The following is a 72,089-nucleotide window of genomic DNA, read 5'->3' as shown; positions in this document are numbered from 1 at the left end:
TGGAAGAATCAAGAACCGGCTTCAATATAGCCACATGCCAAGTCCCTGCTAACAGCTCTTTGGTCTAAGCAAGTCATAGGGTCAAAGAGAATGTGGGGAGGGAGTTACACACAATCTTGTGTAGACGTTAACTGTGAAATCACAGGACAAAGGGCATGGATACAGAGAAGAGTGAAGATTGAGATCAATAACTTAATCCTTTACAGTCTTCTATGTTGGAACTTTCAGATGAGATAGATAGGTGGTATATACCAAAATCCACAGTAGCTTGTGCCAAGTTCCAGTAAAAACTGTGGTGTGGGCTCTTTCAGTTTTGTTTCTTCAAAATAAATTGAAGAACTATGTGTAACAGGGTCACAGATTTTGCTCACACTGTCCTCAGATGTCAGAGCAAAGGTTTCTTCATTTTCTCCTTTAGCTATCCTCTGCTTCTTCCCAAACGTCGCTCAAGGAGAAGTGGGGAAAGTATTGTCTTAGCTAGGAAATGTAAGCAGTTTCTTCAGTATGTGAGTCTTTTACAAGGGTTAGTTTCTCTTGCATTTATTCCATTCTCTCTCACCCGCCTGAGATGGTTTCTGCATGCACGGGGTGTGGGGTGACTTACAGAACCTTGTTGGACCTGGTTTCTCTGGTAGTTCTGGTTGCCACATGTGGACCTCTAATCTTGGTGGTTAATAATCTGTGTTCTGTTCTTGGGCACCTGGGTGGCACTGTGGGGTAAGCATCTGACTCTCGGTTTCTGCTCAGGTCATGATCTCAGGGTCCTGAGATCAAGCCCTGTGTTGGGCTTCGAGCTGAGTCTGCTTAAGATTCTCTCTCTCTGTCTGCACCACACCCCCTGTCCCTGGGCTCATGTGTGTTTCCTCTCTCTTTCTCTTTCAAAAAAAAAGTCTGAGTTCCAAGGCCTGAGAACCAGGGGAGCCAATGGTGTAAATTCAGGTCCAAGGGCAGAAGATGACAAGATGAGATGTCCCAACCCAAGCAATAAGTCAGAGAAGAAAAGGGGGACGTACAAATTCCTATTTCCTCCAACTTTTGTTGCATTTGGGCTCTCCATGGATCGGATGATGCCCACCTACATTGGGGAGGGCAATTTACTTTACTGAGTCCACCAGTTCAAATGGTTACCTCCTCTGGAAACACAGACACATCAGCAATAACGCTTAATCTGGGTGCCCTGTGGTGCAATCAAGTTGACATAAATTAACCATCACAACCATGTTGTGCTTTCGGATTTACTTTGATGTGTTCACATCCCAGGCTAACGCAGGGCAACCTGTAGGGGTGGCCTCTATCTAGGGTTTAAAATGAGGAAAAGGGACAACCCTCCCAGTTTCTGTCCTGAGGGAGTCCTCAGGCCACCAGCACACCTTGGTGAGTGGTGCCCTGGTTTTGGGGGGAACCCCATTCTCCCTATACTTTGGAGGGAAGTGCATCACAGCCCTGGCCATCAATTCTAGGCAAAGAGACCTGGAAGTTCCACTTAGGCCTCAGTTATGCATGTCTTCTGGTCCAGTTTTCCCCAGAGAGCCTTGTTTTGGGGGTATTGTTAGACATTTTTACAAACCATTCGTAAAGTGGATGCTTTAATTATTGGGCCTATGACCTAGGTTGAATTACATGAATGTCAACCCTGGACCATTTTTTAACTTAAGAACAACAGCACTCTCATATAGTTCAATTCATATGTCAGCTGGTGGAACCCTGGGAGGGCAGGGTGGGTAAGTCGAAGACTCCCCTGTCATACTTGACATTTAGAAGGTCTGGGAAACTGCTAGCAAAGAATGTTCTGCACAGACCTGGAGGAAAATGGGCCCAGCCAGGGGCCGTCAGAATTGCTAATACACACTGGGCGGTAGCTGTAGAGTTTTTGTACTGACTAGGGTGTCCATGAACTGCATGGCCTCCCCCTCCCCGGGGCCCCCTGCGTCTGTGAGTCTATGCTCCCCAGCCTGTGGGCATTCAGGTGGGAAAGAGGAGCTGTTGCTCCAACGTCATCCTGGAAGTCTGGCTTTCCATGTTCGGAGGTCATCGCAGACTGCGCTGTGAAATGTGGCCCGGGGCGTGTGTGTGTGTGTGTGTGTGTGTGTGTGTGTGTGCACCCTTGGGGTAGAGAGTGGTGGTAGGCAAGCCTGAAAATCAAAAACCACACACCTCGGTCCTCAGCGCCTGGTGGTTCGCTCCAGGCTTTTGAGGACACGCGGGCCCCAGTGCAGACCCAGTTTCAAAGATAGCTCAGGGAGGTCAGGGAGGGAAGGTAGGTCAGGGCACATCTGTACTCACAAAAGGAGCTGAAATAGTTCTTGTCCCTGCAAAGGGATGACGCAGAGAGAGAGCGGAGCAGACATCATAGCCCCCCCTCCCCCCAGTTTTTTTAAAGTATTTTCTCAAGTTGTTTTCAGGTTTGGGAATTACGGTTTCTAAAAGCAACAGTGCAGTGGCTCGTTGCCATCGGATAGAGCGACGAGCTGTTTTGATTCGGTCATACCATGTGTCTGCTCCGTAGCTCACCACATGACAGAGCAGGCAGTAAAGCTGGGCTCAGGCCAGCTGGGGGAAAGGACAGATTTTGTGGAAATCCTGAACAATAGGCTGTCTTAAAAGATGGAGCATTATGTTATAGTTTATCTTTCCGGGATAGATAGAGACGGAAGCTGTTTACAGAGTTACCAGTTGAGGGCCTGTCGTACCTCCCCCCCGCCCCAGTCCCACCTCCCTGCTACTCAACTGCCACAAAGCTACTCTCTACCCTTCCCTCGTGCCCTCTTCCCCAGCAGGCTGACCTCTGTAGATAGCATCACCTGGAGTCCCTTGACTTCTGGCTTCCGGTGGTAGGTAGCAGGGGAGGGGCAGGAAGGGAAGGTGGAGGATGGGGGAAGAGAGGAGAGGGCAGGGAAAGGGAAGGGCAGGGGGAGGAGAGTGGGGGAGATGGAAGATGGGGAGAGAGGGGGTGGAGGACTAGGTAGGGAAGAAGGGAAGCAGGGGGAGATGAAGAGTAGTGGGGAGGGGAAGCGGAGGGTAGGATGGGAAAGAGGAGAAAGGAGCATGCGTTCCCCACCTGTCTCTGAAGGGCTGGGCTTGGCCGTGGCTGCCTCCTCTCCTGAGACCCCTGGTCTTGTTTGAAGGCCCCTCCCGCCGTTGCAGTTCCTGCTGGGTCCTGGAGGACCTATTTCCCCGGTCTCTTTCAAGCCTAGAGATAGTAGTGGTTTCCTGCCATTTTCAGCCCCAGGGCACTTTATCTGAGCTATTTCCCCAGAAGTCTGCCCACAGCCTTGTAAATAATCTCTTATTAAACCCTCTCCGGGACTGCCATCTGCTTTCGGCTGGAACCCTGACCATGTTCTCCAAGGACCTCCCGATCTCCTAATCAGCTGGGCGAATTTCAGTTCTTACCTTCAGCACCTGACTGTGGACACTTCTGCGTTTTTTCAAGGTTTTATTTACTTATTTGGCAGAGAGAAAGAGAGCGCACAAGCAGGGGGAGCGGCAGGCAGAGGGAGAAGCAGGCTCCCCGCGATCCCAGGACACTAGGATCATGAGCTGAAGACAGATGCTTAACCGACTGAGCCACCCAGGCACCCTGACACTTCTGCATTTATAAATCTCTCTTCCCTGGCCTTCCCCTTGTCCCTCTCACGGGGCAGGGTGGGGAGGGCAGCCACCTCCTTGAAGTTCCTCCTGCGTCATTGTCATGACCTTGCCTGGTCTGTCTGTCCTGCTCACGCCGTCCAGGTCTAGGCCCTTCTCTTTACTTTTTTGTTTCCCCTCATGATCTCAGGGACACCTGAGGCTTAACTTAGAGAACCAACGCTCACTGAGTACTTCTGAGTGAATATCAGGTGCTCTGTCCCATGATTCATTTAAATATTCAGTGCTTATTCAATGTGGCAGGATTGTCCCGAGGCTGAGGATTTAGTATCTCTTTGGCTCTTCACAACAACGTAGGTAGTAATGTCCCTGTTTTATAGATGAGATTCTGAGCCTTGCAGAAGTGAAATAATGCGCCCAAGGCAGCCTTGGGATTGAAGTCCTTTCCTGCTTCCAAAGCCTGAGCTCCTTCCCCCATCTTGCAACAACCAAGACTGCCTCTTCTTTTACGCCATGAACTTGAGCTGAACTTAGCAGAACCTTTACATATTCTAAAAACAGCATAGTCTGACTTCAGGGGTTTGAACTGAAGTGGAACTCATTTTTTTGCTAACTCATTCATCAGAGACACTTGCCTTACTCTGACTTTGAGCCTCTGTTTGCTCTGTAATTCACTGTGATTCTAAAATTACCCCTGGCTCCCTAAGTGCTCTATTTTAGAGTCTGGTATCCTGACAATACGAGATTAATTTAAAGTCAGAGCAGTAGGATTTATTCGAGAGATTTCTGCTCATAATAGAAATCAGAAGTAGCAGTAACTGTTTGCATCTTCTTCTGCCCTAGAAGAAGATGCAGATAAGCCTTTTCCTGGATGTCAGGCCAGGGCCACCCTATACTGTAGCCTAGAGACTCAACCATCATTATTACTCAATTATTGCAGCTAAGCTAAAGGAACACAGGAGAGGTCCGTAGAGTATGGAGCCTCCTTGTGGACCGAGCTTGAGTTCTGGAACCCAGCTGACCTGGTTTTAAAGCCTCACTGGGTGATCTTGGGCAAGACTCATCTTGGAGATGAGTCAACAGGATGTGTATAGTTCTCAATGCTTAGTGATTCAGGCCCTACAACCTTGGCCAGCTCTTAGTAGAGACTGCAAGTGTCACTTTGGAGGAGACCTGACTTACTCCAGGGAGTGGGGGGTGGGGGTTGGGAGCAATCCTCTGGCCTCTCCCCATTCCCTTACCCTGTGGAAAGCAGAGAGCTGGATGAACCGTCAACAACTTGCATAAAGAGCTTTAGACCACAGGGACCAAGATCCTAATCCCTTGTCCCCCAGCATCAAAATTCAGAACGCTCTTCTAGAAAGTTCAGGAGGGCTCTAGCAGGGACAAGGGATAAAGACCCGGAACTAAAATTTCCAATAGAGTAGAAAGGGTGACCTGCAGGGGCTGGTGGGAGCTGCCTGCAGCCTTGACTTAGTGAAGAGCACATGGTTCAGGGGTCTCTTGGTCTCTGAGGAGGCTGTCCTGCGTTCTCAATGTCCCACCCCAGCCCTCCTGAGGGCAGATTGGACCTTAGAGGAAGCTGCTCAGGGGAATCACCTGAAAGAGGATCCTGGCCAGCTTGGGGTGAAGTGTCTTTGCTGGAGTTTCAGCTGGAGGTGGGAGCAGGCAGGAGTGGTGGGAAGCCCCTCCCCTACTAGTGAGCTGCAGGGGTTCCTGCAGGGGACAGGGGCAGGTGAGTGTAGCACTTGGGGAGGGGCGGAGCCTGACACTGCGCAGGTTAAGACATGGTAGATGGCAATGAGCAGTGTTACTAAGAGATCTTGATGAGGAAAAGAATGAACTGCTTTGATTGAGGGGAAAAGGAAGCAGGCAGGGACTCTCTATCACATTCTATCACCCTCACCAGGTGTTTCCAGTGGCTGTCGCGAGTGGCTGTCACCCTGTTTCAAAATTGCCCAGAAGCTCGGTCTTGCCCAGTTCCTCAGTGTAATATTCAGAGTCTTAGAATCTTGGGAGGGACCTAGAAGCCATCTACCAGTGGTTATCAAACATCTTAAAGCAATAAAGCCTCTTTTAGTCTTGAATAAAATTTTACCTTCCCCTGCTCTCTCTTTCTCTCTCAAATAAATAAATAAATAAATAAATAAATAAATAAATAAAATCATTTAAAAAATAAAAAGGGGGCGCCTGGGTGGCTCAGTTGGCTGAGCGACCGACTCTTGATTTTGGCTTAAGTCATGATCTCAGGGTGCTGGGATCGAGCCCCACCTTGGGCTCTGTGCTCAGCCAGGAGTCTGCTCGTCCCTCTCCCTCTGCTCCTCCTGTCTCTCGTGTGCGTACCCTCTCTCACTCTCTCAAAATCTTAAAAAAAATTTTTTATGACACTGACATATAAAACAAATAAAGTAGAATTTTGCTAAGAAACTATCCCTTTAAGTTGAAATGTATTCTATTGACTTATGATAGCGCCAGTCAAAGAGAACTGTCAAGGTATTTTGAAAATCCAAAAACTCACAACTGGGGCTCTGGAAGCTGGTTTCATTCTTCTATCGGATTTAGTTAGCGTCCATAAAATTCAAGTCAAAATGCACATTGAAACTCAGAAGTACCCCATGATACTCACATGCCTCTGATCCAGCTCATTGTATTAGTCATGGATGGCCCCAGCAGGAAACAGTTTGCACTCTCAAACAAGGGTGCTTGCGGGTGGGGGTGGGGGGTTTAAACTTAATGAAAGCATTTACGAAAGCCCAGGCAAGGCTAGCGAGCCACACAGGGTGGTGGAATCCCTCAGGGCTAGTAAGAGTGGTGTGGTTACCCCAGCAGACCAGCAGCTGGGAGAAGACTGGACAGAAGCCCTGAGAGAGACGTGACCTTTGGGAGACCCCATAGGAAAGAGAAGGAGGGAGATACCCAGTGTCACTATCCTCCTTCTAACCTCCTCCTGGGGCTGCAGGGCCCCAACCAGAAGGTAGAAAGCAGAAGAGACTAATGGAATTCCTCCAAGGCAGGCTCCCAGGACAGAAGGCAGGTTGGAGGAGGGTGGAGAGGAAAGCTAGAGGAGCCAGTGGACACCATCCAGGACACTCCCGCTCCTGTTTTTAAAGATTCCAAGAATGAAGGCTCAGAGAGTTTAGATGACCTGCCCAAGATCACGAAGTTAGGGGCAACAATAAGACACAAAGTCCTCCAATTCCAATGTAGCACTCTTTCCACCATACTATTTCATCCCACTAGTCCAAGAACAATTCTAGGTTTAGAAGTGCCAATGTTATCTATTGGATTTTTGGATCTAGAGTTAAGGGGACAGGCTTAGCCTAGTCCGGTAGTTTCCTTTACTAGGATCAACTGTGATCCACTATTGCTGTGTAGTTCCGTACAAGTCTAAAGACAGACCACAGCTATTTAGGGAAATAGCACAGCATGGAGTACTTTGGAACTTCTGTCCCACACTCAGGGCAGCCACTTTCTCAGAAAGGGTAGGAAGAATGTCAGCCAAACACACAGAACATGGGTACTAATGCTGGCCCAGAAATATCCAAGAGGACTCGTGTCCACGAAAGCTGAGCAGCTGCACAGCGCTCTTGGATCCCTGGTGACACCTGTGCTATATTCAGCGTGTCTCCCAAAGGTTCTACCCTTGGCCTGCTTCTCATAGAACGTTTGGCTTTAGAAGAACCTCTTCTAAAAAAAAATGTTCTCATTAATGCGGCAGATAACAACCATTGCCTAGTACTCTTTGCTATGGTTTGGGGCATTCACTCAGTGGCATGGATCCCTTGACCATGAACTCCAAGGCATTCACAGTTTGAAATAGGTTATGCGTGGTTGGGGTCTTATAATTTCTTTGACTTAGTTGGACACTGTGGACAAGCAAGCTTTGTGGTGAGGTGAACGCCATTTACTTATTGATGGTTCAGGGTGTAGCAGTCAACTCACAAAGAAACCACATGAACCAGAGCCTTTGCAAACCCTAAGCATCTTGGGTATTCCCTCACCATATGTAACCATTACGCGGCTGCTCCCAGCCAACTCCACCCAACTTTCCCTAGTTGCATTCCCATCTCAACCGCCAGATGCACCCCTTCTCCATGGCTCCGCCCCTCTCCATGGCTCCGCCCCTCCCCTCCCCGTGTTGTTGGTTGCCTACAGTTTACCGGCAAGCTATTCACTCAGTCATGGTTGACCAGGGTATGTAGACACAAACGCTTTTCTTTCATGGAATGTTTAGGCACTTAGGCAACTCTTTTATCATAGGCACTTGAAGGATCTTTCTGACCTTCTCCCCTTCTCTTCTAGGAAGGTGGCTTAGCTTCTTTTTCATAGTTTTTCAGATTACACAGCACCAAGTTATGGCTTAGGTGAGGTTGGTTCTTGTCTGTGCAGTTAACTCCACTCATCTGCAGCTGTGCGTGGTTCTAGTAAGATGAGAACATCCAGCGACCTTGTTTTAACCTAGGACACTATGTAACTTCCCTCATTGTCTAGGATTATAATGCAGTAAACCATTTAAATTTAAATGGCCTTGACCACTAAACTATTCTCTGTAGAGAACAATTTGGCACTGTAGAGGTAGGTCTCTGTGATATAATCTGAGAGAGTTCTGGAAGATGTCCTTACACAAGGCATTCCCATAAACTATTCCATAGGATGAACCTCCAAGGCCAGCATCATTCCACTGTTGCAGTCCTATCCACCATGTAGCCTATGATAAAGCCAAACAGAGCCATGGCAAAGCAAAAGGCCAGCAGTGTTTCATTGTCCCAGTAGGAACATCAACACAATTAGGGCCTTGTGCGTATTGCTGTGGCCGAGGTAGGCTATTTGACCTTATTTACATACACTGGGGAAGGAAAAGGTGACTAAGTCTGGGCCCCTGCTATAAAATACACATACATTCACTCACTTGATTTAAAAAGCAAACAAACCCTTAATACAATTAGCATGAGGTTCTTGCTGATTCATTATAGTCACTTTTCCTTGCTATCTGACATTTACAATCTTATGTGATTCTGATGAATGACTATAAACGACCCACTCTATACTATGATTACATCCATATTTTAAGTCTTTTATTTTCTTTTGCTAACACTCTTAAGTAAGGCATACACTTTCTTTCGCATCGTTTCCAAATTAGCAAACGTTACATAGCACATTGTTAAGAGAGGTTTGGCCTACTTATTTAGCCAAGTTATTTTATCAGTAGGATTAAGATTAAGTAGGATAGATGTTTAATTGGTATATATTAGTAGTTTAGTAATATTTTTTCTTAAAAAGGAAGATTTCCCAGCTAGTGAGAGACCTCTTTAGCCCAGCTGACTTAAACTTAAAAAAAAAAAAAGAGCCTATTTTTGATTCATTTTAGGTTTACGGAAAAATTATGGAAGTGGCACATAGAGTTCCCATATATTCTATTTTCAATTCCCCCTATTATTAACATCTTACACTAGTAGGATGTATTTGTTAAAATTGGCAAACTGGTATTGATACATAATGAACTAAAATCCATACTTTATTCAGATTTTTTTTAGTTTTTACCTAATGTCTGTCTGTCTCTCTTTCTCTCACTTTTTGTAGGTCCCATCCAGAACACTACATTACATTTAGCCATTGTGTTTCCTTAGGCTTCTCTTAGCTGCGACAGGTTTTCCTCACTTAATGACCTTGATGGTTTTGAGGATTACTTGTCACATATTTTACAGAATTGAGATTCTGATCTTGTCCTCATGATTACACTGGGGTTATAGGTTTTGAGGAGGAAAACCACAGAGGTAAAGTGCCATTCTTATCACATCAAGGGTACATAGTATCAACACGACTTAGGAACGTTGATATTGACCTTGACCACCTGGCTGGGGTAGTGCTTATTGGGGGTCTCTTTCATAAAGTTACTTTCTCCCCTCTCCATGCTGTGTTCTGTGGAAAGAAATCACTGTGCACAGCCCACATGTAAGGAGTAGGAGATATATTCCCATTTTATCTCCAAAAATTATTTGGAATTCTTCAGTGTGGGAGATTTGTCTATTGTCATTCATTCATTATTTATACCAGTATGGACTCCTAAATATTTATTGAAGATTTTGGGTTATGCTCAAAAACTACTTTATTTATATTGTTGCTCAAATTATTCCAGCTTTGGGCATTGAGAGCTCTTTCTGGGGCTTCCACGTCTCTTTGGCATACCCCCAACATTGCGAGGTTTTGAAAAGTACTTTCTTACCTTCTGGCACCATAAGATGCTCTGGAACCCTTGTGTATAACTCCTGCCCCAGTGCTGGAACCAGTCATTTTCCCAAGAAGTTCTGGTTCCTTTTATTGGGGAATGGTAGTAGAAACCAAGAGTTGGGCACTGGGTGTGCTCATTGCCCCTGAGGTGTCATTGCGTCTAGGTCCTCTCAGCTAACAGATTAAGATAATAGATAGTTGCACACTAACCTGTGAATATGCACATTTCTATAAATATTGCTCTATAGCCATCTGTTTCTATATTAAGCTAAACAGGACTAGACTTTGACATCTCCAACGTTAAACACCACTAACCGCATGGATCAGTCTAGTCTCCTCTCCCTGCTTCTCTGTAACCTCCCACACCAACAGCAAGAAACCTGGCTCCCACCATCCACTTACTTCATTGTTCTATTCCTGAATCCCATATATAGTGGTTTCAGAGCTGCTAAACCATATCCCCATGTAAAATAAGTTTTTCAACTAAAGTACAGTATTTGCGTACAGTTCCTTTTGCCTTAGACCCTACTCCTTTCCAAGTTTATTTAGGTAAACACCTTTTCCTTCCACCCCTTTCAGTGAGGTTGTTTCATACATTTATAACAGAATCTTTAGTCACATTGCCCATTCCTTCTTAGAGTACTCTGACCACCTAAATAATGTTTAAGATTTGTGTATGGTAATATTTACTCTTTGTGTTGTAAAGTTCTGTAGAGTTTTGGTGAATACCAAAATATTTTTGGTAAACGTGAAGTATCATGCATCCACCATCGCAGTATCCCATAGAATAGTTTTCCTGCCTTAAGGAATTCTACTTCAAACCCTACTCGCTTCAAACCCTTGGAAACCACAGTTCTGTTTACAATCTCTACAGTTTTGGCTTTTCCAGAATTTCATATAAGTGTGATTACCTAGACTATTCAGACTGGCTTCTTTCACCCAGCACTATGCATTTAAGATGCATTCATGTCGGTGTGGCTCCATAGCTCAGTCTTTTTATTGCTGTATTGTATGAATACATTGAAAAGACCAATGGTGGTACATCGTCTAGTCATTTATTGAAGGACATTGGTTGCCTCTAGTTTTTGGCAATAAGGCTGCTTGAACTTTCAAGTGCAGGATTTGTTTTTTTAAATTTTTTTTATGGGCATAGACTTTCAAATCAGTTGGGTAAATACATAGAAGTGTCATGATGGATCTATGGTAAGCCTATGCTCGGCTTTCTAAGAAATTGCCAAGCTGTATTGCAAAGTGGCTTTACCATTTTGTGTCTCCAGCAGCAATGAATGAGCGCTTCTGTTGCTCTGCAAACTCACCAGAAGTTGCTGTTGCCAGTGTTCTGGACTTCAGCCATTCTAATAGATGTGTAATGTGTTTTTTGTTTTGTTTTTCTTTTTTGGTATATATAACAGAAGCTCATTTAACTGGTCTTCCTTTAATGCTCTTGACTCCCATTTAAGAGACTTGTGAAATAACTGACATTCTCTACTTTCTTTTAAAACATATGGCTGCTGAGAGTCTGTTCCCTGGTGAGGTACGTCCTTGCTCATCTGTGCACTTAAGGGCCTGCCCTGTAGAGATCAGTGCTCACCAAGAATCAGTTTTGTTTCTGTACATATTTATGCCAGACCAGACATATTTGTTATAATTATATAATTTATTGAAATATATAAATTGATAAAATGTGAGGGTGAAATGAAAGCATTGTCTTTCTTTTGATGGAAACTTAATGAACGCTTTGGGAAAGGCTTAAAGGGAAGTGACTAAACAATGCTGTTGAACTGGGTGTGGATGAGGCAACTAATGGTGAAAATTGGGGGGAAATTGTAAACATCTGCACTCAGATTTTCTACCCAGATTTCTTGTGTTTTTTTTTTTTCTTCCAAGCTTTTATTTAAATTCTGGTTAGTTAACATATAGTGTAATATTGACTTCAGGGGTTAGAATTTAGTGATTCATCACTTACATGTAACACCCAGTGCTCATCACAACAAGTGCCCTCCTGAACACCCATCCCCCATTTAGCCCATCCTCCACCCACCTCCCTCTTCTTGTGGTTCTTAAAATTACTCAGACTAGAAAAACAGATGAGGATCAGAGATTTGGTTTAAAAACAAGAGAGAAGTGAAAAATCAAGTCACAGGCCCTAAACTCAAAGAAAAGGACAATGACCTGAACCTCAGGATTTGCCTCATCAGGATTTTACACTAAGTGATGAATGGCTTGTGTGTTGGAGAAAAATGAGATGCATCTAAGTTTTGTGTGTTACCCATGTGGAAAATTCTCTACCAGACTCCTGCTCAAAAAATGTAAAATATGAACGTATTTTAAAAGCATTATTGGCACTTACAAAAATTCTAAGCAACGATTGGTTTCCATTGTATTGGAAAATAGGATTTTTATAGTAAGTGAATTTAAAAAAAAAGATTTTATTATTTATTTTTAAAAGATTTTATTATTTGTTTATTTGTCAGAGGAAGAGAAAGAGAGAGAGAGAGCACGCACAAGCAGGGGGAGTGGCAGAAAGAAGGAGAAGTAGACTCCCCACTGAGCAAGGAGCCTGATATGGGATTTGATCCCAGGACCCTGGGATCATGACGAGCTGAAGGCAGACACTTAACTGACTGAGCCACCCAGGTGTCCCTATTATTTATTTATTTATTTATTTATTTATTTATTTATTTATTTAGAGTGCAAGCAGGGGCGAGGGGCAGAGGGAGACAGAGAATCCCAAGCACACTCTGAGCTGAGTGCTGAGCCCCACATCGGGCTTGATCTCATGAGCCTGAGATCATGACCTGAGCTGAAATCAAGAGTTGGACTCTCAGCCCCCTGAGCCACCCTGGTGCCCCATAAAAGAATTTTTGAATCTGTAAGTGAGATTCTGGGATGAGCATGGGAATATAATGTAAAATTTAGAGGTCAGTGCTTAAAGACCAGAGCTCTTGAGGAAATCTGTCCAACTGAAAACTCTAATGTGCCTAGAGACCCAGAGGCATTTTTTCACTATTCGTAGGCATGACTCTATAACAGAAATAAATGTTGTCTTTGTAATCACAAGCTTGCCTTGCTGGGGTAGTGGGTTTGAGTGTCCCCTGTGCATGAATGCAGCCTGATAGGGCTTTCCTCCTTTGGGCTGTTTTAATCTGATTTTTGGCTTTCCCAATACCAACATCATTTTGGTACCTCGGCTATTAGTTATTTTGTTAGAAAGCTACTAGAATTAACAGTAATAATCTGAGTTCTATCATGTTTGATTTTTTTTTAAATCTTTCTGTATGTTCAAACATTTCCAAAGGGGGAATTTTGATTTTAGTAATCAGAAAATCAAAGTAAAATAATAAATAACCTGTATAGATTTAGAAGTGCTTTGCTGTTTGCAAAGTGCTTTTATAACTGCCATCTCTGGTGACCACCACAACCACCTGTCTGCTCTGTGATTTGTCTGCTTTCTGGTACTTTGGTCTCCAGCTGGCAGTCTTTTTGTAATGAGCCCTCTTGCTCAACTCTAGAACCCAACAGTTAAAATCAGAAATAGAGAAGACAGCTTAACTCATGCTCTAACTGAAACCCATTGTTCTTATTCCTTATCACACTTTGAGTCATTGGTGAAGGTGTTTTGCAATGACCCAGACCATACCAACCACCAGGCCAGAAGAGCCCAGATAGCAACGGAATGCCCAGAAGAGCACATCCTACACGTTCATTCCCTTCTCTGATGTTGGTCATGGGCTGAACGTACCGACCCCCACCCGTGATCACTCGCTCGCTGCCTGCTCTCTTGCATGCACCTGCCTGAACCTCTCCATAAAACTCCAGGTGTCCACCTTGCAGGCCAGGAGGTAGGTTATCAAGGTTTGAACATGCCACCTCCCTTGGCTGCTGGCACCTGAAATAAATTTCTCCCTTTCTCTTGTCTAAACTCTCCTCTCGAGTTATTGGCTTCTCTTACCGAAGGTTTCATCCGAGTTTGTTCATCAACACTGTTGCCAAACAGAGCCAGGAGCTAGGCTTTCGATTTGTCCAGCCTCCCTCATCGGGTTCCCTGGGTTGGAGCTCATCTCTTCTTTTCCTGAGTTAGTGGCTGTGAGAGATGGTTTGGTAACATTTTCTCCCCATGTCCTGTTCCACGGTTCTTGGACCTCCTCAAACCCAGGCACCATGACCTCTACTCCAGTTCATCACCCTCTTCTGCCATTGACTCTTAATCAATTATGGGTCAGAAAGTCTTTTGAAATTTAGATGAAAGCTGTGAGTGGTCTCTCAGGGAAATCTTTTGGAGAGTGCTTGATATTTTGTATTGTTTCAAGGGGTTCTCGGAGCCCATGGAGCCCATCCATTCACACCTGCCCTCACCTGGAACTTCTCTAACGCTGAGATATCATTGGCCGACCTATCCCCCTGAAGCCACAACTCACGGTTACAACCCTCCCTCCATAACTACCACCACACATTTATACATTGTCATCAAGACTTCCAGACTCTTGCTCCTGGCTTTTCGATCACTGTGTCAGAGCACCCTGGTCTTGATGTCCTTCCCCAAGTGGTTTAGACACAACTTAAAGAGTGTTCTGCACATCCAATTCCAGTGTGTGGGGCGGCGGGTTGTGGTTTCCCCAGCACCACCAGCAAGCGATTCTGACACCAGTTGAGTGTCCTACAATTCAACTCAGTCCTGACACTATCCAGAGAGGTCACCAGATCCCACAGGTGAAGGGGTCAGTCTTATCAGGCTGCCCCCCCCTTCACGTGCCAGTTGCCAGCCTGCATTACTGCTTGTGGTTCTGACCAACGTGTTCCAGAGCGGAGGCTCACAGGACCCCCTCTTGGGTTTGCTTAATTTGTAAGAGTGGTTCACAGAACTCAGGAAAACCCCCTCCTGTTTTTTTTTTTTTTTTTTTAAGATTTTGTTTATTTGTCAGAGAGAGAGAGAGAGAGCATGCACAATTAGGGTGAGCAGCAGGTAGAGGGAGAAGCAGGCTCCCCACTGAGCAAGGAGCCCAACGTGGGGCTCAATCCCAGGACCCTGAGATCATGATCTGAGCTGAAGGCAGATGCTTAACCAACTGAGCCACACAGGCATCCCTAGGAAACCCTTTTACTCACTAGATTACTAGTTTATTATAAAGGATATTAAAAACTATGAATCAAGAGCTACTTAGGGTGAGGTCCTGAACGAAGGAGCTTCTGTCCTGGGGCCTGGCACAGAAGTTCTGGTTCCCCAACCTGGAAGCTCTTGGATGCCCTCATGTTGGGTTTTTAGGACGACTATTACATAGGCGTGATTGATTAACTCCTTGGCCATTGATAATTGATTCAGATGCCAACCTCTCTCCCTGTCAGGAAATCAGGGGAGTGGGACTGAACGTTCCAATCCTCTATTCAGGATTGCTCTCTCTCTCTCTCTCTCTCTCTCTCTCTCTCAATAAGCTCTATACCCAGCCTGGGGCTTGAACTCACAATCCTGAGATCAAAAGCAGCATGCCCCACTGACTCAGCTAGGTGTCCCCAGGATTGGTTTTTCTACCAGCCCTCATCCTTAGAAGCCTCCCAAAAGTCAGCTCATTAACATAAACCCAGTTGTAGTGGGAAGGGACTTGTTAAGGATAACACGATATACATTTCACTTTTATGGCTCTGGAGCTTCTCAGGAACGGAGGACAGGAGACCAAATATCATAAAAAAGAGGCTCTTATTGCTCAAGAAATTCCAAGGATTTGGGGAGCTGTGAGTCAAGAACCACAGACAAAGGTCAGGTACATATGAGAGATATACTTTGGTCATCTGAGTGATCTAATATATATTTCTTATAAATCAGAATAGCCAACCATTGTCCGATATTTTACTTCCTTTTGCCCCCCCCCCACCCTGTCCCCCTTCTTTTTATTTGGCCATCAGGAAAACTCTAGTCCTGGACCTAAACCATTCGTTATGCCTGCACTTCCTCGTCCTGCTAGGAAAAGTCAGACAACTGATAACATTTTGACACCTCAAAGGTATTGCCTCCAATCTCACCCACGCCTTTAAAATAACCAGCCATGCGCCTATGAGCCCCTAGTCCGGGTTTTCTCTTCTTTCCCACAACTATTTCAAAATGTCTTCTCTCAAGGCCCCGCACAGCCTCCTGACTCACAGTCACAACCTCGCCTTTTGCAGGCGCCAAGCACTGCTCAAGATGGCGACAACATACCTCCAGAAGACTTCCACTTCTCTCCGTTTCCAGGGCATTGAAGGTAACATAGGAACACCTCAGAGCAGTGATTTTCAAAGCGAGGTTCCCTGGACCAACAGCATCAGCATCTCCTGGAATCTCAGCTCAGATCCCTTAAATCAGAAGCCCTGGGTGTGGGTCCCAGGACTCTGGGTTTCAGGAAGCCCGCCGGGTGAGGCAGATAGATGCTAAATTACTTCGAGAACCATGGTCTTAAAATAAGGGGCGGCTTCTGCTTCCTTCTTTAGCCTTATTTCTTGCACATTGCCAGCTCCATTTTGTTGGACCTTCTCACCACGCAGAACCGTGGAACTAACCATTGCCCAATCTGACCAAGCTTTCTCTCGGCTCAGGAGAGCTGCTTCCTCAGCTTGGAAGGCCCTGCTGCTATGTATTCGCCGTTACTCCCTGTGTCTCCACAGGGGGAACTTGAGGGACTTCCCACGTCCTAGCGCTAATCTAGATGTGTGTGTCTTTTCATTATTGTTTTGCAGTGAAGGAAAGCTACATGACAACACAGTGTGTGTTTCGACGGTCATGCCGGGAAATTCTTGTGCATTCATTTGGCTCTTGTTATGTGGATGGGTGATGAGGTTGGTTGGGAGTAGGAGAACCTCAGGTTGAGTTAGGGGGAGGGAGGGCAAGGCAAACTTTCTTCAGGTGACCTTGTAGCCCCTGTGTTTCCAGTTCGTGATGTCAGAAACTAGCTCTCACAAATGCACCGGGCCTTCCTGGGCTGGATGGCATGCTCGTGTCACTCAAATCAATTCTAGGAGGAAGAGGTCTGAAGGAAGAAATTAATTTGAGATAAATTACTCTTGGGGGTAATTTGCCCCTTTTATGAAGCCAAGCAATCAGCTAGAGCTAAGAAAATTCCTTCCACGTGAATACTTTGCTTTGGAATGATGACTTTCCTCTGAAGGGAATGCATTTCACCTGGCTGCACTGTGAAACCAAGTTCATCCCTTTTCGACGGTCCTTTGCCAGGAATTTTTAATTTGTTTAATTTCCTCGTGATTTCTAACCAACAACATGCTGGCCCGCTTTTTTTTTTTTTTTTTTTGTCTCTTGACAATTCCTTTAAGCATAATCCATGATTTCCTTTTGTCGAAGACTGAAGGTGAGTAAATGAAGTGCAATGGGTTCTGCTTGTTCCGTTGAAGTTGTCGTCGTGCGTTAGATTTTCCACATCCCAACTACTTTCTGTCTGTTTAACCTGTTAGTTATTGAGAGGTTTCTTAAACTTGCAATTCTTCTCCGTAATTCTTTTATTTTTGCTTCACATAGAATAAGGCAATGTCACTCAAGGACATCGAGGTGCAGAACTGTTACAACATTGGGGTTACAGTTAGGGGTTAACCAGTTTATCTTTAATAATTCAGTTGGACACAAAGTATATTTTACTTTATGTTCATGTAGTTGTATTAGTTTTGTTTTGCTGTTGCAGCAAATCATTACAAATTTAGTGGCTTAATTTATTATCTTACAGTTCTGTATACGACGAGTCTGACCTGGATGTCCCGGCGCTAAGATTGAAGTGTAGACAGGGCTGTCTCCCTTTCTGGAGGCCCTAGCAGTGAATCTGTTTTCTTGCCTTTGCTGGCTTCCGAAGGCCACCTCCATTCTAGGGCTCACATCCCCCTTCCTCCACCTTCAAAACCAGCAATGTTACATTTCTCTGTGTGATACTTTCAGTCACATCTTTCTCTGACGGCCCCTCTAACACTTTTCAGGTCCCCTGTGATTACTTCGGGCCCACTCGAATAATCCAGGATAATCTCCCTATTTAAGGGGCAGGAGATTAGCAACCTTAATTCCATTTGCAACTTATTTTTCCTTTGCCGTGCAACCTAACATATTCACAGGTCCTGGAGATTAGGACACGGATAGCTTTGGTGGGGCAGTCAGCATTCTACTTACCACTAAGAGTTGCGACAGTTCCTTTTTAGTACGTGTGTAGTAAATGTCTTTAGTTTTAATCATCGCAAGTCCTTGTGTTGTCGGTGTGTCCCTTGAAAATACCATATACCAGGCTGCATTTCCTCCTCCTCTGCTTAAATAACAGATTTATTGTCTCACAACGCTGGAGGCTAGAAGTCCAAGATTAAGGCAGGATTGGTTCCTTCTAGGGGCTGTGAGAGAATCTTTTCCATGCTTCTCGCCAGGTTCTGGTGGCTTTCTGCCAACCTTTGGCCTTCCTTGGTCTGCAGAGACATCATCCCAATCGCCGCCTTCATCTCCTCATGGTCTTCGCCCTGCGTGCACATCTCTGTGTCCAAATTTCCCTTTTCTACTAGGACACCAGTCATTTTGAATTAGGGTCTACTGTAATGACCTCATTTTAGCCTAACAAATTCCATCTGCAGTGACTCTATTTTCAAATAAGTTCCCATTCTGAGGTGCTGAGAGTTGGGACGTCAACATATGAAATTTGGGGAGATACAATTCAATCTGTAACAGCTCTCTTTCTTATTTTTAACACTTGAAAATTTGTCATGACGTTAGATTTACTTACTTGGTTACCCAGGATTTTGCTGTCCTTTCTTTGCATTTTGTAGCTTACTACTCTTTACTCTGTGTTCAATTTTCTTCAAGTATACTTAATCTTGACTTGTTTGAAAATGTCTTTATTATGTCCTCACTCTTTTTTCTTTTTTTTAATGTCCTCCCTCTTGGATGGCATTTTAGTTGGGTCTAGAAATCCAGGTTGACACTTACCTTCTTTCGGTAATTTGAAGATATCATTTCAGTGTCTTATAGTTTCTTTTGTTACCATTGTGAAATCTCCAATCAATCTCACTGTGGTTTCTTTGTAGATGATATTTCCTTTTTCTTGCTGGTGGCTTTAAAGATCTCTCTGTTGTTTGCTGCAATTTTACTACATTATGTCTAGGTGTGGATTTATTTTTACTCATTCTGCTTGGGATCTATTGCTGTCCTGAGTCTACAGAGAAATGCCTTTTGCCATTTCCAGAAATACGTCAGTCTTGATATCCAAGAATATTGCCTTTGCATATTTTCTCTATTCTATTGCAAGGTTTTCTTTTTTCCTACAAATGTAAATTTTTTGAGGTATAAAATACATGGAAAACGCACACGTCCTAAGTGTCCAGTTTGATGAGTATTCACAAGCTAAACACCCCTGTTTCACCAGTGCCTTGATCAAGAAATAGAGCAGGGGCGTCTGGATGGTTCACTCGGTTAAGTGTCCGACTCTTGATTTTGGCTCAGTCATGATCTCACAGTCGTGAGATCCAGCCCCACATCCGGCTCTGCACTGAATATGGAGCCTGCTTGGGATTCTCTCCTCTGCCCCTCCACCCCAAAAGAAAAAAAAGAAAGAAAGAAAGAAAGAAAGAAAAAGGAAGTAGAATAATACTAGGACTTCAAATGCCTCCTCAGGCTCTTTCCAGTCATTGTCTACCTTTTCCATCAAGAATAAGCACCATCTTGGGGCGCCTGGGTGGCACAGCGGTTAAGCGTCTGCCTTCGGCTCAGGGCGTGATCCCGGCATTATGGGATCGGGCCCCACATCAGGCTCCTCTGCTATGAGCCTGCTTCTTCCTCTCCCACTCCCCCTGCTTGTGTTCCCTTTCTCTCTGGCTGTCTCTATCTCTGTCAAATAAATAAATAAATAAAATCTTTAAAAAAAAAAAAAAACGAATAAGCACCATCTTGACTTCTCTCTGTATAGATTAGTTTTTCCTCTCTTTGAGCTTTATAAAAATGGAACCATGTGGTATGTACATTTCTGTCTCTTTCACTCAACATTATGTTTATGGAATTCATCCATATTCTTGTTATGTAGTTGTCATTCTTCCTTGTCACAGTATATGTATTCCATTGTACGAGTTCCAATTAGAACTTTATTAGAAACATGTCGGACCCTCTTTCGCATCCTTCATGTCTTTTAACCTCTCTCTTACATGTTCCATCTTTTTAATTCTTTATGTTTCATGCTGTGTAAATCCCTCAGATTTCTCTTCGTGTTCCCTAAGTATCTATTCAGCTATATTGAATTTGATGTTTAGCCCCACAACTGAATTCTGTATTTCAATGACAGACTTTTTAAAAAAGATTTTGTTTATTTATGTATTTTAGAGAGAGGGAGTGTGTGCACGTGCACTTGTAAGCGAGCATGGGTTGGGGCAGGAGCAGAGGAGGAGGGAGACGGAGAAAAATCTCAAGCAGACTCCTCACTGAGTGTGGATCCCCATGCAGGACTCGATCTCATAACCCTGAGATCATGACCTGAACTGAAACCAAGAGTCAGATGCTTAACTGACTGAGCCATCCAGGTGCCCCTCAATGATAGTCTTTTTCATAATTTTAAAAGCTCTATTTGGCCCTTTTAGAAATATGTTTGTTCTGTTTTTTTGGAGTGTGTATGTGTTTAATTTTTCTTCTGTGTTTTATTAATCTTAAACATAATTATTTAAATTATGTTTTATTTAAGTATTTAAATTAAACTTCAGAGGATGTAATGTTGGTATTTGTTGCATCGGCTTACTTTTTTTCTTGGTACATTTTTTCCTTAACAGTAATTTTGAATTGAGAGTAGATTGTTCAGGGGTTTCTTACATTTGGGATTATAGTGTAGTCTTGGAGGATTTGCTCTTCAGAATGGTTTCATGTATTTCTGACTGGAGTCTTAGAGGTATTGTTAAGGTCAGGGCTAGCTTTCATATTAATTTCTGGGCTTGAAGTTTTCTGAATTATGAAGGTAATATATATTAGAATATATATATTGGGCTTGAGTAAGGTCCAAGCTGTGGTTCTGAATTCTCAGGTGAGATTCTTTTCCTGTCGAGTCCAGTACTGAGACAGATAACAACCTTTGCCCAATAAACTATTTGCGATTGAGGGAAGTTTATAGAAAAATGCAGCCAGCACTGTGACTTACAGCTGGGTCACTGACCCCATGACAGAAGTGGACTTGGAATTCAAGAATGAGTCCCAAGACTGGGGTTTCAGTGCATCTTGCTGGAGGAATAGTGTAGGAGAGAATCTGGAAATTAAGCAAGGATTGGTAATGGGATATCAGAGAGGCAGAACAATATAGGAGCAGGTGCAGTGAGCAGGTGGGGTGGTCCTGGGGCTAATTTTCAGTACTCTGATCTTAGTCCTGGTATTACACTTAGACCATCTTTTTGCTTAGCTTGAGCCCTTCTCTGGACTGAGGCAGGTTCTTAATGGCACAGTGGTTGGGCAGTGTCATTTTCAGAATTCTGAATTATGGGAAGTTGCCTTTAGTACTGTCCTATTGTCCTGTCTGACTTTCCCCATCCTACTTGCTGGAGCCTCTCTCCTTCCTTTTCCAGTTTAAAGCGTCTAGGACCAGGTTCTGAACCTCCACAAATGTCTATGGAGAGTGGATGATGAGGCAGCTAACTTAAGCTCATAAAATGTTGGAATGGTGACTGAAGAGAAGGAAAGATGCAGGGGCACATGGCTTCTCAGCTCCAGCTCATTGGTGTTACATGGATATGCATAGTGTGGGCTGGAATTTTGGATTTTTTAAAAAAGAAAACATTAAAAAATGTCAGTAACTCTTTCAATTATAAAAATGTGCTGTGCTAACCAAAAATACATCTGTGGGCCATTGGTTTGCAACTGCTACTTTGACGTGCCCTCCAGAATCTTCCAGGTGCCTAAATTCCCTCATTCCATGGCAGCCCCTATTCTCCCCCTAGGATTACTTGTCAAATACTATGTCTTTCCAAATCATCTGCATTCTCACTCCTACACCAATACCACATTCCTTAAATGACCATATAGGAACAAATTCTCACTAGTGTGTGAATGATGGATGGTTCCTCCCAAAGCATGTTGGACCAAATCAGAGTGTGAACATGCTGGCAGTGGAGCCCAAGGAACAGGGTCTTGTGTACCTGGATACAAGAATGTGGGGTATCAATGAGTGTGGGCTTTGCAGCCAGATGTCCATGCCTTCTGGCTCTCCACTTAGAAGTGGAGAGATCCTGTCTAAGAGAGTTCGCCCCTCTACACCTTGATCTTCTTATCTGTACAGTCAGGATAATAATACTTGGCAATGTTGTTGTAAGCCTGTTTTAATTTCTGTTTTATACCCAATGCTTACTTTTGTTCAGATTATGGGAATTCTGCAGTTTTGAGAACCTTAAGTCAAGCCCCTCAGTGTACAGATTATGTAGACATGGAAGATTGTGGTTCAAGGGATCTGCCCAATGTCTCAGCGGGCCCAAATTGGGAATTCATTTGCAATATTTATTTTTAATGATTATTTTTATGGTACAATTGATTGTAAGATCCCATAGTTCATCTGTGAGGCAATATGAATTAATTATTAAAGCAAGACTGTGACTCCAAAACCTATCAGATTATTGGGATTATTATTCCAGCCCTTTCATTGTATGTAACAGTTATGTCATCTCCTTTCTATGTAACAGTTACTTCATCTCTTTAAAGCTCAGTTTGTCACCAGGAAGCAGCAGTATCTCCTTTGCTCATTGGAGTATTATTCCGAGTGTTAATGGTATGACTTACTCTCCAACTGGGGGTGCAAACATGGTCTCATCTCTTTAAAGAATTGAAACTAACCAAGATCGTATGTTCTTGACTGGCAGAAAGGTCACTATCTCCTTCTTGGGGCCACCCTCTCCCCAAACTGTTCAGGAACCTGAGGGTTATAGAGTCCTAAGGTGGAGAGGGGTAGGTGGTTGGGTGTCAAAACCAAAGTTTAATCCGTTCTTTATTGCCGCTGCTCCTTCTTGCTGCACATAGTCACTGTAAGAGCCACGCCCTCCAGAGGGTTTTTTTGTAAAAAATTATTTATTTCAGTGGGGGAGGGGCTGAGGGAATCTCAAGCGGACTTGGAGCCGAGCGTGGAGCCTGACGCCGTGAGATCAGGACCTGAGTTGAAACTAAGAGTAGGATGCGCTTAACTGACTGAGCCACCCAGGCGCCCCGGGAACCACCTGCAATCGAGGAAAGGATGCCTCCTCTGGGAACGCACAGCCCTGCGGACTCTTCAGCCTCACTTGCGTTCACATGGTGGCCCTGGTCAGTGAGGACACCTGGTCCTGCCCCTCTTGAGAGAGGGATGCTGATGTGATGCTGATGTGATGCTGATGTGATGCTGATGTGATGCTGATGTGATGCTGATGTGATGCTGATGTGATGCTGATGTGATGCTGATGTGATGCTGATGTGATGCTGACTGTGGGCCTCTGAGGGAGGCTGGCCCCTGCCTTGCTCGGGCTCACAGGGACATAGGTCTCACTGCTCGGCTGTTTCCAACTCTTCTGGCTGCTGTTTCAGGGAGGCACCTGGGGAGAACTTGTGTGATCTCCTCCTCCTCCCCGGACAGCCACACACGTAGAATGCAGAGGGTCTGAGATCTGCTCCTTTTGTGAACTCCAGGGCAATCTGCCCTCCACACTCCTCCCCTTACTTTAGAGCCCCACGGGTGATTTATCCCCCTAAAGTTGAACCAAGTGACTTCTGGAACATGCTATGACTAAGCGAAGCAAAACAAAACAAAAACCAAGGTAATGGGAAAAAGTTAATGGGAAAAAGACAGTCTCTTCAACACATGGCATTGGGAAAACTGGACAGCTACATGCAAGACAATGAAATGGGACCACTTTCTTACACCATACCCAAAAATAAACTCGGAATGGATTAAAGACCTAAATGTGAGACCTGAAACCCTAAAATTCATAGAAGAAAAAAGAGGCAGTAATCTCTTTGATATCAGCCATAGAAACATTTTTCTAGATATGTCTCCTTTGGCAAGGGAAACGAGCAAAATTAAACTATTGGGACTACATCAAAATAAAAAGCTTTTGCACAGCATAGGAAACCATCAACAAAACAAAAAGATAACCCTCTGAATGAGAGAAGAGATTTGCAAGTGATATGTCCAATAAGGGGTTAACATCCAAAATATATAAAGAACTTATACAACTCAACACCAGAAAACCAAATAACCCAGTTAAAAAATGGGCAGAAGACATGAACATTTTCCCAAAGAAGACATATATGATGGCCCACAGACACATGAAAAGATGCGCAACCACTCATCACCAGAGAAGTGCAAATTAAAACCACGAAGAGATATCACCTCATACCTGTCAGAATGGATAAAAAACACAAGAAACGAGTGTTGGTGAGAATGTGGAGAAACAGGAACCCTCATGTACTGTTGGTGAGAATGCAAACTGGTGCAGCCACTGTGGAAAACAGGATGGAGGTTCCTCAAAGAATTAAAAATAGAATTACTATACGATCCATTAATTCCACTACTGGGTATTTACTCAAAGAATATGAAAACACTAATTTGGAAAGATACATGCACCTCTATGTATATTGCAGCATAATTTACAATAGCCAAGATATGGAAGCAACCCAAGTGTCCACTGATAGATGAATGGATAAAGAAGATGTGGTGTGTACATATACGATGGAATATTAGCCATAAAAGAGAATGAAATCTTGCCATTTGCAACAACATGGGTGGATCTAGAGGGTATTATGCTAAATGAAATCAGTCAGAGAAAGACAAATACCATATGATTTCACTCATATGTGGAATTTAAGAAACAAAACAGATGAACAAAGAAACAAAGAGACAAACCAAAACCAGACTCTAACTGTGGAGAACGAACAGATGGTTACCAGAGGGGAGGTGAGTGGGGGGATGGGCGAACCAGGTGAAGAGGATTAAGAGCACACTTATGATGAGCACTGAGACATGCACAGAATTGTTGAATGACTATGTGGTGGAGCTGAAACTACTATAACGCTGTATGTTAATTACAATGTACATATTTATATAATTACAAATTGCAATTTAAAAAAATGCGAGTTAGATTTTCCTTGAGACGTCTTGATACGTGGGAGCATCACATTGCCTTATGATCTTTTTCTTTAATTTGCAGTTATGCTATAAATCAAATTGATTGTGGAAATAATCTGGTGATTAAGTGGATTAAAGATTAAGAGAAATAAACTGGTGGCCACATAACCTTTAGCAAAAGCCTCCAGAGGTCTGGACCTTTCGGGAAACTCGGCAAGGCTTTTTTTCTTGGTGGATTAGCTGTAACTGTTATTTGCATATGAACTTGAGGTGCTGACTCACCCTCCTAGTCTCTGGTAGCAGGAACTGGTTGCTGCAACTCTCAGCTGGCCTCCCCTCTGACAAATGACTTAGGCAAACAGAAGCTGAGACCCAGGGCCCAGCCTGAGGTCACGGCGGAGAATTGCTTCACTTGCGTCAGCGGCCCACCTGCTGGTTGTTCCGGGCTTGGCGTTACTGCTTCTCCTCTGAGCTGGTTGCCCCCCTAGAATCCACAGAGCCCCTGGCCCCACGGTAGATGATATAAACAAGCAGCCTTCTTTTTCTTTGTTTAGAATTCTAGCAGGACTAACTAGGTTTTTTTGTTTGTTTCTTTTTTTTAACTACTGAAGCTCAGTGAAATCAAACCCAAGGATTAAGTGAAAACATCAGCCAACAAGATCAATAAATCATTAACTTGGGCAGCCCGTAGAGGCCTGTTGCCTGGGTTGCTTTGCCACGTGACGGAAGGTTCAGCGACTTCCGAAGTGGAAACAAAAGTTGGTAATGATGTAGCTGAGCCTGAATTCGTTTATTTCCCCCCCAAGCTCGGGGAGGGAAGGGCCGAGCACGATGCTGTACCACCACCTAGTGATAAGTACACGCATATCACCTACGAGGCCGCCAGCGGGCTCCGAGAGGCGCAGGTCAGCCTCCGATAGAACAACGCACTTGGATGGAAGCTCAGTGCCTCAAATCACAGCAGTCCTCGCTCGCGGCTTTCGCGGAGTCCTTCAGGGGTTTCCGCGTTACGGCTGAGACACGAAAAAGCTTTAGGACTTTATGGGCGCTTTGGCATGTCGTTGGCTCACCCGGCCTGGCCTGAGATATCCCTGGCAACAGGTCAGTGTTAGGAAGTGTCCCCGGCTCCTGCTGCTGCGGCCACTTGCGAGCTGGCTTCTCAATGGCTCCCCGGAGGTGACACGACTCACAGTGTGAGGGTCTAGTGTCCCACAGGAAGAAATCTGACCAGTGAAAAACGAGATTGGAAGGAGCTGGTGGATGAGTGACTCTCCCTGTCTCCTCCCTGAGGAGCTGTTCTGACACAGTGTCCATATTGCCTCCGGAGATGTCTTCAAGGACAACCAGAGTTGTGGTGGTGCTGTGGCCAGCTCAGTACCACACCACCTGATTTTTGCTTTTCCTCCTTTCCATTCTTATTCCCTCTTGTTTCCTTCTCTTGATCTTTGGGGATTGCATTCTTCATCCGTGGGTTTACGTCCGAGTTTTGCCTCAGGCTCTGTTTTCTGGGGACTTTGAGCTAAGACAGTTCACATGCCCATCCTGGAACAGTTATGGGGTCTGGGTATCTAGGTGTCCATTCTGACACGGGAAGTGAGGTGCTGTGATCGAAGTTTCCACCAGGATCAGATGGAAAAGGGGTGGAGGTCCCCAGAGGAACGCACAGAAGGATAGGAAGGAGTGCCCTGCAGACGGAAATATACCTTCCTGGTGTTGGTGAAGGGGCCAAGCAATTTTGAAGTCATTACACACGCATTGTCCTACCTTAGCCGTGAGATCCAAGTGAATGTCGCCGCGGGGGGACCCCTGACATCATGTGTCTTTGACGTGACACCGCATGAGGCACATAGAAGCACCCACGAAATAGTCTCAACGAAACTCTTTGATTTAAATGCAATCAAGCCTTTAGATGTAACTTTCAAGTTACAGGAAATATGGGAGAAAGAGGAGCAGGTTAAACAACAGCTCGAAGAAAACACTCTCAAATTTAGACTGTGGAATATTCTACAAGACAACTGGCTGGTGTACTAGTCTCCCAGGGCTGTAGTAACAAAGCACCAGAAACGTGATGGCTGAAATGACAGAAATTTATTATCTCACAGTAAGTACTAATCTGATTTCAGAATTTTGTTATTTTTAAACAATTTATAACAGAACCGATCTCAGTTATGCATTTTGAGACAATATGTTGTAGAAAGAATATTCAACTTATGACAGAGGAGGTGTGAAATGTGTTCTATGAATAGATTGGAAACTTGTCTGCTTGATCTGAAGACAGATTGGGACATCTATCAATAACCCCACAGAAAAATTGCTCTCTGGCTTTGTAATCAAAGGTTTCTTTTTTTTTTTTTTTTTAATGAAAGTCTTTTATTTGATTCTTTTTTAAAATTTAAATCTTGTTAGTTAACACACAGTGCAGAATTGGTTTCGGGAATAGAGTTCAGTGATTCGTCTCGTATATACAACACCCAGTGTTCATCACAAGTGCCCCCCTGAGTACCCATCCCATCTAGCCCATCCCCCACCCCCTCCCTCAAATAAAGTTTTCTAATGTATATCTCCAGGATGTGGAGGCTGTCAATTCTGACAGATTTTTAAAAATCAATATTTCATATTGAGTTTGAAGTCCTGCGATGATTATGTTTTCAAATTTTTGAGAGCCATTAGGATTATGACGGTGTTAAAAATAGGTAGAGGCATCATTTAAACATGTGTCGAAGGGAGATTACATTTACATGTAAAATATTCTCAAAGACTGAAGCATCTTTGGATCCTGGTGCATCAGTCACTTAGATCTCACTTCGACAGCCTTTTTTATTTTCCAACAACTGAAAAGTAACTCATTACTTTCTTTAATATCATGCCATTACTGTGGAGTGGAACATAGTTAAACTAATAGCCCCTCAAAAACTTTGATGACAGGTATACATAAAGTTTATGAGCCCAGAAGTCCCATTTCAAGTAGTGTTAATCACCGTGTTTGAATAAAAACACGCAGACAATTAAGACATCGTTTGGTCTGCCTTTGCTTTGGAGGGCCTTAAAAGAAGACTTTTGTCACAGCCTTATCTCATGAATCATACTTGGGTTAGGTTGACACAAAACACATTGATCATTTTCCTTCTCCAAATTCTTGTAGGATGGATGCTAAACTCTACATGGTCTTGGGGTCTTTCAGACACCTTAACTGCATTTCTCCAACTCTTGGGTAAGTTGGGTAGGTTTCCTGTGGACCACTTTTCTATTACTTCGTGTAACTTCACAAAGTACCAGGGATAATTTCACTAACTTATGTCAGAAACATTTAGTGGGCGCCTGTGGGGCAGAACACTGTCTGAAATCTCAGGGAGCTCACAGTTTAATGGAAAGACAAATGAACTTCCAGTGACAGCCCAGTTTCAAGAGTATTCCACTGTGTAAAAAAGCCATATTGCGACCCGGCTAGTGCCTGGCTTCAAGGCTCAAAACCTCTCCAAGCCTCAGTTTTGCCATCTGTAACATGGGAATAATTACCCCCTCACAGAACTGTGGTACAGATGAATCTGTAGATTTTGTTATCCACTGTTTCTGAATTTATCTTACAGTTTTGGTTACATGAAAACACTGAATCAATAAATCAATCATCAATCAATCAATCGATCAATAGCTATCACTGTCTTTGTGGTAATTTTAAATTCTTGGTGGAGGAATTTGATTAGCTCAATGAGTCAGGTGGCTACTCCTGGTTCCGTGGTCTGTGGCTATTTCTGTACAATGCGGCTGGCAGAAGCCCACCGCTATGACTTGGGGGACCGAAAGCAAATCCAAACCCTGTCTACTGCACTTCACATAAAGATTTTGTTGTGATTAGTAAAATGCAAATCACTTTAAATGTTGTATTGAATTAATAGTTTATTTTTGCGAGTGTTAATAGCATGGCTATTATCCTGCAGTGTTCTATGAACTTTTTCGATATTAAGAAAATGTTTCTGAATTTGAAAAAGCTAGACACTCCTGTTCTCGGGAAGAGGCATTTGCAGAAGTACTTCTAGTACTCCAGGCTACTACAAAAATGAGAAGACGCAAGAGTTCTGGAGATTAGTTGCACAGCAATGTAAATGTACTTGACGTTACTGAACTATACACTTAAAGATGGTTAAAATTGTAAGTATTATGCTATGTGTATTCTACCACCATAAAAAATCTAAGAAAAAATGAGAAAACACAGACCCCAGATAGACTCGCTGAAACATTTCAAATTCCATAGTGTTTCTTATTTAATATCCATAGTCTTTAATAAACAGGCATTAATAAATACCATCAGTTCAAACAAAACGTGGTTCCATCTGGCTAGATAATATATATATATATGCACAGATTCCATGTATTTCCATTGTGTGATAATACCACAGTTAAATCTGCCTTTTTCACTTAGCACTGTTTCTTAACATTTTCCATAATAGAATATATGCATATATATATTTAATTTATATCTGCAAATGAAAGAACACAAGAATAGGTACACACTCTTGTACATAGTACTAAACCCAAAAAGAAGGAAACCACCTGAGACATTTAAAGTGTAGAGTACAAGAAATTATCCATTATCATTGGCAGAGGGACATGTCCCCCCCCATGAGGGACAACTTTTAGAATACTCATTCATTTTATAATTAGCAGTAGAGACCTAACAGGTGCCGGGTTCAAGGAGTGGGATAAGGCAGTAAATCAGATATCCAGGATCCCTGTCCCCATTGAGTTTATACTGTAGCAAAGGAGCGCATTAGACCGGAAATGACCAACCAGTGTATTAAGTATTCTGGTAGCTGTGGGAACACATAGGAGAGAATCTGGGGCTTCCTGGGCTTGTAAGCCCAGGTGTGAAGAATAAGTAAGAGTTAGCTGGACAAAGAGGTGGAGAAAAGAGTGATTCAGGCAGAGGTAATATGGTGCTCAGAGTCCCAGAGGTGAGAAGGAAGACCGTGAATTCAGAGAACTGAAGGAAATCCAAAATGTTTGGGGAGTGGGGTTGACATCAGTCTGGATGTTTTCAGGGTTGAGATCTGCTGAGTGGTTGGTGTGGAACAAAAGCAAAGGATTTAGGAGGTCGGTGAGAGATTGTCTGAGGTGAAGAACCATGACATGGAAGTTGAATTGGAGAGGAAGAGAGGATCCCAGAGGTGAGGAGCTGGAGGATTGACCGGTAACAAAGGGTGTGTTGAAAAATGGGAAATTAAGGGCAGGTCCCAAAGACATAAAGCTGCAAAATGGGAAACAGTGTAGTATATTGGTTGAAGAATGAGATTTGAAAGCCAACAGACCTGGTTTGAATCCTGCTCTTTATCATAAATTTGACCTCATTGTCCTTATCTGTATAAAAGGGTTATTATAATACCTATTTATACGGTTGTTACAAAGTGAACGTTTTTGAATGTATACGACCAACTTCATAAACCACTTTATGCATGTAGGAGCCATCAATGCATAGTAAATACCTAACTGCCATCACCTTAGCTCTGTCCTGGGCACAGAGGGAGAATGTTCTTGTAGATGGCTGGAAGGAAAGCAAGCTTCAAGTCTGCCTTTTTTACTGTATTCACAGTATCCAGATAGTGCCTGCACATAGTAGATGTTCAATAAAAATTTGTTAAAGGAATTAATGACCAAATAACACGTAAGTGGTTGAAATCAGTGTGGTTTTTTTGGGGGAACATTTTGGAAACATATAGCTTAGAACTGTTGATACTCTTTGACTGATTTAATTCATGGGATCCTAAATACATACATCTAAATATGTAAAAAGCTAAAAGCACTAAGATGTTCATTGCAGCGCTAATGATAATAGTGAAAAACTGGAAATAACTGAAATGCTCAATAACCGAATAGATGAAGTCAGCTTTGGCATATGCATTTTAAAGGATGCAAAATGTACACAACAAATTTATTTGCGATGCATATATTCTATTATGGAAAATGTTAAGAAACAGTGCTAAGTGAAAAAGGCAGATTTAACTGTGGTATTATCACACAATGGAAATACATGGAATCTGTGCATAGGAAAATGTTAGAAAATATACCAAAATATTGGTGGTAGACTATAGATAAGTTTTTCCTTTTTTCCTTTGCTCTCCCCTCTTTCTTTTTTTTTAAAATTCAGAATTATATAATTCTCTGTATGAAATTATGCAAGTAGCTTCATGTAAATGAGAAAGAGGGTCCAGGTGGAAAGTTGTCATCTGTTTTAGTGGCGGCAGTATTTTAGGTCCTAGAAATCAGGGGCAGTGGGAAGTGTTGCTGAAGATGGGGGGGGGGAGGCGGGGAGAAGAGAGGGAAAAGGAAATGAGGGTGGGAAGAGAGGAGGAAAATTAGAGAAAAGAGGTCGATAGGATGGTGGTGGGGACAAGGGGTGCTGTTGCCTTCTGACTCCGGTGGCAAACTCCTTAACGCAGCTAGAAGGACAGTTACATGGTGAGGACACTGCTGTCATGGCGGATGTCGAGAACGTGTTATTTGGGTTTCCCTCTTGGTAGGTGCAGTTGAAGTGTCAAGAGCTGGATTGGTCATGACCCATGTGGCCATACCCCACATGAATGTGACAGTCTTCCCTTTCCTACAAACTCCCAGTATCATCAGAATCAATCATTTCTGAACGTCTTGTATATTCCGTGTCTTATAAATGCGAAGATCACATGGAATAGGGTACGAGAATTGAAATAGCATGGAGGAATTAAGGGATAATTTTAATCCAAGCCCTTCAAGTCACAGATGAGGAGGTCTGAGGACTGGAGAAGTGAAATGACTGTACGAGGTGACGTTGAATGTTTGCAGCAAATCTGGATTAATTCTCCATGTGCCGTCTTGACAAGCGGGTCCTTGCGCTGCTCTGTTCTTGGAGACCTGCTGGCTGGCTTCTTAAGGCTACTCAGACAGTATCTCTTTCTAGGAAAACTCAAATTTGTACTTAACACCTGAGAGTGGTCAGAACGGAAGCTGAGTGCAAGAGCGATGCAGAAAAGGTGAAGGGCTTCTCCCTTTCCACAGTTCCAGGGGAGTCAATGTTTCTTGCTTAGATGATGATGATGATGATGATGGTGGTGGCTAATCGTCACAGAGAATTTACTAAGTGCCAGGGCTTAAATTAAATGTTTTTATACATTAACTTACTTCTCTTAACATTCCTATGAGGTAAGAACAATTATTATCCTCGCTTTTGTAGATGAGGACACTGAGGCACAGAGAAGTGGAGAAGTTAAGTGGCTGAAGTCACTTTACTATAAAGTGACAAAGTGAGATTTTGAGCGGAGTCAGATCAAGAGTCCATGCTCTTAACTACTGTTCTATTTAAGATACAGAAAGAGACAGAGAGAGAGAAAGAGAGAGAGAGAGAGAGAGAAAGCAGTGACAGAGAGAAAGGAGAGGGGGCAGGGAACAGAAGTGTGAGAAGGAGAGGGAATTGAGAAGGAAAGGAGAGATTGAAGCTTATTAGGGATGTACGCACTGGAAAATACATGTCTTCTGGCAGAAATTAGCTGGTCTAGATAAAGCGGTTCTTTGGCCAAACTTCTTGGCAAACATATTTTTGCAGAAAAATGACCCCCAAACTTTCTACTTACAACGGCTCCTTTATGCCCCAAATTCTTGGTAATATGTTGTGATGTCATCAAGATTTAGGAACATTAATCCTTAAGCCTGGAATCTATGGCTCCTGGAAGTCTTGCCAAGACGGTGGAATTGGTGGGTTTCCAATCTCTTCCTGTTCTGTGTGTTGGAGTCCAGGCAGATGGAAGAGTGGGAGTGGGTAAAAGGCATGGTAAGAGAGGAGGAAGCTTTATATTTTTTGGGTTTCTTTGCAAATTCTTATGATTTATAGCCAAAAGAATTTATTTTAAAACTTCCTGATGAATAAACAATCCTGTTTATAGGATGATTTTGATAAAATTTCCTTTATTTTTAACTTTGTTATATTTCTATTATAAATTTGATCTAGTCTCTGAAAAAGTAAGAGGCCTACATGACATTAAAAATAAAAGCTGAAAAAAATGAAAAGAGGATAACACATTCAGTTAACTACTTGTTTAGTCAATGTGGCAACAACGATGGCTTGACTGCTTTTTGGAATTAGCTGATTTTCTCACTAGCTAGTTATACCCATAATAAAGCCATGATCTGATATTCTCTTCACCTTAACTGATTCTTTTGTCTTTTAAGTGCATAGATTAATGCTTGGAATGTACAGTCTAGCATTTTCAATCTGGACAGTCTGGTGGGGAAATTTATGGGAATTCTGAAACCATTAATCTTTGGCTAGGATCATCTTAAAAGTTTAAAACAGGTATGTCTCTTTCATCCTGTTTTTCCCTTGATGTTGTGTTTACTTACCTAGAACTGTCAAGTTTTCTTCCCCATTTTTCATCAAAATTTGTTCAGGTGCTTCATTCTGAAAAATAACTTAGCAAGCTAAATCCACCAATATATTAAAGGGATAATATGTCATGACCAAGTAGGGTTTATCCCAGGAGTGTAACACTGGTTTCACATTTGAACAGCAATTTACCATGCTGACAGAATAAAAAGAATACAGGGAATCTGTGTATCTTCTACTCAGTTTTGCTGTGAACCCAAAATTGCTCTTAAAAAATAAAGGCAATTTAAAAAGTCAATTAAAAAATGAATCATATCATCATCTTGGTAGGTAAAGGCATGTGACAAAATGCAATATTTATTCATGGTAAAAACTCTAAGAAACGAGGAATTGAAGCAAATTTTTCATCCTGATAGAGGACATTATGAAAAACCTATAGTTACCATAGTACTTAATGGTGAAAGAGTGAATGCTTTCCCCCTCAGATGAGGAACACGGCAACGAGGTCTTCTCTCACCAGCTTTACTCAGCATCGTATTGGAGGCTCTCTAGTGAGTAAAACAAGACAAGGAAAACAAACAAAAGGTCAATAGATGGAAAAGGAAAATCATATTTTATCCAAACATTGAAAATTCAGAGTTGGTAGGATTTGAAGCAACTGTAACTCACATATTGCTGGTGGGATGCAAAAGGATACAACCATTTGGAGAACAGGCCATTATTCAAATACCAGCCACATAAACCATAATTCCAATCCTGAGAATTTAGCTAAGAGAAATGAGAGTAAGTACCTGCACAAAGACTTACACACATACATTTGCGGCAGCTTTATTGTTAAAGCCTAATACCAGAAATTATCCAAATATGCATCAAAAGGCGAGTGGATTAACAGATTGTGGCATATCCCTATAATGGAACAGTACTTATCAATAAAGAGCAAAAAAAAAATACTGATTCATGTAATAACATGGAAAAATTTCAAGATCATTAGGCTGAGGGAACAAGCCAGATGAGAGTACATACTATATTATTTCATTTTTATAAGATTCTAGAAAATGCCAACCAACCTATAATGACAGAAAGTAGGGCAGTGGTTACCTGGAGATGAGCAGGGGAGGAGAAGATGAAAGAGAGATGGATTTCCAAGGGGGCACGATGGCAATTTTAGGGGTAATGAAATATTCATTATTTTGTTGGCGTGATGGTTTTTGGTGTGTGCATATGTTGAAATTCATGGACTTGCACAGTTTATTAAATATATGCAGGATATGCTGTGTTGATTATATCCCAATAGAGCTGCTATGAAATTAGCAAGCTGAAGCAGAAGGTGGAGGAAGCTATTTGGGGGCCTTCCCTGATGCTCCTGGAATTTCATGTTACCTGCATGCCTATATCCAGATTTGACCCTATTTTGGTGTAGGAAAAGAGCTAATTATAATCCAGGTTTCCTGTTTAGCAGGCTTCTGAACATGTAATGTATTTATTTCAAATGGACCAACTGTTTCTGTGTTACCTTGCTGTTCCTGGTCCCCAAGAAGGAGCTGGCAGTAACCGTTCCTTGTTCCAAATGCCAGGGAATCAGGTGTGAGGCAGCTTAAGGAGCTCTTATTTTTAATCTTATTTCTTCCCCAAATGAAATATATACCCTGTGTTGATGCTTCAGAACACTGAGGATGAACACAGATGGTAAATCAAATTTAGGGAGGAGGGATGTTCTATGTAACTCCTAAATGCCAACTTTGAAACACTAGATGGCTCCCCTAATGTATTTTAGATTGGAGTTAAAAATAGGGCTCCTCATCAGAATTATTGCGAAAGATGACAATCATTTTTCAAGCAACGGACAGTTGCATCTATGTGGGCTCTAGCCACTGAAGAAAAGGAAAACTCAGTGCAGACTGAATAACGCATTTTTAGAGATTGGAACTTTTGGCTGTCTCTTCTGCTTTGGGGCAAATACACACCACGGGGAACCAGCCTAATGAGCTGTTGCTATCGATGGATTCAGGAATACATTATACAAAACGGTCATGTATTATTTTGGAAAAGAAAAAGTGTTTTTTAAAACTAATTTAAAAACATGTACTTGACAGTTGGTGTTGGAGAGCTGCAGGATATGACCCCCCAAAGCTGCCTGGAGGAGCTCAGGACATGCCTCCCCAGAACATGCCACACTGGTCTAGTGATTATTATGAGCTGTAGGCTCTTGATAAACAGCAGGGAGAGGCTTCAGCTCCTCCAAACAGAGCTCATGTCATAGATGGGCTCTCTGGGAGTTTTCCCAACCAGGGAAGACTGACTCTTGTCACAGTAAAGCAGACTAGAGGTCCACCCCACACCCAGACACTTTGTCACAAACTACTGTACCTCCCATCTGTTCTTCTAAGGTCCCATTCATCTTTCCTAAAAATCATTTCCTCTCCCTGAAGAGGCCTACATCCCTCTCCCCTTTCCCTATTAAGATTGCATTTAAGCCTGAATTCTAAGCCACCTTGAGGAGTTAACTCATTTCCTCCCGACTCTCTCCCATATTTATATGATGGTAAGTGTTAATAAACTTCTGTTTCTTTTTCCCTTGTTAATTTGTCTTTTATTACAGGGTCTCAAATAAGAACTTGGAAGAGTAGAGGGAGAATTATTTCTCCCCCCCCTACAGTGTGATAATACTATTTATAGCCCTAAAAGCCCAAATGACCAACCTCAACTCATGCTGAGCCCCTGAAGATGTTTTGGAAGCAGGAGTACAGTGCTGGATTTTCTGAGAGGCCGGACACATACAATGGCTGAAAGGTCAGAGAAATTGATGAAGAAGAAAAAATGCAGGCTCTGGAATTAGTCATTCTCAAATACTCCTAGATGTGGGGATTTACTTCATTTTTCTCTTCTGTAAAATGGATATTCAGTGAATGTTAGTGTGCCCATCCCTGCTAATGAGTAGACTTTATTCTCTTTGTGCATATCTAGTAGAAAAATCTATATCTATCTTTGCATAGTACCTTATAGTTTGGAAAATGTTTTCATATTTATGAGTGATTTGCAAACTTTTTTTTTTTTAAAGAAATGGGGTTTTTCTTGAAATGAACCACTACACAGATACAGAAGATGTAAGAAAATATAAAGGTGGGTTTGCTCTGGTTGAACAAGGGGCGAAGTTTCAACCTTTGCAACGCTCCCAGTCATTCCTACATGTTCTTTCCCTCTATATGGGGACTTCCCTCTGCAGCACAGTTGAAAACCTCTGCTATTCATTATATCATTTGATCAGATATAGGACTTAGATGGACATTGATATGATGGAGAATCTTAGAAGCCAAAGGATTGTGTTTACACTAAGATCACATATTTACTTCCTTAGGGGCTTTTTTCTAAGAGACAGTGTGGTCTGATTGCAGGGAAGGTGTTATGCTGACAGGCAAAGGGATATTTCCCCCAGCTTGGTCTGTCTGTCCACTGAGGAGATCACTTCTCTGTTTCCATATCCCTGTCTCTAAAATGGTTATATTAATTAATAGCAACCTCCCTTCTGTTTTCAAGGATACTAAGAAAGGGATCCAAGTTCACTGAATGAATCATTATGCAAAGCCAGAGAGAAATAATGAACCAATTTGAAAATGGATATGGGTAAAGAACTTTCCTTTGATCTTTGACAAGCCAACATTTTCCATGATGCCAATTTTAATATAAAAGTTGGCTAATGACTAAGAGCTGAAAGTCTTGGCTAGTGACTAATAAAATTGAGTTATTCTACTTTTTGGATTACAAAAAAAGGCAATTGCTAGTGGAGCAGCCCACAGGGGATTCTTCTGAAGCAAATGAGCCCTTGTTTTCTAAGTAGGGGTAATGTGCCCCCCTCAAGCCCTGTGAGATGGTCTTCCTGGAAAATGGTCTCAGCTCAAGCTTCCTTAAAGCTCCACAGGGATGAGCTGATCTTGTATAAGCTATGATATTTAAAGCCACATGAAGCCTACAGGTTGCTATGCTAGGAGAAGCAGATTATTCCTATGGCAGACCTTTGGTGATTTGGCCCCTGACACCTGCTCCCATTAACTGGAAGATCTGATTCACAGTATTTCAGGCCTGATTTGTTAGGTTTTGACTGGGCACCGAATTTAAGTGTGAGGTGGGCTACAGAGAAACCTTGTTTTCAAACATCTGATTCTGCTGGTGTTGGATGAGTCAGTCCTATGGGTCTCAACCTCCTTCCTTCTGTTGGCTGCTTTTAGTCATCAAGGAGAGGAAGGGAAGAAGCAGAGGAAAGTCTGGCTCCGTTGGGAGCTTGAGCAGATGATTTGGTTTGAGAGGGAGGTGGTGGAACCTTTTGGTTGTAGACGATTTCTGGCTTGGGCAGGGATTTCACATATCCAGATTTTTTCCTACACATTTCAGACGCTTGGAGGAAAAAAGGTTATCAGTTACTCATCCAGGACCGTGAATCCCAGACTTTCAGATTGTTATGGATCAGGAGAATTAAAAAAAAACCCTTTTGGGATCAACAGAAGCTTTCCGGCCTCCTACTTAGCCAAAGGAGGCCTTTAAAGAAATGACTTTTGTCTTCTTTCATCACCATTTCATTAACAAACTGACATTTAACTACCCTACCTCTCCCTGCATGGAGTGAGGATTTAATCTACAACAAAAGCCAATCTTTTACATTTGAAGTTTGGCTTTGTGAAAATACTCATGAGACGATCTTTGTTTTTCCTGTTTTGTGTGTAATTATGAGAGCCTTGCCACAGACCGGCGCTTGGGAGCACTGGTTCCGGAGAACCCTGGAATGCTGGGGCAGATTCCTAAGGAATCTATTTCATGTAGAATCAATGATCCCATTAGGAAAAAACAGTTTCAAGGGCTCTGAAGTGGCTAAGTATGAGTTATTAAGACATCAGACCGTCCATGTATTTGATGGTGTTCTTGGTGATTGGGAGATCGGAGGTAGGAGGGAGGCAGAGAGCATAATTTCCCTCTTGGATCATTGCGTTAGTGCTGGCACAAAAGGATATTTTGTCTGTGATTCTGTTTAGGGTCACTCATATGACACCTTGGTTAATCCTGGGGGCAGCTTGTGAACAGCTAAAACCTAACAAAAGAGTTTCAAAGACCTCAGTAGGAAATTAGGGCCACCTGTTCAGTCATTCTGTAATTATTGTATTCGTGGTGGGAGAGATAGAGGCCTCCCCACCAAAGATCATTGTCATTGGCCATGTTGGCATCAACAGACATGGGGGTAGGGTTGCCATCATGACAGTGATATAATTCAGACAGAATCAAGGTGAGGTCAGACCGTGCTGGGCAAATAGGAGGGTGGGAGACAGCCAGGGTCGCCAGGGCAAAGGCATCAGAAGTAGTGAGGGGGGCTTTAGTGACCACTAAAATTAGTGATCTCACTGCCCAGAAAAAGAAGAAGCTTTGGAAAGCTCCATTTCCAGGACTCCTCTTGTTGGACCACAGGGCCAAAGACTTTAACAAAATAATCATAAACTTTATTTTTTAAGAGCAGTTTTAGGTTACAGAGAGATAGCTCAGAAATTTTAGGGTTCCCTTATAAACCCATTCCCCCAGTCCACAATTTTCTCTATTAATAACATCTTGCATTGGCATGTGCTATAGTCTGAAAGTGGGTGGCCCCTGAAATTCATATGTTAAAACCTCATGCCCAAGGTGATGGTAGCAGGAGATGGAGCCTTCAGGAGGTGATTGGTCATGAGGGGCCGAATGAAATGAGTGCCCTTATGAATGAGGCTCCAGAGAGATCCCCTTCCTTCCCCTTTCCCCTTCCACCATGTGAAGAGACAACCGGAAGTCTGCAACCAGGAGAGGGCCCTCCCCTGACCATGGTGGCTCACTCATCTTAGACTTTCAGCCTCCAGAGGTGTGAGCAATGAATTTCTGTTGTTTAGAAACCATGCAGTCTGGGGTACTTTGTTAAGCCGGAACTGACTGAGACAGTGTGGCCCATTTATCACAGTTGATGAACCACTATTTATGCATTATCATTAACTAGTCTGTCGTTTACATTCGAGTTCACTTTTTGTGTTGCAGGGCTCTTGGGGTTTCAACCGCTGCGTAACGAGACGTATCCACTGTTATAACATCACAGAGACAAAGAGTCTCCCTGCTCTAAAAATCCCCTGTGACCTACCTACGATTCACTCACTTCCTCTCCCCTGAACTCCGGGCAACCACTGATCTTTTTATTATCTTCATAGTTATGCCTTTTCCAGAATGCCATGCAGTTGGAATCATAGAGTTTATAGAAGTTCAGAATGACTTCTCTCATTTAGCATATGCATTTAAGTTCCCTCCATGTTTTTCCTGGCTTGATGGCCCCTTCCTTCCTTCTTTAAATCATTTTTAATTGTGGTAAAATATATATATAAAATATTTTTATATATATTATATTTCTTTTGTAAAATATATAATATATTTTTATATATTATATTTCATATTTATAAAATATATAACGTATTATATAAAATAATTTTATATATAGTACATATGTAATATATTATATGTAATATATATATATATATACACACGCACTACATATAATATATAAGGTTACCATTTTAGCCATTATTAAGTGCACAGTTTAGCAGCGTGCAGCCACTACACCACCACTTTCTTATTTTGCAAAACAGAAACCCTGTACCCATTGCACTGTAACTCCCCGTTCTCCACTTGTCACCAGTCCCCCGACAAACACCATCCGCTTTCTCTCTATTAATCTGACTACTCTGTGTGCCACGTACAGGTGAAACCACAGAGTGTTTGTCTTTTTGCATCTGGCTTAGTTCACTTAGCCCAACGTCCTCAAGGTTTATCCATGTTTTTGCACACGTCAGAATGTCCTTCCTTTTTAAGACTGAATAATAGTCTATTGCATGTATGCCACATTTTGTTTGAATGTTTATCTACTTACTTGGGTATACTGTACTACACGTGGATGACTTCTATCCTTTGGCTAATGTGAAAAATGCTGCTCTGAGTATGAGTGTGCAAATATCTCCTTTAGACCCTGATGCTGGGTCATATTGTAATTTTAGTATTAATTAATTAATTAATTAATTTTTAGAGAGAGAGAGAGCGCGCACTTGCACATTTGAGCTGGGGGGAGGGGAAGAAGGAGAGGGAGAGAGAGAACCTTAAGCAGGCTCCACGCTCCGTGCAGAGCCCAACTCAGGGCTTGATCTTGTGACCCTGAGATCATGACCTGAGCCGAAACCAAGAGTCAGATGCTTAACTGACTAAGTCACCCAGGCGCCCCTATTTTTAATTTTTTGAGCAACCACCACACTGTTTTCCAGAGTGACTGCTCCTCTTTCACATCCACCAACAGTCCACAAGTGTTCTAACTGTTCCACATCTTTACAAACACTGGTTCTTTTCTGTTAAAATATTTTTTTTAAATAGCAGCCATCTTAATGGGTGTGATAGCATAAGGGTACCTCATTATCATTGATAGCTCCTTTCTTTTTATCTCTGACTAATATTTCATTGGGTACAGACGCGCCGTAGTTTTGTTTATCCCTTCCCCTACTGAAGGACATCTTGGTTGCTTCCAGGTTTTGGCAATTATGAATAAGGCTGCTATAAACATTTGTGTGCAGGTGTTAGTGTGGACATACATTTAAAATTCATTTGGATAAATACCAAGGAGCACGATGCCTGGAGCATATGGTAGGACTATGTTTAGCTTCATAAGGAACCCCCCAACCATCTTCCAAAGTGCCTGTGCCATTTTGTATTTCCATTCATTAGCATTGTTCCCCATATCCCTCGACTGTCCTGCTCTTGGCTGGTGTGTTCTGGGAAGGAAAAGCTGCAGACGGATCACTGACAGCTGGCAGAATCTTATTTTTATGTTCCTTCAATATAACCTTCAATCAACTGGCCCTCTGGAGAGTGAATTTGGACTGAACTGAGGCAAAAACTGCTTGGCTTTCGGTTCTGGCCACCAGAATTCACTTTTTATAGAGATTAAAGTGTATTAAGGAAATCAGAATTTGAACACTCCCCGAAATAAAACTCACAGTGCCGAGCCCAAGGTACAAATCAGTTAAAGGCTGTGTTCCTTTCTAGTACACTTTCTATGCCATTAGTATTCGGGTAAATTTCAATGTTTGGGACCCTTTGTTTCACAGAAACTTATTTATTTTTCAGATAAGGGAAGGCAGTAAAGGGCTCTTCCTGGAAGTTTGAGTCTGGAACTCAGAATTTAAAAATATTCACCTGTTCAAGAATATTCAGAATTGTTTTTATAGGTACAATTTCTAAATTAAAATAACTCTTACTAGGTACAATCGCAAGAAGAATGAATACATATGTTCACTGAAAGACCTACAAGAGAGAGTTCTCAGATGACTATGTGTAATAATGCAAAATAAGCAGCAATCCCAACGTCCGCCAATGGTAGAATGGGTAAGTTGAATGTGGTATCTTCATACAATGGAATCCTATGTGGCAAAAGGAATGGATACCAATCTGTTTTAATTATTATAGCTTCATACTATACATATCTTCCAGGACAAACCCACCCTCATTTTTCTTCTTTATGCATGAAGGTATAGAGTAGATAGTTACTATCTTAGTACACTTTAGTCATTGACCTTCACTTTGGCCATGTCCCTGTGTGTGTGTGTGTGTGTGTGTGTGTGTGTGTGTGTGATGCACGTGACTAAATTTGCTGGGTGTTGGGGATATAAAGGAGTTTAACACAAAATACCAGCTCTGGTGGACTTTATGCTCCTGAGGAGAGAAGATGGATTGTCAGGAAGAGTAAAGAACTACCGGCATGTGTTAAGTCACAAAGAAAAACAATGGTAAGAAAGATGTGTTGTAAGGCAATGACCTTTTGTCAAAGTACTAAGGACAATGAGTTCGAAATGAAAATCCCTGGGAACTGAATGCTCTGGTCTGGCTCCTTGGATAATGATGAATTTGAAAAATAGCTTTGGTGGAGAGTCCTAGTTATGCAATATCGTTTATATTCCTGGGTTAGTAAGGAGACTGAACTAGGAAGAGTATAAGCTTGAAAAGTGAGGAATAATATTTGAGAGGTGGGTTGGTACTAGGTTACTTAAAGTCTTTATTGTTCACTGCATTCGTTTTGTTTTTTTCCTTAAGATCTATTCATTTATTTGAGAGAGAGAGAGAGTGTGTGAGCCAGGGAGGGGTGGTGTCTGTGGGAGAGGGAGAGAGAATCTTCAAGCAGATTCCCCTCTGAGCACAGAGCCTGATGCAGGGCTTGATCCCAGGACCCCGAGATCATGACCTGAACCGAAATCAAGAGCTGGCTACTTAGCCAACTGAGCCACCCAGGCGCCCCCGCTGTGTTAGTTTTCTATTGGTGCTGTAGAACGTCACAAACTTAGTGCCATAAGACAACATAGATTTATTGCCTCCTGTTCTGAAGGTCAGAAATCCAAAATGAGGCTCACTGGGCTAGAATCAAGATCATAGCAGTGCTGCATCAAACTTTGGAGATTTTAGGAGAGAATCCATTTTCTTGCCTTTTCCAGCTTCTAGAAGTTTCTCACATTTTCTGACTATGGCTCCTGACATCGTCAAAGCCAGCAATGTCTTCTGGAGTCATTCTCCCACCACTCACTCCGACACTGACTTTTCTGCCTCCCTCTTCCACATTTCATGACCCCCCCCCCATCATCCGGGATAATTTCCTTATTTTTAGGTCAGCTGATTAACTGCCTTAATCCCATTTGAAACCTTAATTCTTCCTTGCCTGTTGATGGTTAGTTTTATGTGTCGACTTGACCTGGCTACAGTACCCTGTTACTCAATCAAAACCCGATTCTAGCAGTTGCTGTGCAAATATTTTGTAGGTGTGGTTAACACCGAGAATCAGTTGATCTTAAGATTACCCTCAATAATTTGGGTGGGCCTCATCCAATCAGTTGAAAGATCAGAAGCAAACACTGAGGTTTCTCTGAAGAAGAGGGAATTCTGCCACGAGACTGCAGTATCAACTTCTGCCTGAGATTTTGGACTGCTATCCCTGGTACTGTGTGAGCCAATTCCTTGAAATGAATTTCTCTCTCTTTCTCTGACATATATATATATATGCACACACATACACACATATACATATATATGGTGTATATACACATATATTTATATAAAATATAAAATAATATATAATTAAAATATTATATTAAAATTATATTAAAATATAATTTAAAATATATAATGATATTATATAAAATATATATATTATATACACACATATATATATTTCCTCCTGTATAAGGCAGAATAATGGTCCCCCAGAGACGTGGCTATATATGCATTGTGTCACATCCAGCTACCAAGGTTAATTTTTTGCCTATATTTAAGGAGATACCATTGAAGAGATTTGAATGGGAAGTGATGTGGTGAAGGATTACTTCTACAATGGTGCGTTGGTTATACGGAAAGAGAGACACCAGAAGAAGGTAGAAACACGTCTAGATATGAGGTGATGTGGTTCTGGGTCAGGGTGGGTGGTCCTGGGAATGAACAATGCAGTAAGGTTTTTCAAAGACTTTGGAGATAAGAACGAGTAAACGTGCAGTTAATTTTGTTTGGAAGTAGAGGGTAGGGCAGAAAAAGGATTTTGAGCCAGAGTCACACTGAAAGAGATTCAGCTAGGGTACAGCAACCGTGCCAGTAATTTAAATAAGTAACATTTAATATAAAGAACTGTTTACCTAGGGGAGCCTGGGTGACTCAGTCTGTTAAGGGGCGGACTCTTGATTTCCCGCTCAGGTCATGATCTCAGGGTGGTGAGATCAAACCCCGCCTGCGGCTTGCGCTGGGCATGGAGCCTGCTTGAGATTCTCCCTCTCCCTCTGCCCTTCCCCACCCATCTCTCCCTCTCTCTAAAAAAGAAAAAAAAAAAAAAAAAAGAATTGTTAGCCAGTAAAAAGGCAGTTCACTAGATGAGCTAAAGCCTTAGTTGAGTACACAGACAGCAAGCGCAGAAAACCGCTACTACAGCTCGGCAGGAGGGAATGGGAACAAGAAAAGAACTTAGAAATTTATTTTTATTTTTATTTTTTTAATAATTTTTTTAATGTTATGTTAGTCACCATACAGTATATCCTTAGTTTTTGATGCAATGTTCCATGATTCATTATTTGCATATAACACCCAGTGCTCCATGCAATACGTGCCCACCTTAATGCCCATCACCGGCCTATCCCAATCCCCCACCCGCCCTCAGTTTGCTTCCCAGAGTCCACAGTCTCTCGTGGCTCATTCCCCCTTCTGTTAGAAATTTAGAAGAGATCCCTGCCCTCCACCAGTTTGGATCTAGTCCTCTTCAGTGAGGGCATGGTAGCTTCAGAACAATGTTGGTGACAGGGGCCACCGCCCTGGGGGCCTGGGCAGCAGCTGGTCTGAGGACGCGGAGGTGAGCCCTGCAGAGGAGGGGACAGTCCCCGCCTCCTGCTTCCCCAACCAGTGCCCCTCTGGCGCCCCCTGTTGGCCAAGCCGAACATCGCGCTAACTGGCAGAGGAGAAACGTCTACAGGGTCCAATTCCAGTATTATAAGGCCGGTCAAAGAAAGGCGGATTTGGAGCTAGGGCAATCCATGAGGAACCAGCACAACTTTCATTTGATAAAACCTTGCATAAAAAATGTAAATAATAGAGAACACAGAGATATGTCTTTCTTCATAGGTGTTGCTTTTCACTAAAAAGAAGTGACAATATTGCACCACAAGTAAAATCCTTACTTTGATATACCACTGGGGACAAAGGGTAGAAAATGAAAGTAGGCCAACTTTACTAAAGAGAATTGGAACCGAAAGGTGAGATGACCAGAAGCAGAGTATTTTGTGAGTCACGGGGAGAGCTGGGTACAGCTCACCGTGTAAAACATCTTTCATTATTTTCTACATCACGTATGTTGTTCGTACTACAGGAGAAGGGAACAACTGAGTTGATTTAATATGAAATAGAAGGAGGGGAAAGCTGGCATGCTGGTTCCTGCTTCAAGTGCCCGGGTGCTGGGGGAAAAGGCAGCTTCTCCCTCCCTAGACCGCCTTCCCAGTCATTGATGATCTGTGATTCCGAGTCTCCTCTTCTCCAGGTCAGATACTGATGGCACCTCTAGAAAACATGGGCCCCAACGCTGCTCATCATTGTGTGGCCTCTGTCCAAACTGTTCACTTCTTTGAAACATCCTTTCTATATTTGTAAAATGAAGGGGTTGAGCTGCAGATTTCCAAGAGTCTCTTGTCTCTGTAAGAGCGTCTAATAAAAAATGTCGCTTTTTTGGAGTTCTTCCTCCCTCATGAACGGGAGTTGTATTATGCCCTCAACTGCCTCATAGCGTGATGTCTGGAACTGAATTCCTTCATCCCGGGCCAGAGTGAGGCATGCCTGAAACTCCCAGGGAAGATGTTTTCTAGAACTTTTTGGAAAACACAACATACTTTCTGAGCATGTTTGGTTCAGCTCTGTTTGGCTTGTTTTGCCCATAATATGCACGGGAAAGGGGAACAGATAGTATAAAACAGAATTGAAGATGGGGACGCCCATCGGTCTCCATCATGGCGTGTAAATTCTGAAGGCAGAGCCTAGATAATTTTCTTCTTCTTATTTGCAGAGTCACCCAGCTCAGTGCTGTGGCCATCTGTGTACTCAGAAGACGCTGGTTGAAGTGAGTGGATTATGCATGTTTCCATTTCTGGGAGTTACATTTTTTAAAAAGACTATTTGGTCTAGAAAAGTTAGGTGGTGTTTTGACTTGAGCCGCATAACTTTCGTAACTTGATGGAAGTCACAAGAAACTCTGGATCAAATCTGTTAATTTTCAGATTCGAAACTTCTGTTTTACTCCACACGGCAAAAGGGAATAGGGTTTGACTCACACTCACGAGCTCCACAAGCGACTTATGGAGAATGCAGAGTACCAATCTGTAAATTGGAAGAAGGAACGTATTGGACAGGCAGATCGCAGAATGTCTACCATGTGCATAGCGCCCTTTGGAGGAATCCTCTGCCCACAGTCACTGATGAGAGGTGAGGCCGGTGGGCATGGCATGATCGCATCCTCACCTCCCGCCCTGCTCCTGTTATGGACCAAGAATGGGAACTTGACCCAAGGACTGCCATTCAATAGGCTGGCCAAACTTCCCTTCATTTCCCTGCTCTGATTGGCTACTCAGTTTCTTTTGAAAATTTAGATTTAGGGGCACCTGGGCGGCTCGGTCGTTGGGCATCTGCCTTCAGCTCAGGGCGTGATCCCAGGGTCCTGGGATCGAGCCCCGCATGGGGCTCCTCTGCTGGGAGCCTGCTTCTTCCTTTCCTACTCCCTCCGCCTGTGTTCCCTCTCTTGCTGGCTGTCTCTCTCTGTCAAATAAATACATAAAGTCTTTAAAAAAAGAAAAAAAAGAAAAAAAATTTAGATTTAAAACATAGAGAAAATTTGCTGAAACCTAAAGGTTGTTATGAAAAAAGAGGTAGGAGAAACTCACGATGGGCTGGGCTCTAGGTAAAGTCAAGAGGGAGTCATGGAGATAGTGAGTCAAGAGGAGTTGAGTAGTAGAGAAAGGACGTACAGAGTAAATAGAAAGAACCAGCCAGTGGACCAGAGGGAAAAGAGGTCCCAAGATTCAAAGCACTCTCAAAAACCTGATGGTACGGTTGTATTATATCTGCTATAAATTCTCTAACAGCAGGCACTTGGCAGAACTCCAGTGTCAAATCTTGCTAAATTGCTGATACTTACTGTAACCAGATAACCTTGGTGTCTCTCTTTTTCTCCCCCATCTCTCTTCAATCCTAGCTGGACACCTAATACCATTTGACTTAAAAATTTCTATTATTACTATTATTATTTTTACTTTTCTTTCTTTTTTTTTTTTAAAGATTTTATTTATTTATTTGACAGAGAGAGAGAGACAGCCAGCGAGAGAGGGAACACAAGCAGGGGGAGTGGGAGAGGAAGAAGCGGAGCAGGGAGCCTGATGCGGGGCTCGATCCCAGGACCCTGGCATCATGCCCTGAGCCAAAAGCAGATGCCCAACGACTGAGCCACCCAAGTACCCCTATTTTTACTTTTCTGAAAGGAGCTCTCCTTCTCCCCCATTCTCAACTATTCCAGTCTTTTGACCAGCTACCTCCCTTCTACCTTAGTAGATAGTCTCATCTTAGTTGAGACAATGAGGACCCTTAGTACTCTCTTCCTGAAACTTGTCTGTGCTTGATAGTGTATCTTATATGTACTTATAAAGTATATATGAAGTTTAATGTAAATATGTTTTAATGTTATAAATTTGATATCACATCTAATATCTATGCTGTGATGTAATTATGTGATTAAATTATATAATCTTTATTTTATTATCATATATCCTTTTGAAATGTTATTCTTTTTATAATGTTTATTATATAGTGAACTGTGTTAATCTTCTCTAGGACAAAGGAGAGGGGGTGGGCGGATGTTGGAGGGACAAGTCCACCACTCAGACAGAAGGACGTACACACCGAATGGAAAATGAAGAGACAGAGGTTAACATCCACATTCTGAAAGCAATAACCCAGTGCAGTGCTCGGTAAACAGCTTGGTAAAAAATTTCATTTTATCTCCTGAATAAGTATCAGATCCACCAGATGGGGCTCTAATATTCTTTTAGTTCAATGATGGAAAATTCCAAGCATTTACTATTATCTTTAGAGAAAGAAAATATATTTCCCATATTAAAAGAATTTGCTTGAGATAGGGTTATGCCTTAATAAGCATTATCATTCTTTAGTATCTTTTAATGCTATAAGGTGATTTATATAGAAAGTGGCCAATTTGCTGAAAATTGATGCATCCAAATAGTCAAATTAAATCAATTCAAGGAGTTCTGAGTTAAATCCTTTTGCAAGCCTTCTTTTAGGGAAACAAGGACATATTTCACACACAAATAGATGGATATTGCTACAGGACTGATCCATCTTTGGGGTCACTGACATAGTTTAAAACGTGAATTATTTAAAATGATATTAAATCATTGCGGAATTTTTCACAGTGGCAATATACTCAGCCCGATCCAGCTATTTTGATAGGTTATGCTGTAAGTGTTGGAAATGGTGATCCCCCCCCCCCCCAGGGCAGGGATGTGTGCTCTCCGAAGAAAACATTTTGCTTCTATTTTTCTGAGGTTTGGATTTGGAAATCTGAGTCTCTTCTTGGACTCCTTTCTCCATGACTCATAACTTTTGTTCACTCTGGAAAGAATGCCAACTTGGGAGCTGCGTCTGAATTTTGATTGAGAGAGTGGGTGGGTCAAGATCACAATCTTGAGACTGAGCTGGGTTGGATCCATAATGTCATTCAGTGGAAGAGTCCTGTGTGAGGACAAGGGGCCAGGCTTTCATGACGTCTCAGGTCAGCCGGTCACGAAGGACCACCCGCACCGGCAACGAAGATAATTGCTAACACTCACCCAATGTGTCTACGTGTTAACTATTTTGTCCTCCTTCCATTGGCTTCCTGGGTCTGGCTGGGGCTCCCTTTGGGAAGGACAATTCTCCGGAGAAGGTGGCAGCTAAGTGCCCAGCAGCCGACACGCATAGCGGCTGGGGGATGGGTACACATCTGTCCTTCCTGGTCGCTAGGGTCACTGGCTGCACAACCCCATGAGGACTCACGGGGCAGTGACACCTCCTGGAGCTGAGCCACGCCACATCCACAGTCCTGTTTGCACTAATCTTCTAGAAGGGAAAGTGGTATAGATTGTAAAGATTGGTGAACTAGTATTTCCAGTGTTTGAATTCCAGGAAAACTGTAAGTACATAAACAGTCTAAATTGGCCCCAGTGGAGTTAGTCGCTTTTTTTTTTTTTTTCCCGTTTGTAGCTGAACCATTAAAAGTATCAAATATCCATGCTTGTTTAAAGCATTAGATGCGTTTGTCACATCTGGTGGCATGGCCAGAGATGGGAAGGATTTCTGAGGAGGCTCCAGGGTGTAAGAATCCACAATCCCCGCCTTTGGAGGGGGGCTGGCTCAATCTCCTGACGGTCAGAGGCCAGCCGGGAAGGCAAAAAGCAAGTTCTGGAAGGCATGATGATAACTAGTGTCAAGTGGCTCTTAGATGCTGGAGGCCCTGGGAGAAAATACCTTCCAGGGCTTCTCTCTGACATGTCCTTCATCAGAGCAAGCAGGCATCATCATCACACCCCGTTTACAAGGGAAGATATGACCTGCCCCGGGCCAGGCTGCCATGACAGTAGATAGGCATTTGGCGCTGGTGGGCTTGTTTTGGGAAATAAGAGGGTGCTCACGAGAAATGAGCCACTGGGGAGCAGAGAGCACTCAGAGATCTTCCAAGAACGCAAACAACCTCAGGGAACTCATCAAGGTGATGAGAGAGAAAGGAATCATACTTACTGAGCACTTACTATGCAGCAGACTCTGACACATGTAGAGAACAGCTCATGGATAGTGAGGAAGGACACAGGCTTTGGGATCAGAGGACCAGAGTTCGCATCCCGATTCAGTCATTTCCCAGGTTGACCATTCTGAGCATGTTCCCAAATCCTCTTGAAACCTATAAACCTCAGTTTTTAACCTTTCCAGTGGAAATGCTTGTCCCATGTCACAGAACATTTCAAAAGATTAAGTCACCACTTGCATAAAGTGTTTATTTTACAGGTAGGAGGGAACCACTTCCTAGAATTATGGAGTGGGTTCGAGGTGGAAAGGAAGACTGGCTCAGGTCTCTCTGACTTCGGGCTCCCCAGATTGCAAAACATGGTCGAGGAAGCAAAGAGGAGACGCGGTTGAAGGGGTGGGCTCGTGCCTGTGCAGTAGCTCTACCTCTCTGGCCTCACCTGCCTCGACTCTTCTCCCATTGTTGACTCTGCTTCTTGAACGTGCCAAGCTCCCTCCAGACTTCGAGTGTTGGCAGTAGTTCAAATACAAATTGGAATTCCATTGTCCTGGCTCCTGCTTGACTCACTCCCTCACCCCCTTTATATGCTTGCTGAGATTTTACCTTCCCAGCCTGACCACCTCTGGAATTCTCAATATACGTTTTCTACTTTCCAAATGCTCCAAGGGGAGCAAGGATCCTCGTTTGTTTTCTCCCCCTCCACTGATGTATCCCTAGTGCCCAGAAGGGTGCACGAGAGTTAGTAACCAGTTAATAGACATCTGCTGAATGCAATGTTGAATGAGTGAGCAAGTGGGGGGATGGATAAAGGAAGGTTAGAGAAAGATGAGCCCTAAAATAGGAGGACTATTGAGTACTGAGTTTTGAGCCTAAAGATGTTAGGGCAATAGAAAGCTCAGTTACTTAAACTGTAGTTCAAGGTCAGATTGACCAGAGGCCAGCTTGAATTTCTGCTGAGCTGTGTAGTATAAACTAGAACTTCTCACCCCCATAGGAGAGTCAGGGCTAGCTTCAGGTTTCAAACACCTTTCCATTTATCCAGTCAGTCAACAAATATGTAGTGATACTGCTATGGTCCAGGCACATGGGAAGGGGATTGGATATCAGGGATACAAAGTTGAATAAAACACTGTCCCAGTCCTCATGGAACTCTCAGTCTAGTGGAAGAAACAATTACAGATCATTATGTTAAAAATTAATGAAGTTAAGTGTGGTGACAGAACTTGTACTAGGATTGGTATGTCCTGTGATCACAGGCTGAGTGAGGCAGGTGGGTGGGCCAAGCAGGCAAAAGTTGGTGCTCTGAGCAGCCCAGTAAGTTGGTTTTTTTCACACTGATGTCCTTTAAATATTTGCTCAACTGAATTTCAGTGAAATAGGACAACATTTTTCAAGGTCTATAAAAGTATTGGCACTTTAATAAAATAAGTGACTTGTTCCCAGTAAATAGCACAATGCCATGCAATATTTTGTTTTAGATGTTCAGCTGACTGCAATTGCGCACATATGCCAAAAATACCAAACAGAGACAAGCTGGGATGGGTAAGAAGTGTTTATTTTAATTCTCACTTAGGAATGCTGTTTAATTTGGTGGGAGAGGAACAATGTACACTTTACCCATTAATACATAACTGGAAACTAGAGTTGACTGGCATCGTGTATACTTTTTTCTGTAGTTTTTTTTTTAAGGTTTTATTTATTTATTTGACAGAGAGAGAGAGAGAGCTTGAGAAAGGGGGAGGGAGCACAAGCAGGGGGAGTGGCAGACAGAGGGAGAGGGAGAAGCAGGCTCCCTGCTGAACAAGGAGCCGATGTGGGACTTGATCCCAGGACCCTGGGATCATGACCTGAGCCAAAGGCAGACACTTCACCGACTGAGCCCCCCAGTAGCCCCAGTTGTTCTGATAGGCCTTATTGATTGGGTTCTGGGCTGCAGCCTGGCTGGTCTATCTTAGTTGCAATCTTGCCATGTCTTCCTTGAACCTCAGTTGTTTTTTTTTGGCCTGTAAAATGGGTTTGATAATTAGCTCAAAGGATTGTTAAGAGAACAAGGTACTGTTTATGCCAGTGTTTATGTTTTCTTTAAAAGTTGTGGTAAAAAGCACAAAACATAACATTTGCTATTTTAACCATTTTTAAGTGTACAGTTCAGTAGTGTTAAGTATATGCACATTGTTGTGAAACATCTGCAGAATCTCATTTTGCAAAACTGAAACCCTGCCCATTAAACAACAACTCCCCATTTCTCCCTCCTCTGACCCCTGGCAACCACCACACACCCCTTTTTGTCTCTATGTGTTTGATTATGTTAGATATCTAATATTCGTGGAATCATACAGTGTTTGTCTTTTTGAGACTGGTTGATTTCACTAAGCATGCTGTCCTCAAGGTTCATTCAAGTTGTAGCATGAGAAGCATTGCGTTCCTCTTCAGGGCAGAATAATATTCCATCGCGTGTGTCTATGACATTGAGTCTGTTCATTCATGCATTGCTAGATATTTGAGTTGCTTGCACCTTTTGGAGATTGTGAATAGTGCTGCTATGAGCATCGGCATACAAATGTCTCGTTGAGACCCGGCTTTCAATTCTTTTGGGTGCATCCCCAGAAGTGGCATTGCTGGGTCATATGGTCGTTCTATTTTTGTTTTTTTTGAGGAACAGCCGTGCTAGTGTCCACAGTGGTTGCATTATTGTATCTTCCTGCCAACGGTATGCAAGGGGTTCGATTTCTTCACATCCTCACTGGCGTTTACTTTTTGTTTTTTTGATAACAGCTTTCGTTTGTGCCAGTTTTAGAAATCATGCTGAGTTATTAGTGTGAGATACAGAATTTGAAAATGAGTGCAAATGTTTGTATGAATTTATTTATACAAATATAAATGTAAAACATGTATTTATGTAAATATAAATACGTAGATCAATAATAGGGTGGATATTAAGGCCAATTGGGCTGGGTGGCCATCGCATGTTTTCAACATCCTCAGTTCATGTTATATATAGGGTAAAGCACAATGGGATGTTGTAATCATAGCAAATTTTAAAACGGCAGCAAATTCCATGTTTATGTAAAAGAAATTAAACCAGTTTGAAATCATATCAAGTAAGGAGCCAAAGTCTTCAGTATGCTCTACACTGATTCCCAGCTCCTACCACCCTTTTGAAACTCCACGTCCTAATAGTAACCGTTGAACAAAACTTTGCTGCACCCTTTTAGATACTTTCTATGCATAGATCTATATCCACATTCCTTTTTCTGGGGTGGATATTACTATGTGTATTTTTCGTTAAGAATTTCATTTATTTTTTTAAATTTTTATTTTTTATTTTTTTATTTAAAATTTTTATTTATTTATTTGAGAGAGAAAAAGAGAGAGAGCACGAGCAGGGGGAGGGGGAGGGGGAGAGGGAGAAGAAGACTCCCCATTGAGCAAGGAGCTCGACTAGGGGCTCAATCCCAGGACCCTGAGATCATGACCTAAGCTGAAGGCAAACGCTTAACTGACTGAGCCACCCAGGTGCCCCTGGAATTTCATTTATTTTTAAAAAATACTTCCCTCCAGCTTTATTGATATATAATTGACATATAACACTTTAAGGTGGAAATGTGATAATTTGGTATATGTACATACTGTGAAATGCTTACCACATATGGTGAGTTAACACATTGTTAGCTTTTATAGTTACTATTCTCCCTCCCTCCCTCTCTCTCTGTGTGGTGAGAACATTTAAGATCAAATTTCTTAACAAATATCAAGTATATGATACCGCGTTGTTAACAGTAGTCACCGTGCTGCACATTACATTCCCAGAACTTGTTTATCTTACAACTGGAAGTTTGTACCCATTGACTAGCATCTCCAGATCCCCTACCCGCCCAAACCCTGGCAACTCTTTTTCCTATGAGTCTGGCTTTTTGAGATTCCACATATAAGTGAGATCATACGGTATTGCTTTTTCTTTGTTTGACTTACTCACTGAAAATTTTTTTAATGTGAGTATTTTAGTCCATCGAAATAGTTTTTTGGTAACTGGTGGTTGTTTGTGTTATATCCAACTTAAAATTATGACTGCCGATGTGATTATTCATGTTTGCATTTGAAGTTATATAGGCTGAAATCTTGCAAAGGGATTGCTCCTGCCTGTGAGAAGTGATGAGTCATGTCTTGATAATGCAGAATAGCTGGCAGAATGGCCCTCCAGGAGCCATTTCCAGCATCTTTTTTATCACATGAAATGGTTCGAATAGGTTCTTTCCTGGCCAAAAGTGCAGCTCTTGTTTTAGTGAGTGCAGTGGTTAATAAGAGTTTAAGTTTTCATATACAAAAAAATGGGGGTTCAAGTCCAATTCTCTTTAATCTCTTTGGGTCATATATTCATTCATTCATTCATTCATTCATTCATTCATTCATTCATAAGTGCCTGCCACATACCAGACACTGTTTGTTGCCCTGAAGACACAGCAGAGAGGAACACAGAAGTTAAATCTCTTTTTCTCATAAGGCTTACATTCTAATATGGGGAGACAAACAATAAATAAAATCCAAATCCATTTTTAAACCATAAAGCACTATTTGAATGTTACTTTCTAAGTTTGATTCTGGCTTTGATGGTGGCTTCTGTCGTCCTGGGGCAGCATAAAAGCAATATCCCCCACATATTCTTGATTCACCTCTTGGGCTAGCAATGCTTCATCGCGCTGTGACTAAACTAGCATCTGCTTTAGTTGACTATGGCAAAAATAATCATATTACCATTTAGTTTTCTGATACGACTAGAAAACTGATCATAAAATATCAGATTCATGATATAGTGTGTACCTTCGTAATTCTATGAATTCTATAACGTCTAAGCTGGTTTTTGAAAAATGTGTAGCAAGGTAATATCAAATAAACATGCATTTCTATAGCAAAAGTTGATTGAGTCTCCCTGATTAGTCATTTAACTTGCTTTCATTTAAATCAAACCTACCGCAAAAAGCACGAAAATTCTTTGAAAAATGTAAAATACAATACACAAATACAAAGTATTGTCAAGGATTTTAATAAGGAATCTGACTCTGTTTTTCGATGTATGACTGCTGGCAGCTTTCAAGCCTTACCCTCTCTCTTCCTCTTATGCCTTATATTTAGGCAAACTGATAAGAAAGCCTGGGTGCTGCCTCCTTTGGCACTGGCAGGAGGCTCAAACTAGCCCAGGATAACTTTTCTCCTTTCCCTCCTCCCAACCACAATTAAACCGCAGTCTCCTTTCCCTGCTCCCTCAGGCCATTTTTCAGACCAGCTTGGGAGTCCTGTTTTGCTCTCCCCAGAAAGCCTCATAATGTGAGTAATAAAACTTTTCATACTCTCTTGGGGTGTGTACGTGTGTGTGTGTGTGTGTGTGTGTGTGTGTGGCATCATCAGTCTTGACATCTGAACCAAATCCTGAGTAAGGGTCCATCTGATTCTAAAGAGTGGGCACAACAAGAATGGCTTTCCTGAAAACATCAGGGGAAGCACCCTTCCCGTTGTTTATAGCTTTTAAACATCCATAAATATTTTGTTAAGTTGGTTTATTTAAAACAACCCTGGTGGAACAATAGTTATTAGCAACACCCAGTTGTCTGTTGGTGCTTGTGTTCCCACCCCCACCCAGGTCTGGAACCAGCCCTGGACTTCCAGGGATCAGGAATCAGCCGTGCCTCGGTACCCCTTGTGTATGGCTGAGCCACGGACACACATGTATCTACCGAGTTCCAGCCTTCTGCTTAGTCCTGGTGAGATGATCCAATCTATATACTGCCTCAATCTCTCTCCTGAGCCAGGAATCTTGACCTAAACCTTATTTGCATTGAGGAAGGGAGCCGTAACAATTTCCCCAGCTGTGCAGTGCTCTCTATTGTTCCAAGCACTAACGACATAGTCTGTTGATGGACTGATGGCCGAAGACCTGAGCAGCTGTTTTGATGTCTCACCGTTCAGATGAAACCTCCCCAGATACTGTCTGCCCCCAAGCAAGCAGGTTTTCCATGGTCCTTTGGACACAGTGGGCTGGGTTTTTTGGTTATCCTGTGCAGGGGCTGTCCTACAGCACTGGCAATTTCCCCAGCCCCTTCTTTCTCAGGCTTGGTTTCTGTATTCAGCCTTCCCTTATAGCCCGGCATGCATGTATACCCCACCTTCCCCCACTCTGAGTGCCTGCATAAACACAGATTATTCATTCTACCTGTGTTTCTTTTGTCTTAGTATGACTTACGGTCAAGTATTTTACATATGGATTTATTTGTTTTAAAGATTTTACTTATTTGAGAGAGAGAGGGTGAGGGGGAGAGAAACAGAATCCCCGCTGAGCAGAGAGCCTGACGCAGGGCTCAATCCCAGGACCCCGAGATCACAACCTGAGCCAAAGGCAGATGCTTAATTTACTGACCCACCCAGGTGCCCCTACATATGGATTTAAATTTTGTGTTTTCCCTGACTCATTTCCTCTGTCCTGATTCTACTTAATGCTTATTTACCTAATTGGTTAGAGAATTACCAAGATTTACTTTCTAGTCATATTTGCCTCCATGCATAGCTATTTATAACTATCCTGTGAGAACGTCTAGACCCTCTTTTTTAGTGCATACTGGTGAGATGGACCTCAGGAGGGGCATGATATATCAGAACTACTTGAGGCCCCAAATAGTCCCCGAATGCCATAAAAGATGCTTTAGGGCTTCGTCTTTCGTGTTAGATATATATTGCCTCAATCTTGCTGTGTAATTCAGTATTACCTCATAACTTAGTGGCTTCAAGCAATAAACATTTGTTATCTTATGCAGTTTCTGTTGGCCAGGTATTCAGGGCAGGTTAGTTGGGTGTTTCTGGTTTAGGGTCACTCATGAGGATGTAGCCAGGACATCCACCAGCACTGTAATCATCTTAAGACTTGACTGTGGCTCGGGGATCCTCCTCCATTTGGATCACTCATCTATTGGCAGGAGGACTCAGTTCCTTGCCACATGGGCCTCTCTCCACAGGCTTCCTGACTGTCCTCCAGACATCGCAAAAGCAGCTGCCTTCCTCCCGCCCCCCGCCGGGAATGATCCAAGAGCGAGCAAGATGGAAGCAGCTCTCTTTTATAACCTAGCCTCCGAAGTCATACACTGTCATTTTTGCAATATCCTATTGCTTGCACAGCTCAGGCCTGATTGGCGTGTGAGGGCCTGACATGAAGACATGCGTGTCAGGAAGTGGGGATCACTGGGGACATCTCGGACGTGGGCTACCACACCACTTTAGCTTAAGATTTGATCAGTTCAGCGACAAAACTCTATACCGTCCAGCTCTTCTTTTCTCTCCAGTCATCCCATGGCCTGGCTGCTGGGTAGTTGGAAGATTAGCTGCTGCCAATTTGCCAGTCAGCTGTGGTGAAGGGAGGTCTTGTGGTATAAACGTGCTTGCTGCAGGTGATGGATCCCATACCGCAGGGCTCTTTTCTAAAGAGGCTAGAGATGAGGCCACCCCAAGGCACATCTTCAGGTTTCAACTGACTTCAACAAAAGACTCTGAGAAAGGAGAAAATAAGAGATGGGGAATGGGAAAGAGAAGCAAACTGGGCTCACGCGCCTTTTTCTCAGAAACCCAGCTCCTAGACACCTTTACTTTTCCATTCGGTGCGTGTCAGGATTGCGGCACTGAGACATGGCCAGCAGAGGGCAGGCTTCTGCGAGCCAGAGACTGCCAGCTAACATCTTCAGAATAAAGGACCGGTAGAATCGTAGTATTTCTGAGTTGGAAGGACCCTGAAAAAATCTATTAAGACCTTCTTATTTCAAAGATGGTAAAATGGAGGCCCCCAGGGGAGAAAGCACCTTGTTCAAGGACTGTCAGCCTTCAAGTGACATAGTTGGGATTTGAACTCCGAGCTCCTGGACCGTTTCTCCCTTTTGGTTAGAATTGCTTGAAAAATGGCCCTTCATATTTTAGGCAAATGGAAAAGATTAGGCATACTTCATTATTTCTCAAATTTGAGCAAAAGGACAATAAATTTTTGATATTTTAATTTTTGAGTTAAATCCTTTTTATATTGCTTTACTAAAATTCAGACCAACGTAAAATTAGGATTAAAAGGCCTTATATTTACAGCTCTTGTAAAATGATTCATTAAAATCAAATTTATATAGTTAATACAAATAAAAATTTAAAAACTAAGTTGACAACGTTAACCGGATGTGGGATATATTGTCATTCCTTGAGTTTAGCTAAAACTGAACTGCTATTTACGACCTGAATGTGGTGATAGGGTTGCTCTGCCTATACCCCCGTGGGTGGTGTGGTTAATCCATTTTCCCGTCACCCTTTTCTTTTTCGAAGTGTGACAAACCTTTATTTGTATAGTGGGCCGTTTTAGCATTAATTTATTCTCAGTTAGTGAAAATGTTTCATTTATGGATTAATCTCACTTCTTTTCTCCTAAGCTCGGGTGGGTCTACTTTTCTCCTACATAACTAATCATGAATGCAAACACGAGCAATGAAATCTGGGGAGATAATTGGTTATAAGGTGATTACCCAGAGATTATATTTATATTAATATAAACACTGAAATGAAAACAGACTCCAAAAAAAAAAAATCAGAGAACTTGCAATTCCCTGAAAATATGAACACACACCCTTGAGTGTCCTCATGCTGAAGTTGGAGAAGACATTGCATAATGCGTTTGTTTTTAGTCCTGATGGTGTGTTCTAGACATGCTATTGTTATCAAGAGTTATCCTGATGTCAAAGGAAAGAAGAAGGGCCGTGAACAATTTGTTCAATGGTCGATGACAATGTCTTAACTGCAGAGCTAGTTAACGAGTGCACAGAGACGAGCACAGGCACCCTTTGCCTTCTCTGGAGACATCCAGATGGAAGGTAGGCCCTGAGGACAGGTACGCATGTTGGGGCAGAAGGCTGGGTCTCCGGACAACTCAGTGATGGGCTCTGTTCTGTTGCTGGGCACTTGCTTTGACCTTGTGGGGTAACTGAATACCCAGTAAGACGTGCCTCGAACCAAACGCTGTGCGTGACCTGTGCTCCAGGCCCCAGGAGCTGCAGCTAACAGATGGGATGGCTTTTGGACGAATCTGAACATCAGAGTGTCCTGCCTGAACAGTCTCGCAAAACTTACTTGGCTTAAGCATGTTTTCAGTTTAAAAACATCAGTGCTGCTCTATTTTCTGAGACTGAGGAGCAGTACTCCACAACCAGGGCCCATGTCAAGAGTGGATTTTGTGACTAACCCTCTCAACATTGCCCCTTCTGTTCGCAGGCGCCACTTCTACGAACCAGTGGGAGGAAGCAGGAACACATTGTTCCCATTTCGCTGTAGCTTAAGGAGAGAGAAAAGAGGCAAATGAGGGGTTTAGGCTGAATTAATTAAGCCCAACACATTTCAGTGGAAAATTTAAAGGTGTGAATGTTTGAGAAGTTTAGATGAACATTTTATATTCACACCCCCATCTCCACCTGTTGAAATGTTTCTCCTCTTTTAGGCTTCTCTCCAAAGCTACTTTTCCCTGAAGACTTTCTGGACTCCCATAAGATGGGGTTCAGCTGCACCTAATGCCCATAGCCATTTTGTAGGGGGGCGGGGAGGGAACCCTGCTTACAACACTGCTTTGCCCAAGGTTGTACATTTCCTTCAAGACAGGCTATCCTCAGAGTGCTGTCTAGATGGTATGAACTTGATGAGAGCTGGTTAGAGCCCAGAACACTCTGAATAACAACCAACCATTTATAATATAATGGCTTTGCCGTGGCTACTTTAGTTTTCTTAGTGAGGTTCAAAACCAAAATATTTCCCATGGTGGTGGGCTCATAGAAAAAGAAAAAGAGAGAATAGAGAGCTTTAGCCTCAGCCTCATCATTGAGATGCAGTCAGACAGCTGCTTCCAAGAACAGTCAAAATCCTGCTAAGGAAGCTGAAAGCATACTTTGATTTGGGGAGGAAAGTGTGCCTTGGTAAGGACACACAGAATCATTGGTGGTGGGCCCTGAAATGCTGATTCGCCTCTTTTCATCACTAAGGTGTTTGAGAAGGAATCCCTCCCTTCTGACCAGGCACATTCTTGGCTTGGCTTGCTTGTTTATGGGATCCCTTCTTGGTGATAGCCTCTCCCCTGGGAACAGTGGTCGGCAGTGGAGCTCACAGCAGAAAAATCGCTGAGAGGGTAGGCACATGACAGTAGAGTGAGAATCCCGGCATGTAATCACTTAGGGACCAACGAGAAATGAAAGAGCTGTTCAGGCCACGTTTCAGAGATATAAATGATTGTTACCCTCTGATTTCCCTACTCTTTCTGTCTCCTCATTTCTGACCTTACAGGACTGTGAATGGACTTAATCAAGGCTCTTGATTGCAGAAGTCTGCGATTAAGATTTAATAGTAAATCATGGCTAAAGCACTCCTTGCCAGCAGACGCCGGGCCTGCCAATGTTAGCGCCGGATGTGCGGAGCTGGCTTTGGACACGTGATGAAGGATGGTTAAGTGATTTTCTCGGGGAGAGGTGGGGAAAGGGAGGAGGGAGAAGAAGGAAGTCCCCAAATATAGGCTCACCAAATTTTCATTTTAACAATGTCTGGAAGCTTTAGAGCTCATGGAGTTTAATCCCCCATCTCATTGATTCATTCATTCAACTAATATTTACTAAGTGTTTACTATGTGCTGCAGGTACAACAGTGAACAAATCAGATAAAAAAAAAATCCTTGCCTGCATAGAGTGACATCTAGTAAAGGAGGACCAATAATAAGCATATGCACAATTAAATTATGCAATATAGTAGAAAGTGCTGTGCGGTATGGGAAAAAATGAACTAGGGAGGAAGTTAGGGATAGTCGGGTGAATGTGAGCAGTGTTGTCATTGTAAATAGGATGGTCCTCCTTGACAAGGGGTTATTAACATTTGTTGAACACTTGTGTCAAGGAACTCACTACCTCGTAAAGGAGCCTCTCAGTTTTGGAGTGCTTTCCTAGAAGTCTTTTTCATATATTTAGTTGAATCTGCATTTCTGCAAAATGAAAAAAAAAAAAATGAAAGAAGTAAAAAGTAATCCATACAAAATTTAGCTACAGAGAAAAAAAGCAACAGAGTCAATAGGACACATAAAGAATGGATAGCAAGACTGCAGATTTAAACCTAACTGTATAAATAATCACATTAAATATAAACGGTCTAAACACCCAATTAAAAAGCAGATATTTTTAGATTAGATTTAAAACAATACCCAACTTTATACTGCTTGCAAGAAACACACTGTAAACACACTTTAAATACAAAGACACAAATACAATTAAATTAAGTATGGAAAAGAATAGAGCATGTTAATATTAATCAAAAGAGGGTGGAAGTGGCTACAATATCTGACAAAGCAGATTTCAGAGCAAAGAAGATAAAAGAGAGAGAGAGGCTGTCATTTCATAATGGAAAGAGGTCAAAAGAAACTATGGAATAATATTCCTCATAGATGCAAAAAAATCCTGACAAAGTTTTAGCAAAAAAATCCATCAATACACAAAAGGAGATTTATCTAGGTGGAGTTGATCTGATGAAGGCAAGGTTGGTATAACATTTGAAAGTCAATCAGTGTCATTCGCCATATTAACAAAATAACAAAAGACAAACCATTTTATCAGCTCAGTAGGTGCAGAAAAAGCACTTAACAAAATTCAACATTCATTCCTGATATGAGCTCCCAGAAAACTAAGAATAGAAAGGAACTTTCTCAACATGTTAAAAAGCATCTATGAAAAAATCTATAGCTAACATTCTTAACAGTGAAAGACTCAATGTTTTCTCCCTAAGATCAGGAATAAGGGAAAGATGTCTGTTTTCATCGCTTCTATTCAATATTATGCTGGAGGCCTAGGCAGTGCAACAGGCAAGAAAAAGAAAGAAATGACATTCAGACTGTGAGGGAAGAAGTAAAAATATATTTATTTGCAGAGGACATAATCACTTGTAAAGGAAATCTGGTAAAACCTACAAAAGAGTTACTAGATTAATTAGTGAGTTTAGGAAAGTTGCATAGTACAAAATCAATATATGAAAATTCATTGCATTTCTATAAACTACAAATGAATAATCCAAAATTGAGATATAGTACAAATAAACATTAAAAATATCAAATACGTAGGGATAAATCTGCCAAAAGATATGCAATGCCTGTGCACTGAAAACTATAAAACACAGATGAGAGAAATGAAAGAAGACCTAAATAAGTGTATTTATGGGCCAGAAGATCAAATATTGTTAAGATGTCAATTCTCTCCAAATTGATCTATGGATTCAACACAATCTCAAATAAATCCCAGCAGGAATTTTTGTAGAAATACACAACCTGGGGCAGCTGGGTGGCTCAATCAGTTAAGCGTCCAACTCTTGATTTTGGCTCAGGTCATGATTTTAGGGTCGTGAGCTTGAACCCTGCATCGGGCTCCATGCTGGGCCTGGAGCCTACTTAAGATTCTCTCTTTCCCTCTTCCTCTGACTGCCCCCCCAGCCCCAGCTAACACAGGTGCCCTCTCTGTAAAAAAAGAAAAGAAAAGAAAAAAAGAAAAGAAATACACAACAAGAATTTTGCAATTCTTATGGAAATGCAAGGAACCTAAAATAGGCAAGGAAACTTTGACAAAGAACAAAAGTACTAGCTGATTCAAAAATTATTACAAAATTTATGTAATAAAGAGTACAGTGTTACTATAAAGAGAGACATATCATAAAATAGAAGAGAAAGTCCAGAAATAGATCCATACATGTATGGACAATTGGTTTGCAATAAACATCAAAGCTGATCCAGAGGAGAAGGGATAAACTTCACAAGATAATACACATGTAAAGTGGTATTTTTTTGCTTAAAAATTAAGGAAAGTTATGCCATTATTTCTTGGAGACCTTTAGTTACTTTGGAGCAGAATTACTTTTTTTTAAAAAACAGCTCATTGGGTATAATTGATATGCAGAAAATTTGCATATTTACTGTACACAATTTGATGAGTTTGGACATATGCACGCACCTGTGATAACTCTCACCAGAATCAAAGTGATGAACTCACCTATCACCTCCAAAATTTGTCTTGTGTCCCTCCCCACCTTCTGTGGTAGGAAACCTTAACATGAGACCTTAACCTCTCAACAAATTTGTAAGTGAACAACGCTGCCTTGTTGACTGCAGGCTCTGGAGCTCTACATCGCACAGCAAGTCTCTATCATTTACTCATCTGGCTTAAGTGAAACTGCACCTATCAGACAAGTCCCCGTTTCCCTTTCTCCCCAACCCCTGGCAACCACCATTCTAGTCTCTGCATCTATGAGTTTGACTATTTTAGATGCCTCACATAAGTGGAATCATACAGTATTGGTCCTGAGACTGGCTTATTTCACTTGGCAAACTGTCTTCCAGGTTCTCATGACCAAGGAGAACACTGGGGCCGAGGCTGGGATCGCAACAGAGATCACTTATGATCAAGCTGCTTAGGCAATGCTGGGGACCACCTCTCCAGCATCCTTCTGGTCTCCCTATATTTTTAGGATTTTGTGAGCAAGCGGCATACGGATATCTGCCACTCATAGAATCACCACATCTACCGTGCTTCTGATGTCTTGGGGGACCTCTCCCACCCCTCCAAGCAGGGCCACTCTGGTCCTGCTGCCCTCCGTAGCCACAGCTCTTGTCATTGCTGGGTGCTTGGCAGCCTTGACTGTGGGTCTCAAAATAAGATGCTATTAATAACACAGGCAAAGGAGTCTACATTCAGAGCATGCCCGCCTTCTTGCCTGGGAGAAGGACGATTCCTTCCCATCTTGCCAGGCTCCTACAGGAGCAAGGGGGAAAAAAATCACAAATTAATATCCCAATAAATTATCCTGCCACATTTGTTTATGCATTAAATGTTGCGACTGTTTATCTTTCTTTTAAATTACTCCTGAGCTCCATAGAGCAGAGTATTTTGTCTTATAAAATTTATCATCGTGAAATTGCTGGTCGCTGCTCCTCCAGAAATGTCAGGTTTCTGAATTAGTAAAATGGAGCATCACAATAGAATAACTTCTCTTTATGAGTTATGTAGAGCTCTGTCATTTGGATTAAGAAGAAATATCCATTAGCATACACAGGTGCCTAGATAGACATTTAAAACATTAACAAAAATTCTTTTATCATAGGGGAACTTCAGTTGATATTTTGAAAAAAAAAATACAAAGGAATATTCAATGTCTAACCTTCCACTTTTTTCTCTGTAAACGAACAGACAATATACCCAACGATGCTACCATACAGACCCTTCAGAATCCAGGATAAACCCAACTCCTCTCTTCTCGGACTCTATTCGTCTAGAGCGTGCCTAGCAGACAGGGCCACCGCGAACAGTCGTGGAGACCCCCGGACCTCTAGAGCTTGTCTACCCAGAGGGGCCAACACTCTTTTCTAATTCTCCAGTAATGAGAAGTGGAAATTGGGGCTGGAAAGGGGCTGTCGGAGCATGCATGAATTTATACTCGTGTGTTCAGATAGAACTGTGGGGTTTCAGGTTCCCGCTAATGCCCGTTTCTCTTCCCCTTCAGAGGGTGGACTTTGCGGGAGTTGGAACAGTGTGTCATTGAGCCCAGGGCCTGCAGGGTGCTCAGTGAATGAACCACCATTCAGAACATTACACTGGGCCCTGTGTGGGACTCGGGGGAGGTGCCGTGTGAATAGAGCAGCTGTCACCGAGGGGCCAATGACAATCTATTGATTGATGTCAAAATCATAGCTGGCCACACACATCATCCTCATTTCCAATGTGCGCCTTCAGCCTTCTTGTCAAAGACCGACCTCCCTCCTTTCCCCCTCTCCCCTCCTTCCCCACATCCCCTCAGTCCCTTCCTCCCTCTTTCCCCCACATCTTCCTCCCTCCCTCCATTTGTCTTCCCTTCCCCCTGAAAGGACAACGTTAAAGCAGATCCCCATGAAGAAACTATTGGGGCCTCTTCTATTAGGGTTTACAGTCCAGTGGGGATTGATTTGTGCCTGTCAGTTTCTGGCAGTGTCCGAGAACGTTAGGAAGACAGAATATACTGGTGCAATTCTGAAGGCCGGCCTAAGGTGTGGTGTCTTAGGGCTTGTGTTAATCAACAAAACAGAATAAGAGTATTAATACATACAGATGCGAAGTCTACCCTGAATCCTGGGTTCATGGTTTGGGGCTTTGGGCAGAATATATAGAATTTTCTTCTGGGCTATGGCAACTTGTGTATTTTGGGCCTAGGTGTAGGTGAGAGAGGAATAACAAACACCTGTCTACTGATTTTTAAAGTACTTCCCCTGCTGTGAGTAGGGTCAATTTCCTAAGGAATACTCCCTTCCCCACCCTTTTTCTTTCCCCCTCTTTGCCTTTATTTTTTTTCTTTCTTCTCATTTCCTATCTGCTCCTTCGCTAACTCCCAATTCTACCTTTTATTGCCCTTACATAAGCCAAGAGCAGGTTTCCAGACAGACTGATGCTTCTGTTAGTGCCTTCCCTCCTAGGAAAACTCAGAGCCATACTAGCACTCACAACACGAGCTTTATTCTTGAACTGTAATGTAAGTGTGTATATTTATTAAAAATATGTGTGGGACTCAGGTCATACGTAATTAAAACCAGCAGACACACATGCATGTATGTTACATCTTCTTTCCTCCGTCTGATTGTGTCGCGTCAGGTGCAGGCCCTTCCATAGCCAGGCAAGCAAAGCTTCTAGAGGTGTAATTAACACAGAATGACTCAGAATGGGCCAGAGCAAACTCAGATTTGGAGATGGCCCAGGGCTTTTGAAAAACATCCTAAGCATTTTAACCCAAATGCCTTGGGAGCAGAAGAGCTGGAAAGCTTATCTGCATCTGAGGGCCAGCTAAGCTGCCAGTTCCCCGGAGTGGCGGGGTCTGAGGTCTCTGTATTTGCTGTGCAAATATTTGCGGTGAGAATTGGGAAATAATTATGAAATCAACAATTTCTAAGTCATGTGGGGGTGGGGTGGTCTTCTGGGCAGCACTCTGCCTGAGGGCACTTCTCTCCCTGACCAGACCTCTCCCACGGGAAAAACGAGCCAAGCAAGAAGGGCCAGAGGGCAGCACAAAGGAAGGAAAGGTCATTGCGTGGACTTGTGCAAAGACAACAGGAACAAAAAAAGTGATGACTCCAAGAAACCACTTATTCGGGTGGGAAAGAGAAAGGCTCCAGACGAAGCCCTCTCTTGGTGATAAGACCAGCAAGGCTAAAGGAAAGACAAGGGCCTGGTTCCGAGCTGAGAAAAACTCGACAAATACACAACCGAGGGGGGAGGAGCGGTTCAATCATACCTCCTACACCGGCATATGGTGGTGAGTCGTGATGTAACATCTTGTGTCTACAAGCAACACAAAATGGCACGTTCAGGCTCTGACGTGAATCTGCACACCGTCTACTCATGTTTTCGTTCTCCTCAGCGGCTTCATTCATTCATTCATTCATTCATTCATTCATTCATTCATTCATTCATCCGTCCATTTGGTTCCTGGGCGGGGCCCCGGAAGTGTAACGATCAGCTGACACGGCTCCTCCGCGCAGAAGCAGAAGCGCCCAGGCCAGCGCCGAGAGCAGTCCTTTGGCTGCACGATCGTAAGCAGTGACAGGGATGTGTCGAGGGCTTTATGGGAGACAGATAATGGGGTCTGTTATGGGTTAAAATGTACGTCCCCCAGTTCAGATGTTGACTCTCTAACACCCAGTACCTGAGAATGTGGCCGCGTGTGGAGACAAGTCCTCAGTGAGGTCATCGAGTTAACGTGAGGTTGTTACGAGCTGCCCTCGCCCAGCGTGGCTGGTGTCTCTGTGGACCGTGTGGAGACGGAGGCGGAGACCGGGGCAATGCTTCTCCAAGTCCACGACCGGACACCGGACATTGCCAGAAAACCGCCAGAAGCCGGGCCGCGCACCGAGCGGATGGTTCCTCGCGGCCCTCACAAGGGCCCTTCACCGAGCTCTAGGGAGGCGCGTCAGAGAGGGCTTCCCGGAGGAGAGGGCGGAGCTCAATTGTAAGACTTGAGCAGCCAACTGCCCGGTGAAGGGGGCGGGAGGGAGATCAGAAGGGCCTGGAAGGCAATGGAAGGGCACGGACAGGAGTAGGGAGAGGCGAAGCAGCTGGGGCGGGAGCCGGGCCTCGGTGTGGTGTGAGCGGTGTGGTGTGAGCGGTGTGGTGTGAGCGGTGTGGTGTGAGCGGTGTGAAGCAGCCCGCGGGAAGAGCCGGGTGCGCTTGGCCGCGGGGCCCAGATGACTCGTTTCCTGCCCCTGGAAAAGCCCCGGGGCTCCTCCCAGCGGCGCCCTGCGGGCTGGACCGGGTACTGGGTTTCCCAGAGCTGGGGCCTGGCTGGGAGCAAAGCCTCCTCCAGCCAGGAGGGCAGCTCGCGGTTTCTGGCCTGCGCAGGTCCCCATTGCTGGGTTCTGGAAGGTCTGGCCCTGCCCTGCCTGAGATTTCTCTCACTTCAGGGACCGTGAGTTCCTCCTTTTCATCGTGAAGCCAAAGCTCCCAAATGATGTTAAGGTTGGGGGATATTTAAGCACCATGTAAGGTCGTGGAGATGTTCTGATTCCTGAACATTTTTGTGTCTTTCAGCTTCCTCACAATAGGAAGACTGCTAACAAAAGCTTTCACTCAGCCGCTGCGTTCCAGAAAATCCGGCTTAATAGGTGAGAAGCAGTTCCTGTTCAGGCCGCCTGGTGATCTGTGCTCTGTCCTCTCACGTGACTCTGTGGGGTTTTTGTCTAAATTTCCCACCTCGGGTACACATTTCAAAGGATTCTGTTCTGGGAACATATAGCCAGAAACGCACAAAGGTTTATTTGGGCTAATTACGAAGATTCTTTTGTTTTGTTTTGTTTTGTTTTAACGTTAACCCACCTCTTATATCATCTTTAAAAATTCTGGTGTTCCGGAGCAGAGATCAACCCATTCACCCCTGGGGGGCTTTAAATTGAGGACATTTGTAACCTTTTTCTTTTAGGTTTCTTTAGAATTTAACCTAAAGTAAAAATGATAGCGGGGTGATACTAAAATATAATCGCCCTTGCCTTTATACACTAGACTGAAAATCGTATTTGAATCCTACACGGAGTATTCTAGTTGGGAGTAACTCACGTTTCTTTTGGGAATGGAAGAGCCGCCTCGTAATCTGGGTGGTCCCCTGAATTTTTAAAAAATTCGCACTGTTTTTAAGTGGCCCACACACATGAGTAATTGCAAATATTAAAGATTTACTTTTTAACTGAGAAAAGTTAAGGACAAAGCTTGTACCGTGCGCCTGCCCCCAAAGTCCTGGCAACACACTCTGCTCCCACTTCCATTTATCAAATAACTTATGGGTGGAGCTCAGGTGCTTGGTGCGAAGGACAGTCTGTCACTACCCATGAAGAAGTTCAAGCCTAATGGGGCGGGTGGGGGGAGACTGGTAACATGAATATGGCAAGTGCTGCAACAGGGTATGGATAGGGCGGTGGGTTGTTAAGTGGAGGGGTTGAGAAATGCGTCTTGGACATTATATTTAACCTGAGGCCTGAGAGATGGGTATGAACTTACCAAGTAAAGAAGGAAGGGAGGCATATTCCAAATAGAGGAAAATTCTGCATAAAGGAAGGAAAGAGGTGGGAAGGTGGGACAGCGAGACACTCAGTGTGCCCAGAACATGACGCGTGGGGACGATGGCTAGGAATGAGACCAGAGTGGTTAGATGAGGTCTAGATAGGGGGAAGACTGTGCCATGAAGTTTATGGACTCTTCATGGAACAGTTTTTGGACACCCGATCAGATCTGTTTTGGATGCCGACCTGGCAGGACCGTAGTGGAGAGGCAGCGGGGAGAAAGAGGAGCAGGAACCCAATGATGTGATCCAGGTGAGGCGCAGGGGGGCCCGAACTGGAAGCGTAAAGGGAGAGATGTAAGGAAGGAATGGGCTAAAGAGAAATTTGGGGCTGGCAACCCAGGGATTGGGGTGTCTGACTGCATATGGGGAAGAGGAAGAGTCAAGACAGGACCTAGCGTGGAACATACCTGCTATGAACTGAATTGTGTTCGCTGCACATTTACATGTTGAAGTCTTAACTCCCAACGTGACTGTATTTGGAAATAGGGACTTTAGGGAAAATGAGGTCATAAGGTGAGGCCCTGCTCTGATAGGATTAAGGTTCTTATAAGAAGAGACACAAGAGAGCTAGCTCTCTTTCTCTCTCTCTCATGTGAGCCCACAGTGAGGGGGCGGCTGTCTGCCAGCCAGGAAGAAAGCTCTCATCAGAAACTGTATCTGCTGGCACCTTGATCTTAGACTTCCCAGCCTCCAGAACTGCGAGAATAAATGTCTATTGTTCAGGCCACCTGGACTGCGGTATTCTGTTATGGCAGCCTGAGCTGGCTAAGACAGCGCCGTTAACTCATAGAAAGAAAGAATACAAAGGACAGAGATTTTTGTTTTATCTATCTATCTATCTATCTATCTATCTATTTATCTTTGGTTTTAGACACATCAAGTTCAAGATGCTAATAAGGTGGAGAAGAGATGTCCAGTAGGCAGCTGGAGATACAGAATAGGAACAATGGGGGGCAGTCAGGTTAGGGAATAGTTTGAGAGTTTTCAGTCTAGAAGCAGAAGACAAGAGTGGAGATTGTTTAAGAATGTAGAATAAATGAGAAGGCCAGGAAAGGAGCTGGGGAATCCAGACACTTAAGGGCAAACAGAAGAAGTAGCCAGAGAAAGAGTTGCAAGTGAGAGATGTTCTAGGAGCTAAGGATGTGCGTGTGTGTGTGTGTGTCTGTCTGTCTGTCTTAAGGCCATTTATCAATAGTGTCTTGTGCTGTAGAGGGCTCAGCTAGGCTGAAAACCAAAACCTAAAGCACTGTGCTGGGAATTAGGAGATAATGATCAGGAGCCATGTCAGTGCTGTGCTAGGTTGAAATGGGTTGAGAAATGCATGGAAGTTAAGAGAAATGAGGATAGATTATGATTTTAAGAGATTTGCTTATGAAATGCACAGGGGAGATGTGGAGGTAGCCTGAGGAGGCAGCAAATGTGACACACAGCTATTTTCCCTCTACGCTTCTGAAACTCCACATTAATTCCTATTTTTATGCTAAGGAATCATGGACAGCTATAGAAACAAAATTGTACTCTTCTGTAAAGCAAATCAACCCCTTTCATTATTTTAGATTTGTGATGTCTGTTTTCCACCCAAGGGGGACAAATCCCTTGTCCCCTCCCCCTACGGACTCTTCAACTCATTGGTTCATTTCTATTGACCTCCTGAAGACCATCGTGTTTTAACAAGGTGTCAGGATTCCCGAAGTGAGGTCAGGGGTGTGCATGTGTTTGTGACTCTGTGTGTGTGTCAGGGGACAGAATGTGAATACACAGTATCATGCCAGAGACCCCTCTTCTGTGCCGAGGATCAGATGTTATTAATGGTAAAGTTTATGTTATCGAATGTGACCATGATAAAAAACAAGACAAAACAAAACCTGTCCACAAAACAATTATGGCCGCTCTTCTTCCCACTGCAGATGATGGTTAGAATGAAAAATGCAAAAGGAAATATTTGTGTTTTCTTTTCTCCTCTATCTCAAATTTATAGAGAACTACTTAGATATGCTTGTGTGAATCTATCTATCTTGGAGATTGACAGTCTAGTGGGATATGATGTAGGCCTCTGTTTTAAATTGCTTAATAGTTGAAGCGAAAGAAAATATGTATTAGAAAATTCTTCCCAGAACATCAAAATAATGCATTAATTTAGGAAAAAAGTGATTCATATGTGACCTTGTGTAATATTTGACTTTTTAAATGCCACACATAGCATTTATCTGGTTTTTAGCTTTGCTGGGAAACGGCTGTATCCAGCAAGGATAAAAGGCTTCCAGCTGGGATAACTATCCTATAATTAGTGATGCATTTTTTAAAAGGAAAACCAGAAATTATTGGAGACAGTTGATGTAAAAATCTCTACATTGCTAAAGTATGTGTGTTGATAGCATGACAGTTTTAGCCCTATTGATGCAATGTTACACACAAATACACACACACACATACACACACACCAGTTTCTCCTACCAGCATAGTTGAGGAGGTCAGTTTCCTTTCTACTGATTTCAGTACAATTCACTGTAAATCAGATCTGTGAATTTGTGTGATGTTGTGATATATTATGAAATATACATTTGGTTTTTGTCTCCAGTTCCTGGCACACAGCTCCTAAAACTCCTATCGTTTCCTGAGGACCATCTTTTGTTACAATATTTGGTCTTTGTTCCAGTTTCTTACACAAGAACTTCTAAAACTCTTGGAGTTTTCTGAGTGAGAGGGGTGAGAGGAACATCTTTTGTTACTCATAATAAGCCCTCTCGACTCTACCTGAGTTTATGCTAAGAGGTGACTCTTGGTAGGCCCCTGGATAGCTTCAGGATGGGGTCTAGTTGGGACACCTGGGCAGCTCAGTCAGTTAAGTGTCTGCTTTCGGCTCAGGTCATGATCTCAGGGTCCTGGGATCGAGTCCTGCATCAGGCTCCTTGCGCAGTGGGGAGCCTTCTTCTCCCTCTTCCCTTGCTTGTGCTCTCTCTCTCTGATAAATAAATAAATAAATAAGTGAAATCTTAAAAAAAAAAAAAAAAGGATGTGGTCTGGTTGCCAGAGGAACCAACCAAGTGATTAGAGGGTTAGAACTTTCAGCCCCACCCCCAGCCTCTGGGGAAGGAAGAGGAGCTGGAGATTGAGTTAATCGATAGAGGCTGATGATTTGATCAGTCATGCCTGTACCATGCCATACCAACCTCTAAATGACAAGGTGTGGAAAGCTGCCGGGTTGGTGAACACGCCAAGGTGCCGGGACGGTGGTGCACCTGCAAGGGCGTGGGAGCTTCAAGCACTCGCCCCTGTACCTCATGTATGCGTCTCTTCCATTAGATGTTCCTAAGTTTCATTCCTTCTACTAAACCGGTAATGACAATGGAAGGGTCTTCCTGAGTTCTGTGAGCCATTCTAGCAAACTACTGAATCTGAGGTGGGGGTTGCGGGAACCCTGGATTTACAGTAGGTCAGTCAGAAGCACGGGTGAGAGACCACCTGGGACTTGGGCTCAGCCTCTTAAGGGGCACTGAGCTTTTAACCTGTGGTGTCGTGCTAACTCTGACCACGAGAGTTAGTATTAGTTAGTAGTTAGAATTGAATTGAATGGTCGGATACCCTGTTGGTGTCCGGAGAGTGAGAGAATTGGTTGGTGTGTAACAACCACCCCCAACATATTTGGTGGCCAGGAGTGTTGTGAGTAAAAATTTCTGAATTTTTACTCCACAATACATGATGATTTTATCACAGTGATGTGTTATGGTGAGAAAAATAGTAAGAATTCTCTACTTTGAGCTCAAGAGATACCACTGTTGTCTCTCAGCACTGGGAGCTGAAATCATCTCCTACATCACCAGGGCATTCTCGTCTCTCTTCCTCAGTACTTCCA

The sequence above is a fragment of the Ursus maritimus genome, unplaced genomic scaffold, assembly GCF_017311325.1.
Source record: "Ursus maritimus isolate PB19 unplaced genomic scaffold, ASM1731132v1 scaffold_10, whole genome shotgun sequence".
NCBI classification, from domain to species: Eukaryota; Metazoa; Chordata; class Mammalia; order Carnivora; family Ursidae; genus Ursus; species Ursus maritimus.
This window is presented reverse-complemented; position numbering follows the sequence as displayed.